Below are 72,089 nucleotides of genomic sequence, written 5' to 3' on the forward strand. Positions count from 1 at the left end.
TGAGAGGTAAGTCGGAGGCACCAAAGTACATATTTGATGCCCCTTTGTTGAATAGAATGTGCATTTTCATATACACTTCTGTTGCATGCGTGTCGCGCATCGTTCATCAATGTTGCATAGAATATGCTTGCCTCATGCATAGAATATGCTTTCAATGTTGCATAGAATATGCTTGCCTCATGCATAGAATATGCCTTCAATATTGCATGGAAAATGCTCGTATCTTTCGCATAGAAAATGCACCTCATTTGCATAGAACATGCATTTCATCGCACTTTTTTGTGCACCTTACTTGCATAGAACATGCATTTTATCGCACTTCTTTGTGCACCTTACCTGCATAGAACATGCATTTTATCGCACTTCTTTGTGCACCTTACTTGCATAGAAGATGCATTTTATCGCACTTCTTTTGTGCACCTTCCTCGCACTGTCATGTGCACTTACACTTTGTATCTCACTTGCACTGTCTTGTGCATCTTGTGGTTGTGTTTCACTCGTACTATCTTGTGCATTGCATTACACTCGCGCTGTTTAGCGCATCGCACTGTTTAGTGCATTTCAAATCACTCGCGCTATTTAGCGCATCGCACTATTTAGTGCATTTCAAATCACTCACGCTGTTTAGCATATCGCACTGTTTAGTGCATTTCAAATCACTCGCGCTGTTTAGCGTATCGCACTGTGTAATGCATTTCAAATCGCTCGCGCTTTCTTGCGTATCGCACTGTTTTGTACAGTTTACACTCGCGCTCTCTTGCGCATCGCACTGTTTTATGCAGTTTACACTTTCGCTTTCTTGCGCATTGCATTGTTTCTTGCAGTTTATACTCGCGCTTTCTTGCCCATCGCACTGTCTTGTGCATTTCATTACATACTCCTATACTTGCATAGAAAATGCTCATATCTTTTGCATAGAACATGTTCGCGCTATTTTGCGCACCTTTTTTGCACCTGTTAGTGCATTGCTCGCGTTGTTTAGCGCATCGCACTGTTTAGTGCATTTCACATTGCTCGCGTTTTCTTGTGCACCTTACCTGCACTTGTTAGTGCATTGCATCGCACTGTTTTGTGCATTTAATCCATATCGCACTGTCTTGTGCACCTATATGGCACTGTTTTGTGCGTTCACTCTTGCATCGCATTGTTTTGTGCATCTTGTTAGCATTGTCTTGTGCATTTCAACATGCATCGCACTGTTTTGTGCATCTTCTTAGCACTGTTTTGTGCATTCACTCTGCATCGCACTGTCTTGTGCACATTGTATGATTGTATCACACGCATTGTCATGTGCATTCTCTAGTCTGGGAGACCTTAAATCCTACATCTCCACTTGCACTGTCTTGTGCACTCTCTAGTCTAGGAGACGTTAAATCCTTTAAAGGTGCAATTCCTTTCGTGTTTGTTGTGCCCGAACGACTTTCGGTGGTCTGGTATAGCCACCTGCCTGTGTTTGCATTGAGTTCCTAGGAGATCAACTGAGACGGTGGAAACTAAAGTTTGAATAGCCCATGCCTAGAACGCAAAGGTTCGGGATTTTCGAGACTAAAGTCTAGTTTAAATACCCAGGGGTGTATCCCCGGCTTGAAATCTGTATGGCAGCCCCACAAATTGAGATAGCATGTGTATGCGCCTCAATTCTGGATACTGAACTAACCTAGTCTGTCACCCTGTTGGAGAATAGGGAAAGTTGCGACCATGGCCAGGTAGAAAAGTAGTACCTGTGGTTCAACCGAGAGAAACGGAAGATCCCCAGCAACATGAGGTGAGTCATTGCCAATTGCCCCTGTAAGGTACTTTCACTTCCCAGCTACATTGCATTTCAGCTATTACACTGCATTGTACATAGCATCTATCTCATGCATCTACTGCATTATCCATTTTATCGCATGCATCCTTTCCATGTTAAGCTTAGTCTAGCATGTGCTCATACTTTTCACGTTGAAGCATGGTTCTGTGATTATGTGTACGCGCCTATTCCATTAAGAGAATTGTGGTCTCCTTTTCTGTGTTAGACGTAGTTTGTTTTGTGTCTATGCCTTTTCTAGACAAAATATAGTTTGGCCGCGTGCCTTATCCATTGCATCCATTACATCTATTGCATTGTAGCTTGTTGTATTCAGCATGTAGGATCATGATCTTTCCTCAACAGATCATTTCTCACTTATATCATGCCACCCAATTACTTGTATTCTTTCTACGAAACACATAGTTCTGTCTGTGCATGCACTTATTCCACTAAGAGAATTGTGGTTAGAGCGCTCCAGCACCTTTTCTATGTTACACGTAGTTTGATTTTGCATCTCCATCCCTTTATGATATTGGTGTGGTTTTGCACTGCTTATGGTTTGATTATTTCATCGCATTGTATATCATTTACACTATTTTGTTATATTGCATATCATGTTGCATCCTGCCCCTGAACTACGCTGGTTTGATTCCTTGCAAAGGCATACGTAGGCAACCTGCGGGCGCAACCATTTATTTATCTGTATTTTGTTTGTTTGTCCAAGTCTTCGGCCTTGTCAAAAATGGGTCGTCACTGGGTTTTGACAATCACTCATGTCATTTCATGACTCTGAGCTCTGTCAAAGAGGGGCAACTGTAGACACCCCATTTTTGACCGCCCTTAAGACCTGGGCGCTACTGATGGTTTCTTTAGTGATACAGGCTATGCTATGCAAAGGTTCGATTTCTTTGGCGAGAGGAGAGTCATATCCTAACCTCACATCCCATTTTTTGACTAAAACTATTTTGAATAGTTTTTAGACCTTAAAACCCTCTCTTTCAAAATGTTTTTGAAATAGAATTCCTACGATGTTTCGACGCTCGCATTTCGTTAAATATTGCGCTTTTCGGTAAACCGAGCAAGGACAAAGTGAAAATGAATGAAAGAGAGATGAAATCTTTGAAAAATCTTTCAAAACACCTTTTTTAGGGGTTTGGAGTTGAAGAAAAGAGGAGTGGAGGGAAGAAACCTAGTTGAGGAAGAAGTTGCGTATGAATCGTTAAGAGAGAGATGAGCAGTCCTCATTAAATTGGGCCTATCGTTTCCTATACCTAGATTTAAGCTTTGAGGCCACCACCGTTGGAAATAAGACTTCCAGGGCTTCATTTTTCATTCAAGAATCTCCTAAAACCGAGTCCGTATGGGAGAGATATGGTTGGTCGAAGTTGGGCATCATTCCGGTTGGACCGAAACTGAGCGGCTTCACCAAAACATGCATAACTTTTTTTATAGTTGGAATTTTGATGCAAGGATACTACCATTGGAAATCTTACTTCCGGGGCTTAAATTTGGACACAAGAATGACCTAAAATGGAGTTCATATGAAGGAGTTATGGCCATTTAAAGTTGGGCTGAAAAGCAGATTTTGTTGGCCGATCGGCCAAAAAAATAGCAGATAAGTGACAGATCGGCACAAAAGATGGCTGATCGGCCAAGAGTGACCCAAACTCAGATGTTTTTGAAGATATTTCATCTCCAATTGTTTCCAGCATGCTCTAGCTGTCCCAACTTAGATATTTTTGACCAAAAGCTCTTGAATTGCTATATATGAACCTATATCTCATATTTTTTAGGGGTTAGAACTTCTTGAACAAGTTTGGGAGCTTCTCACACTAAAATCTCTCTGTCTCTCTACAATTTCCAGAGCTAAATCTCTGTCTCTCTCTCTCTCTAGTTTCCTCTCTCTCTTGCTCTTTGGTATAGAAGTAGAGTCTGGTGCATAGAAGTAGAGAAATATTTCTATTTTGCCTAGGCATCCTTCATCAAGGTTGCATATCTATGGGCTGAGGTCCCTTGGAGTTTATTTTTGGGCTGATAGAAGGTCATTTGAGCCAAGAAAGAGGCCATTTTGCTGCTGTGCTCCAAAGGTAATCACTCACCCCTTTTAGCTTATTTTGCATACTAGCTTTGCCATAGTTTTCAACTACTTTGGGGCTGTTTTCTGGGTGGTGTTGAACTAAAAAAACCTCTATTTTTTCCTCTATTTTTCAATCCTAAAAGTCTTGGTTTGTGCCTTGGTTGGCTAAGGGGTTGTCCTCCCTTTTGCTCCTTGGCTTGTAAGGCCTTGTGAGCTAACTTTCAAACTTTTCAAACAACTTCTTTTTGGCCTTAGAACCACTGAAATCCAGAGGATTTTCAGTGGTAAAAACCCTGTTTTGAGAGCCCAAATAGGAGAGGTGGTCCCCTCTCCGCTTGTCTTTCTTGCCAGTGTTGATGGCCAATCAAATGAGCATGCGTTTTTACTTCTTTATGGCTTTGTTTAGGCTCATTTTTGTGACTTATCAGACCTTCCATAACTCTATTTTTGGCTGTCTTGGTCACCTCTTGCATGCTTATTGCACTTGTAGTGTAAATCCTCTTTGCTAGCCTTGTTAGTCGTACAAAGTAGCATGCTTTTGTGGTTCGGATGAGCTTAGTTCAAGCATGTTTTTGGTGTTATTTTGACATGTTATAACTCTGATTTTGATTGGTGGACTCATTCCTTGCATGGTTTATACACTTGTAGTATATTTCTCACAAACTAGTCTTGTATGCTTCATGAAGTAGCATGCCTTTCTACCATGATTTGATTCTATTTCAGCATGTTTTTGTTGATGTTTTTCCATGTCATACCTCTGTTAAGGTTTGGTTTGGTTGGCCCTTGCATGCTCCATGCACTTGTAGTGCAATTCCATGAATTAGCCTAATGTATATCATGCTTTAACATGTCATTCTAGCATGATTTTGGCTTAACTCTAAGAAGCTTTTGGTCATGTTTTAGCATGCTTAAGCTCTGATTTTTGTTGTTTTGGCCATGCATGCCATGATTTGTATAGCTATGGTTCATCCTAGCTTGTTAGCTTTGTGCATCAAGTCCACTAGCATGCATTGCTTGACCTATTTGAATGATTTGGAATCATTTATTATGTGATTTTAGAGCATGTTTCATTTCCATGCATTCACATCTTTCACATTTTCAATGCGTTGAAGGGTTGGTCCTTTATGCCTTGAACATGAGCCTTTGCGTATGCCTTCATGCCTAAGCTTGCGAGCTATCATTTCAATGTGTATTTGGGGTTATTTTGCCATGATATAACTCTGATTTTTTTTGGCGAAGCCATCTCATGCTTGGTCTTGATAGGTGTAGTGTAATCCACCTTATTTGCCTTACATGCATCATGCCTTATGCCCTTGATGCTAGCATATTCTGACTTCCTTCCATGCATGTTTTAGACTCATTTTAACATGTTTTAGGACTGTTTTGGGTTGCCCTTACCATATGCTTCATGTTTTACATAGTTGTAGTGCAAGTGCCTTGTTAGCCTTAAGCTTTGGGCACCATAGCATGGGCATCATAGCATGCTTCATTTGTATCATGTACATGATTTGGCATCATTCCACATGACATTTAAGAGCATGTAGCATTGCCATATTCCCACTTCATTCACCCTTTGAGTGCCTCTAAGGGTTGTGCATTTGTTACCTTGTTTGTGGCTTAGTGTGTATGTATACATGCCTAGGCATTTGTGCCTCAATCTTAGCATATTTTGGTCTTTGTTTAGACCTATTTGAACTATGTCCATGATTGGTTCATGCCTTTGTACCATGTATTGCATGCCTCCTTTGTAGTTCTCTTTGGTAGCTTTATGCTTTAAGGACCCTAGCATGCCATGCTTGTATTGATTGAATGATTTGGCATCATTTCATACCTTATTTCAGTGCTTATAGTGTTGCTACACTCTTACATTTGTCACTCCTTGAGCACTTTTGAGAGTTATGCTTTTATGCTTAGTTGGTGGGCTTGAGCATGTGCATGCATTGTCTTGCATTTCATGCCATCATTTTAACATTTTGGCCACTGATTTGGGCATGTTTGAGGTCTGTCCATTTTAGTTTAAGTCCATTTTGCATGTTGTTGCATACTCGTCGCATTGCATGTGGTTGCATGCTAGTTGCATTGCATGACATTGTTGCATACTTGTTACATACCATGTTGTTTGCATGCTTGTTATTTGCATTGTGTTTGGCATACCTTGCATTGCATTGTGTTTGGTTTGGGTGTCAAGCCAAACACGAGGAACGAGGGACGTGGGACGTTTCATACTTGAAGTGATGAAACGTGCCTCAATCCTCGGTCGCCGACACTCTTGATCAAACATGATAAAGTTAAGGCATTTGCATGTTTTTGTGCATTCATGTGATCTTGATTTGTGCAACTCAGTGTCTTTGGCCATCATTCATCGAAATGCGTGATTGATGGCTTGAGAGCCGAGCACTACACACCTTTGAGCCTTAGACGTGATAAGGGGTGTAGCAGCACACACATTTTCTTGCAAATACATTGCCATGCCTCTGTTTGTGCTCTGTTGCAGCCGAAAGGAGAGTTTGCAGGAAGAGATGACCGATCGGCTATCTAGTGTGCCGATCGGCTACAAATATTTGGCCGATAGTCTCAAAATTGGTCGATGACCATTATCCACTGGCCAATAGCCACCCCTCTTGGCCAATGGCCTCTCAGAATGTCCATAAGGTAGGTCAGAAGCATCACAGAAGTCGGCATAATTTTCAGAGGTGCAGAACAGTGCAAACAGAGGCAACATGAGGCATGGCAACGGACTTCCAAGCAAAGTCGATCGAGCATGCATATGCCCCTCTTCTCGAGGCCATTTTAACTACTTTGTATAGTTAGTTAATTTGTAATTAATTAGTCAATGTGTTAGCTAATTTAATTCATCGTTGTAAATTCTTAATTAGCTTAGCTTAGCTAATATTCAATTTGATTATGTAATAATTAGTCTAATTAGATTATTAGATTAGTTAGAATAGCTTAGCGTAGCTAGCATAGCTTATCCATTCAGAACCACCATCGAGAGGGCAAATTTTGTAATAAGTGTGCATGAGTGTGTGATTGTCTTCCATCCTCACGTCTTTCTCCCTTTTACTTAACCGCTTACGATGGTTAGTTCTAGGTCATGTTTTGATTAACACCCTTATGCTTCGCATGCGTGCATCATTCATCTATCTTGCATGCACCGGGCTCAGCGCATCATACAAACTACATTGTATTTCAATACATTTACTTGAATACATGCTCAACAGCATGTTATCAAGTTACATTTCATATGCCATCTTGGAATAGCAGAGCCTATTTTAGTTGTATTTTTTGCATGTGTTGCATTAGTCATCTTAACATAGCTAGGATCATGCATTGATTACTAACTAGTTGTTGTTTTGGCTCGGAGTACACTGTAAGTGTTTATGCTTTAGCATCCCTGTATGTGTGTTACTGATTTCCATGACAACATGCTTGCCATGAGGCTATTTGCTTAAGTGATATAATTGTCTGAATGCCTGTGGATGAAGGTTGGATTACTTGAATTGGAATAATTCAACGAAATGCGAGTCTTAAGCCCACTTGATGTGGCAAAATCATGTTTTCCTAAGTCCACTTGAGGGTGGCAAATCCACGTCTTAGCCTACTTGCAAGTAGCACCTTCAAACCATTTTCAAACAAACAAACATGAGATGTTTTGTTCCAACTTAGGCGATCTAGTCTATACTTGTATGATGTGCGCATCACGTAGTAAGGTTAGCTAATAAACCGGAATAAGAATACATGTGTTTTCAAAAACAACATATTATGTTAGTAAAGGCCGATCCTTTGATCGGGCGAGCGGGGGTGCTCATTGCATGACCTTCCCCTCTCGTACCCAAGTTCCCGAGCCGAGGCAACTTTGATGATGACGGACACGTGGCCTTAGGCAAGAGTCAGGGTTTCCTAAATTTTCCAAAATAAAATATTTAGGTGGCGACTCTATATCTGGCAAAGCAGTCCATGTTTGGCACGTCTTTACAAAAATCAGTTTCCAAAATGATTTGCCGGATTTGGACTCTTTGGTGATTTATCGGTCTTGCATTGCACTTTGCAAGATTAGATTCAGAACCATGACATTGAGTCCGAACTGTAGTAGCTAATGAACAAAACGGATTCTGCGCCTTTCGCGCGCGGAGCCGTGACGTTCGGGCACGTCTACAACTAGGTGAGCCTTTACTCGCTTTAGCATATCGTATGTGTGTTAGTGTTGCCAGGTTTAGCATGCTTGCCATAAGGCTAATTGCTTAAGTGCTATAATTGTTTGAATGCCTGTGGATGAAGACTTATTGCTTGAATTGGAATAATTTGAGTAATGTTCGTATGCAATCACTTTTTCAAGTGGTATATATTCGAAAAAAATTTCAAAACAAACATGAATCAAATGTTTCAATTCTTGCAAATTTAGCTTGTACTTAGGTGTGTGCGCATCACATAGTAATGCTAGCCTAATAAACTGGAACAAGAGCATATAATGTACATAAGATTAATATCATGATTAGTAGAGGCCGATCTTTGATCGGGCGAGTGGGGGTGCTCAATTCATGACCTTCCCCTCTCGTACCTAAGTTCCCAAGCCGAGACAATCTTGGTGATGATGGACACATGGCCTTCGGCACGAGTCATAGGTTTCCTAAATTTCTCAAAAATAAAACATTGAAGGTGGCGACTCTGTGTATGGCAAAGTAGTCCATTTTTGGAAATTTGATTCAAAATTGATTTTCCAAAAGATTTGCCGGATTTTGACTCTTTGATGTTTATCTATTTCACATTGTACTTGTGAGATCAGATTCAGAACTGCGGGAGTTCGAACTGTAGGGCTTATTTCGCCTTCCGAAAGGGGCCGCGAAAAAGTCAGGCTACACGGAGGTTCCATCATGGAACTTAGTATATCTGTTATCGGTTACCCGTACTGGAGGCTCCATTAAGGAGCTTAGCATATCTGTTGTCTATTACCTGGATTTTGAGGTTCCTTTAAGGAACTGGTTATACATAACCATCATTTGTTCTGTATCTATCTGTATCTGTTTGTCTGTTCTATTAACGTTAATGGATGTATCACGTATGATTAAGCATGAACTCTGTTTTTTGTAGAAGAATATGAATCTGTTTCTGATATGAAATCTGTTTTCTGAATCTGATGTGGGACATCAATCAATTAAAACCCTTTACTCTGTTATTATTCACTGGGCTCCCACTCACTTTATTATTTATGTATGTAGGTGACCAGGCGCGAGACCAGGCCCAAAGTTGATCGCTTGGACTTCTGTTTTGTTGGCTACCCTTTGTGCCTCCCGAGGAGGTTCCGGAAAAAGTCGAGTGGTCATGTTTTGTAAACGTATAAGACTTATTTTTCTTTTGGATTATGAGCAAGTTTTCTATTTATCTGTATACTAGGCTACGTCGCCTTTTGATTATCTATAATGGATATGACGTGAGACTACTATAATTATGACGTCACGTGTATGTATATAAAGTTTTGAAATTTTCTGTCCCATGTATGTCTGCACAGCTCATTGGACGTTGTATTTTGTATATCTGCTTTCGCAACTCCTTTATTATTATGATTTTCAGGTTAAAGGCCTTCGGTAATCCCTGGATTACAGGCCGGTTACGATATTAAATCTAGAGGGGTGGGTTTGGGTCGTGGCACATATCCATAGGATGTGATACTGCATTATCCTCTGGGTTTTGTATGTCTAAATCTCCTTCTTCACATTCTTCATGGTGCTCTTTTTCTTTTTGTCTCCTACGTTTAGCCATTATAAAAGTCCCACTGGGTGTGCCAAAAGTATATGTTGGCTTTTTTGGCTTTCGAAGGCTAGAATTGTAATTCGAGCGTGCCAACAAGGATCAATAACTCCTTACAAAGATTAATAAATGCCAACCAATTAATCAGACGATTTCTTCGAAATTCTTTTAGCCTTAATGAAAGGACTTTACCGATGGCTTAGTTTTTAGGAGAAAATTAAGAAGATTAGATAAAATAAAAGAAAAAAAGGAACAATAGTATCATAAATCAATCTTTTATTAAGTAAACAGAAGTTTACAATTATACCTTCACACTTTCACAGCTTCGAAAGGGATTACAACAACAGACTAACTTAGAATTACTCCTAGCAATTTGAAGTGCAGTGCAAGAATGTAAAGACTGGAATTTAAAGGACTGAAAAATGTAAAGTAAACAAACTGATTTTTGGATCTGGTCCTGGGTCCCTACATCATCAACATTCTTCTCTATTTATAGGCTCTGAAGATAACCGTCGAAGTGGTTGATAATCATCGAAGTGGGTGATAAGTGTCGAAATGATTTCCATGATCACTAAGTGTGGTTCTGAACAGTTTGCTTCCACTATTCCAGTCTCATGGTTGGGCTTCCCTCTTAAATTTGAATTTAAACTGTAAGCAATCGTTTTGGCCACGTCACGTTGGGCACCTTGACTGTTCCCATGTCTCGCCGATCCATTGCTATTGTTACAAATTGACACGCGCCTATTGATGGTTGGAGACTTTCACTGATTCCCCAATTTGCTCTTTATGAATCACATGTTAGGCTGCAATAAGTCTGTACAAAATATATAGCCAACAGTAAGATTGTTAAAACAAACAGGACATATCAATGTATTAGAAAATCCATAAGATTGATTGGAGTAACCAATTCCTACATGGGACTTTTTGATAATTTTCTCAAATTTTTATTTGAAATTTATTTTTCTAACTTTTTGAGATGCAAAAATATTAATTAAATCTTTATATTCAAGTTTTGCTAACAAATATTTTTCAATTGATAATTTGGCTAATCCACTTAATTTATTTATTTTTTTGGGGGCGGGCAGGGGATAACATGAAGTTTGGGTCATATTGTTTTGTTTTGTTTTGTTTTAGGCTTTTATTCAAAAAATAAATAATAAATTACATGGGCCTATCTATCTATATATTATATAAGCGAAAATTGTTTTTGGTGAGGAGCCTTATAAGATTTTCAATATCTCATACTAGTTTTTTTAATTTTCTTAATTTTAAATAATTAAGAAAATTTTCATTAGCTAGCTTCTATTTAACCATATAAAAATAAAACTCTAATTAGTCTATCATTTATTTGATAAGCTCACATCGGACAAAAAAAAAAAAAGGTGAGTTGTTTTACATATATAAAGTGAATCTTATACTCTCATTTAATATTGTAGTATTGTGCATGTTTCAATTCAATATAGTTTAAATTTTAAAATAAAATTTGAAAGTTTTACTTAATTAATTTTTGTGTAAGTTGGTTAGTCTTTTGACCTAACCGAATAGACTGAATCATTTTTTGTTAGACCGATTCGTTGGTTTAACCGCGATTTTAGCGGTTTTATCAAAATGTATTGGTTAAATTTGTTTGATTTGAAATAAACTAAAGATTGATCTAATTAAAGATTGAACAACTAAGATTGTTTGATTAAAAATAAATTTTCTGCTCAAACAATTGTTAACTTTTATTTTATAATCTTACATTGTGAAAAGAATTAAAAGGTGAGTTATTTCATTTATATAAAGTGAACCTTATACTTACATTTAATATTGGAGTGTTGTGCATACTTCAATTCAAAACGGTTTAAATTTTAAAATTAAAATAACATTTAAAAATTTTAATTAATTAATTTTTGTATAATTTGGTTAGTCTTTTGACCTAGATGATTAGGCTAAACTATTTTTGGTTTAACTAATTTGCCGATTTAACTGCGATTTCTCACTGATTTTCTTAATTTTAAAAATTAAAAAAAAATATCCATTAACTAACTACCATTTAACTATATAAAAATAAATTTCTAATTAGTCTATGATTTATTTTATAATCCCACATCAAAAAAAAATGAAAAAAGTAAATTGTTTCAGTTACTATATAAAGTGAATATTATATTCTCATTTAATATTGTAATGTTGTACATGTTATAATTGAAGACAATTTAAATTTTAAAATAAAATTTGAAAGTTTTAATTAATTAATTTTTATGTAAGTTGGTTGGTGTTTTGACCTAGCCGATTAAGCTGAACCATGTTCGGTTTAACTGATTTACTGATTTAACTGCGATCTTAGTGATTTTGTCAAAATATATTAGTTAGATTTGTTTGATTCGAAATAAATTAAAAATTGACTTGATTAAAGATTGAACGACTGATTGGTTGATTAGAAATAAATTTCCTGTCCGAACAATTGTTAACTTTTATTTTATAATCTTACATCAAGAAAATAAGAAAAAAGTGAATTGTTTCCCTTATATAAAATGAACTTTATGCTCCTATTTAATATTGTAGTATTATGCATGCTTCAATTCAAAACAGTTTAAATTTTAACATTAAAATAACATTTAAAAGTTTTAATTAATCAATTTTTTTTTAAGTTGGTTGGTCTTTTGACCTAACTGATTAGCCTGAACTATTTTCGGTTTGACTGATTTGCTAGTGTAACCACGATCTTAACGTTTTATCAAAAGATATTGGTTAGATTTGTTTGATTTGAAAAAAATTTAAAACTAACTTAATTAAAGATTAAATGACTAATATTGTTTGATTTGAAATAAACATTCCACCCTAACAATTGTTAATTTTTATTTTACATAATCTCACATAGGGAAAAGAAAGAAAAAATGAGTTATTTCGCTTATATAAAGTAAAAAATCTATGCTTCCATTTAATATTAATTGTAGTGTTTTGCATATTTCAGTTGAAGGTAGTCTAAATTTTAAAAAAATATAATATTAAAAGTTTTAATTAATTAATTTTATGATAAACTTTAACATGGAATGAACTAAAACTAAAAAATTATAAAACGAAATTTATTTTTATTTTATCATAAATATAATTTTTTAAAAAAAAATTATTCTATTTTTTTTCATCTTTACCAATTAATTATGACATCTATTTCTTATTATGAACTTAGAATATACAATTAATGACATAACAACTATAATATATATTCTATTAAAATGGTTAAAATTTAATTCATTCTAAATTATTTTTCTATACTTTTTAAATAAATTTTATGTTGTTATTTAATTTTAAAATTATTTTTAATTATTTATTTAGTCCATGTGTGGCACGAGTTTATATACTAGTTACATTATTTTAAAAAAATTAGGGGGGCCTAAAGCCTAATCTTGGCCAGCGTTATGGTTCAGCTAATCCTCTGTGGATTATTGTGTATCTTCACTTCAATACAAAATACTATTAAAAATAAATTTATTAACAATAATGATATTGGCTCATATCATTCTTCTCAACTTTTATGTATGAATTTTATATAAAAATATTAAATTTTCCTTTTACAGTGTGAAATTAAATAAGAATGAAATATTCCAATAAATAAAGACGTAAAAAAGGCTGGCAAAAAAAACAAAAGGTTCCAATAGAATTGTTAGTTCAAATTTTTATGTGTTTGTTTGTTGGGTCTCGCTGTCTGATTATTCTTCAATTCAAAAAATAAAAATAAAAAAGCCTCACCAATTACTGAGGTTGGTTTCATATAAATATAAGATGTAATTACTCGTAAGTCTTGTTATAAAGACCTGCATTAGAAAGGTTTGTATAGATTAAAAAAAAAAAAAAAAAAGTCTTACAAGTGTTATTGATTTTTTTTTGTGATGATTTTTTTATAATTGTAGCTAAAAATTGACAGTTAGTAACATTTTTCTGTGATAAATTTTTAAACTGTCACTAAAAATTAATAATTAGTAACTCTTTTTTATGAAAATGCCCCAAAAAAATAATAAAAAACAAAATTTTGTAATAACAACTAAAAATGAACTAAACTTTTTTAGTGCACACAAATTCCTAATAGCATTTTCAGTCAATTTCCATAAGTTTAATTTGGCCATTTCTGAGCCCAAATTATTGTTGTTTGGGCTTTTGGTCCAGGCTCATTGACGTTTCATTGGGCTGGGCTGGCCTGGCCTTGATTGTAGTATAATTTGCGAGATGCAAGAACCTTTTCCAGTCAAATTTGTCAAGGAGGTTTGTTTGATTACCGTATTCAGATATTATTTTTAGATAAATTTTTGTTTATTTTTACTGAATTTTGTTTTCATATTTTAGAGTATTTTTTTTTTTTTAGATACATCCAAAATTCTATTCATCTAAAAAGAAAAAAAATTTACTATTAAAATATTTAAAAAAAATAAAAACAGAAGAAAACTTGAACAATAATGCACATAGATTTTTGTTCAAATTTTCGTTTATTTTTGTTAATTTTTAAAATATTTTTAGGCAATTTTTTCTTTTTTCTACTTTTTAGATATATGTTGATTGGATGCATCTAAAAAGTATAAAAAAAATTATTAAAATATGAAAAAATAAAACTAAAAGAGAACTCATCTAAAAATAGTTTTTGTAAAATCAAAATCACATAGATATGTAAATTCTGTGTATCCTTTTTGGGACCGAATTGCCTGTGGATTTGAAGGTGTTGACCGAGGTCATGAGGCTCATTATTGGTTTTGTTTTAATAATCTGAATTGTTCATTTTGTAACTCCTTTGTGTATATCACCGACAATAATAAAAAAAAAAGTAAATAAATAAATAAAGAGTCTATTTTTAAAAATATATTTATTATTTATTTATTTTTTAAAATAAATATAATAAATTAAATAAGTTTTAATTATCGAATTATTGAATTGACATGATTAAGCAATAATTCCAACCATTTTGTACGTTTGCGCGTTGGGGCCGTTACACGTCCACTTCACGAACTTCACTGTAACAAAATTTTCCAAAGCCACCACAGTAGTTGAAATTTCTTCTTGAAAACAATTGCTCTGCTTTCTTACAAAATTATAATCATTATAAAATTGCAAATGACCAGATCTGTATCAACCACGACAACATGCCTCTTCTCAACATGCCTCTTTGTGTTAATTAAATTGTGATTATTTATATATTTTTTAATTACACCTTTTAATTAAAGTGTGATTATATATACATTACTATTTTTTAATGACACTTTTTAAATAAGTGTAATTATATATATATATATATATTTAACCACACTCCACTACAAGAAAAAGCATCTTTGGCCACTAAAAAAGCACATTTTGTCCCTGAAAGTATAGGTTTTGGCGACTAAAAAAAATTAGTAGCCAAAAGTAAAGATTTTTGGCGACTAAAAAAATTTAGTAGCCAAAAGTATAGGTTTTGGCGACTAAAAATCTATTTGGTTGCCCATATATGGCTTTTACTGACTAAAAAAATTTTAGTAGCCAAAAGTAAGGCTTTTTGGCGACTAAAAAAATTAGTAGCCAAAAATGAGGTATTGGGTGACTAAAAGATGTTTGGTCGCCAAAAGTGAGGCTTTTACCGACTAAAAAAATTTTAGTAGCCAAAAGTGAGATTTTTTGGCGACTAAAAAAAATTTAGTAGCTAAAACTGAGGCATTGGGAGACTAAAAAGATGCTTAGTAGCCAAAAGTGAGCCTTTTTGGCAACTAAAAAGAAGTTTAGTCGCCAAAAGTAGTAATTTTAGCCTGAGAATTAAATTTTTTAACAACTAAAAAATAATTAGTAGCCAAAAGTATAGAATTGGCGACTAAAATTATGGTTAGTCGCCAAAAGTGGTCTCTTTTTTTTTCTAGTAAATAATTTATTTTTACATAAATTATGTTCAATAAAAAATAATTATCTTTATATATATACTTTTATATTAATACGGATCTATGTACTATATAAATAATATATGTTGCATATATAATCATATGGTGTTATAGATGTGTAGTGGAAAGAGTGTGTTGTATAAGGTTTATGGTGTGAGAGGGTTAATGGTTCGAATCATTTACAAGACCAAATGAGAAGCTAGTGAGTGTAATATATATTTATTTTCACATCTAAATGTTATTAATCACACTTAAAAGGTGTGATCTAAATATTTTTAATCACACTTAAAATGTGTAATCTAAATGTTATTAATCACACTTAAAAAGTGTGATCTAAATATTTTTAATTACATTTAAAATGTGTGATCTAAATGTTATTAATTACACTTAAAATGTGTAATTAAAAATGACCCCTTTTAATCACTCTCAAAGATCACACTTTAATAAAACTTAAAATGTGTGATTAAATAACATACATCACACAAAAAAAATGTGCTCTTTATATGTTTTTGTAGTAGTGCCAAAAAGCTTACTATAGGCCTTTTTTAGATTTTCCTCTTGTCTGAACATGTGCAACATCATCAAACATGATCAAAATTGTGAACATCAACTACATCTTCAACATCATCGAACATCAACAACATCTTCAATATCATCAAACATCACAACATCATCAATATTGTGAACATCATCGACATCAACTACATCTTCAACATCATCAACGTCATCAAACATCAAAACATCATCAACATCATCACCCATAAACAACATCAACTACATTAGCATCATCAACATCACTAAATGTAAACTAATGTAGTTTTTAGTAATTCACATTCACTACAGAAACTCCGAACCCTTGAAAACCCAATTCCATTACCATTAAATTTTCTAACTTTTTTCCAATTCAGTGAATGCCCATGTAAGAAAACATGGTTTACAGAGATTTGATTGGTGTGAAAGTTAATTTTTTGGAAAAAAAAAAAAAAAAAAGGGGGGGACCCGTTTGGGGATTGGAGTGAGTATATGGAATTGAGATGTTTTGCAGGAAACCCAGATGGAGTGAATAGGTTGGGAGTGATTGGAGGATTGATTTGGGGATGACAAAAGGGTGATTTTGTTGTGGAATTGCAGGGATGAGTTGACAAGTCATGAGTTGTTGAGCAAGTGTAGTGTGTTGAATGAGAAGATATTGATCTGGGTTTGAATTTGGAGGAGAAAGAGCGAAGACGATGGGCAACGTGTACTACTCGGACTGCAAGCGAGCGGCGGTGGTGGTGTTCGATCATTCTGTCGGAGACACAGCATCAACTACACCAGCATCATGTTGAAGATGTAGTTGATGTTGAAGATATAGTTGATGTTGATGATGTTGTGATGTTTGATGATATTGTTGATGTTTGATGATGTTGATGATGTTCAAAAATACCCATTGATGTTGATGATGTTTTTGGGTATTTTCATCATCACCCATAAAAATGAAATCAATAGGGGTAAAAATGTAAACTCTGTATATAATATACTAAAAATATATATCATACCAAAAATAAAAAGGACTAAATGGTTTAAGAAAAAACTAGAGCAACATTTACCAAAATGAGATTTATGAGTAATTTTTCCTTAAAAAAACCCACTAAATAAGTCATAACCAAAAAATGGGTCTATAAAACATATTTCTATATCATTTTCCGATGGCTTTGTATGAGTGATGTTTGCAAGAAGTTGATATTTCTTGACCCAGCATTAAATAATAAAAAAAAAATAATAACAATAAAAAAAAAGTCGTTGAATGCGAAGGTCATGAACCAAACAAAACCTTACCTTACCTTACCTCTACCTTATCCGTTGGGGCCATTACGTCCATCATACGCACTGACTCTTCAACACACAAAATTTTCCAAAGCCAACACCAGCACCAGTAGTTGTTGAATATCTCTCTCCTTTGGAAAATTCCCAGAAGGTCATATATTTTTCTTTTTGAAAACAATTGCTCTGCTTTCTTACAAAATTATAATATCATTATATAATTGCAAATGAGACCTGATCTGTATCAACCCACGACAACATGCCTCTTTGTGTTAATTTCATCATCATCATCTTCTTGTTCATCGTCAGTAGTCCAACATTACATGGCGCCGACAATGAAAATTACACGACTTGCCACGAAAAAACATACGACTGTGGAGACCAAATAAAAGAAATTAGATATCCCTTCTGGGGAGAAGATCGACTTCAGTTCTGCGGCGTTCAAGGTTTTAAGCTCACGTGCAAAGGCAATGAAAACACAACCATAGTTATCGAGAATCAGGAATTTCGTGTTCTTCATATCAATCAATCTGCTCATAGCATGACCATTGCACGAGCCGATCTGTGGGATACTATTTGCCCTGCGAAATTCATTAATACCACTTTGAATTGGAATCTTTTCGATTACGGTCCACATCCGCAAGTAAATCTTACCTTGTTCTATGATTGCCTCCCTTACTCCGCATCTTACGATCCTAAACAAGAACAATGGAGTCATTTTCAATGCCCGGGCCAGAGTAGTAGTATTATTAATTTCGTCGTAGAAGAGTCATTTTTAACATATCCGCCAAATTGTAAGAGCAGAATCAAGGTTCCAGTTTTCCGAGAGGCTCTTCATGCATTTGGGTGGGATCTGGAAAAATTGGTGAAGCAGGGATTTGAGGCTGCTTATCATGAAATGGACAAAATCCAGGCCTGCGACTTGTGCAATACCTCTGGAGGGGAATGTGGGACTAACACTACTACAAATCAAGCAATTTGCTTTTGCCACAATGGACCTCAACCGCAAAAATGCCAAGGTGTGTGTATCTCCTTTTCTTTCCCCAACTTTTGCATATTCTTAGGCTGACTGGATTATAAATTTTGGTACTAATTTAAAAATGAAAAATGAAAAAATCAGTGGATTATGAATGAAATGCAGTTATATTTTATTCACTTTTTTCGTTTCTCTTTTTAATCTCCATCCAAAAATCAATAATCTAAATATAGTGACAATATGGAAGCTATTGTGAATTGAACATTAGCACTCGAATCTTATTGACTTGAGAAAAAAAAAAGAGGGCTTATACAAGAGGAAAATATAGGAACTTGAGTCATATTTTAAATACAAAAAAGCCAATTCTAGTACTCGAATTAATTCTTAAGACGAAAAGACAAATACAGAATGAAACACAAAATATATTAATTAATATACACTATGTCTAATTCTCTGACCACTTTGTATTCTTAGATTTTTTTTCATTCTATAATGTTCCAAAACCCAATAAAATTGTCCAAATAGTACTCGAAATATCTTGCAGATAGCTCTAGTTGATCACATTCTCTTTTACACAAATATAAGACAATTCAAATGGCAGATCAAACAACAGTCTTTGGTCTCCATAGTAGCCAACTTTGTTCTTCTCTGAAGTTTCGTTGATCTATTCATTTTTCATAATTACTTCACCAGCGGCTACTCTGTGTATGGCAAGAAAAAAATATCTTTAAGACATTTCATGACTTTACTCGATTTAAATTTTATTTTAGTCTTTATTATTTTAATTTAAGTAAATTATACTTTGTTCCTCTTATATTTGGCAATTTTTTCCTTAATTTTTTTTTAATTTTTTTTTCTATTTTGGCCCTTTATATTTTAATTTTTTCTCAATTTACTCATAAAACTAACTTCTGTTTAAAGTTAGACAAAAAATGGCATTTTAGCTGTCATATGACTAAAAAATATATTATTATATTGAGGTTTATGTTTTTTTTTTATCAGGTGTGTAATAAAATAGTTTTATGACACATGACTATGTCATTTTCTGTATAATTTTGAACATAAGTTAGTTTTTGAAGTAAATTGAGAAAATTTTGAAACATGAAGGGTTAAATTAAGAAAATTGACAAACATAAAAAGAACGAAGTGTGATTAGCCCTTTTAATTTTAACAATATTAGTTTTAAACTAAGTTAAATTTCAATTTAGAAACTGGACCTCATGCTTTTCTACCACATATCAATAACATGAGATAGAAAAAAATATGGACAATAATTTGATTGGAATAATCAAATTAAAACTTGATTTAATATTCAAATAAAAATAATAAAGATCAAACCAGTGAAGGCTTTTAGTTCGAAGTCAAGCTAATTTATGATGCTAGTCTTATCTTACTCTTATCCTATAAACAAATGCAATTATAAAATTTTATTAGTGTAGAGGAATGTGTTATGTCATGTGACGCAACATATGAAGGAATATCTCTTTTGTTTGGGAAATTTTGTAATTAGTAGGAAATTTCCATTGAAGGGTGGCTTCCTTTGACTTCTTCAACTAATAGCATGAGGTAACAAGTTATACTACAAGTTTAAAAATTGAGGATTGATAGAGAGCCCTCCAATTATCATTCCCCAACCCTCACACACACGTAACGGTTGGTGTTTGGAGGAGAAGGAAAAAAAAAAACAAAAGAAAAAGTAGTCAATCAAAAAAGAGAGGGGGTCAAAGGAGGTGAGGGGAAAGGAGGTCTTAAACATTTTTGTTAAAAATTTATGTGATCTAAATTTATTTTATATATAAATTTTCATAATCCATTTATTTAATATTCACCACACATATAAATTCTAATCACAAATTTAGATAGTAATTATGACCTCCAAACTTATTGAGTCACAATTATGAGAGGTTATTTGGTGACCTTAAACTATTATTTCATACTTATCACTTGACATTTGTCAAGTTATCTCTCCAAAAATCAACTAAAATGACTAATTTTATTATTTTAATTAATAAATATTAAATTGAGACATCACATAAATTTATCCTAAAATTACTAAATAATTTTTCGACAACTATCTTACGGTTCAGATTTAATGTTGAACAAGTCAATGAAATTGGTCTGATGTAAAATAGGGTTGGGTCTACATTTGACGTTGAATATCGGAAATGTTTTGTACTAGGAAAAATAAATAAATTAATAAATAAATAAAAAGTGTAGTTTCTTTCAGTCCCAGTCTTGTACGTTGCGTGTCGACGTGGTCTAGTCTAAGCCGACTACGACGATGCCTAATTTAAATGATTTTGTGTAATGGATTAATATGATAATTTTAATTTTATTATTTTAATATATTTAGTTAAAAGATATATAATATATTTTTTTAATTATATTTATTATAATTATTTAAAAAATAAATACTATAAAATTATTTAATTGTAATTATTTCATTAATTTTATTTTTTTATAAATAATTTACGCATTTAAAGATTGGAGGTAAAAAAGAAAATGAATTACTCGAATTATATTAACTATGTGGCTTACTTTGAGATTAGTTTATGCCAAAAATACAAATTTAAAATAGGGCTAGTTGTGTTTAAAATAAATTTAATTTATATATTTTAAATTGTGATAATATTTTTCTTTCTCGAATATATAGTATTGATATAACTAATTGCTTATTAATATGGATTGACTTTAAGATTGGTTTGGAAAAATGACTTTTTTTTAGTGATTTTGTAGTTAAAATATGAGATGAAAAAAATAAAATATTTGAGAGTGACTTACCTTCTTAGGGAAAAAAAATATATTAAAAAAATAGAGATTATGATAAGTAATTTTTAACATTTTGTATAACTTTTTGACTTTTTAATTTCTTGAATAAAAATGTTAGAAATTCTAAATAAATTATCAAATATTCTATACAATACTCACATGGTGTCATGTGAATATTGCACTTTTTAATAATTTAATAACTTTAATCTTTTAACCAATGTTTTAAAAACCGGACCGGTGAACGAACCGGAAAAGGGATCGGGTGGATGGGTCACCGGTTCAACCATCGGGTTGAACCGGAATTGAACCGTGACGTAATAAATATATTAAAATTATATTTAAATAAAAATATAAGTAATAAAATTATAAATTAAAAATATTAAATTATCTTAAATATTTGTCCTAATATTTTTTTTACTGAAAAATATAATAATATATTTTAAAATATTATTAATTTCAATTTTGGAAGATGAAATCAAATATTTAATATTCCCTCCATATGATTTTAATTCAAATAATTTGATTGAAAGGATAGCAAAAATTTTGGAGGGATATCAAAATTTCAATATTCTCTCCAAAACATTTGATTGAATCCCACATGGGCTTCTTGAGTCTTTTTTAAAGAATTTTTTTCTTATAAATAGGTGAAGGCTTTCACAATAATTTCATCAAGCTCTTAATGGGATTCCTCACAAGAGGAGACCATTGAAAAAGAGTTTCAAATTAAAATTTTTTTATATTCTTATATTATATTATATATATATATATATATATAAAATAAGAAAGAAAGAAAGAAAGAAACCGTGGGTTTTTCCGGTTTCCATTAAATATGCCGGTTTTCATCTTTTTCGATTCAGAGGATATGTCCAGACCGGAACCCTGACCAGTCGACGGTCGAACCGGCCGGTCCGGTCCAGTTTTCAAAACCATGCTTTTAACCATAATAATCTATTACAAAGACACCACGAGACCGTATTCTGAAATTACCAACTAATCACTCCACTAAAGGGATCTTACCAACTTCCTCCAAAATTGCTTCGTAGCTAAAAAATTAGAGGCTTGAATGGCCCGAATGCCAAAAAGACTTCGTTTTGGTCCTTTTTTTTTTCCCCTCTTTTCTCTGAAACAAAGAGGCCAGAGAAGAAACAAAGGGAGAATAGAGAGAAAAGGAAGGAAGAGAGAAGAAGAAGAAAAGAATAGACACAGATCTATGTGTGTATACACACAGAGCGGCGGTGATGACGATGGGTGCCGGTGAGTGGAGGGTTTGCGATGGTGATAGCGGCATTGGTGAGTGGGAGTTCCGCTTCGCTCTATCTCTCTCTTTGTTCCCTCTTTTTCTCTCTCTGCCTCTTCTCTCTCTCTCTGTTCCCCCCTCTTCTCTGTTCCCCTCCCTCTTCTCTCTTTCTTCTCTCTCTTCCTCCCTCCTTTCTCCTTCGATTTCAAAGAGAAAACAAATAGAAAAATCGAGATAGAAGAAGAAAAGAAAACGGAAAAAAAAAAAAAAAAGTGCCAAAACGATGTCGTTTTGGCACCTCAAACCATTCGAGACACAAGTTATTCGAGCTACCTAGCGAGGTTGTTATTTTTTTTATAATAAGAAGTAAAGAAAGTAAAAACTGCCCCAAAGATTTTTTGTAGTCTTCTTCCACTACCAGAGCTTTTCTTTTCTTTCGCCCAGTCATCTTACTTTACTATTATCCAACATTTCCCACTTTGAGCACCATATTATTTTTTCTTAAATTTTTCTATTTCAATGTGTCTTTAGGTGCAAGATAAAATCTAAAAAATTCCTAGATCTCAAGAATCGAGATTCTTATTATATTATGTAATTAAAAATATATTCAGATACTAGAATAAAAAAACATGGGAACATTGACTTAATTTCGGCAACCACATCCATTAGTTGTTATGCTTGCTAGTCATTCTTCAACATTTCTTTATGTGGTGTGTATTTTTCTTATAATCTTAAAAAAAAAAAAAAAAACCTATATTAGTAAAAGAGAGACATTTTTTTAATTCAAATAAAAGTGAGACATTACATATTATATTACCGATACTAATTGCTAAGTTTTAATAGTCCCAATACTCAATTAGGCCATGGTTGCATTAGTTTATAAAACACTTTAATTTTTTGTTGGGATATGCTATATAGTCTATTTTTATTATTTGTTCAATTTTAAAATTTTGTATATGAATTATTTATATAAAAAATAAATAAATTAATTTGATAATTTTAGTAATATGATTTTATAATTTGATTTTGTAATAAATAAATAATAAATATAATTTAAAAAATATAATATAAAATAAATCTGATGTGGCTATATACTTATAATTATTTTGTTATAAATAATTAAAAAAACTAAAAATAAAAAAACAATTGGTTGGTCTTCCAATCCTTTAGAAGACTATGCCTCCCATCTGTAAAGTTGACTATTTTAATAGGTTATTTTAATAATTGGCTATTAGTTGTATTTGAGAAGATAATTAATTTTTTGATAGTTAGATGTGATGTTTGTGAGAAAAAATAAATAAAATGATTATAAATTTAATGTGACATTTTATTTTATTATCTATTTTATCTTTTAGGTCTCGTTTAGAAACATTCTATTTTAGTAACTTTTTGTCTAAAATATGAGTTAAAAAAAACTAGTATGTTTGAAATGACTTTTTGATTTTTTACGAAAAAATGTGTAAAAAGTAAAGAGAAAATAAAATCTTTGATTTTTTAGTATAGGTTATAGGCTTTTTAGTTTTTTTAATAATTTTTTTAACTTTTAGACTAAAATTATTACATGCCAAACGAGACCTTAATACTATTTTAGCCCAAAAAAAAAAAAAAAACCTCTCCCAAACACTCTCATGGAGTCAAGCTTACACCTGTGTTGTGTAGATTACTCATAATACTTGCGTGTACGTGTCTCCGTTACCATTGTGTCATCCTCACATTACATTTCACTTTCAATGCATTTGAAATTGGGGAAAATATTGATTACATTCTACTTCTTCTTATCGCTTAATAAAAAAAATATAAATAAAATTAAATAAAAAGTTTTATTTTATACTAATCTCATAATATTATAATTTTTATTGTAAATTGAGATTGTTTGGTAACTTAACCATTAGACTTTAGACTATCACCTACTGACAATTTTTTTATTATAATTTTTTATTGTAAAAATTTTATTAAATAAGATATCATTTAAATATTTAATCTAAAATTTTTAAAAATCTTAAACTACTATTACCACCTTGGGACATCACTATTGTGTCTAATATTTTTTTTGTGAAAATGGTTTTGGAAAGTTCCCCTCTTTTCCACACGCTTTCGGTCACCACCATCTTTCCACTTACCAATCATCAAACATCGCAAAAAAAAAAATTTCCACACGTCTCCCACTTTGTTCTCCCAATGTTCTCTTGTTCACATTTACATAAAAATTCTATTGTTTGTCTCATATATATATATATATGTATATATTAATAATCAAATTTTTGAATCAATTTACGCGTATTTTAACTAATCTTATGACTCACACAAAGTGTGTGGATTTTTTTTTTTTTTCACACATGTCCTCACTTTGGTCTCCCAATGTTATCTTGTTCACATTTACATAAAAATTTTATTGTTTGATGTATTGATATTAAAACTTGATTTAATATTCAAATAAAAATAATAAAGATCAAACCAGTGAAGGCTTTTAGTTCGAAGTCAAGCTAATTTATGATGCTAGTCGTATCTTACTCCTATCCTATAAACAAATGCACTTATAAAATTTTGTTAGTGTAGAGTAATATGTTATGTCATGTGATGCAACATATGAAGGGATATCTCTTTTGTTTGGGATATTTTGTAATTAGTTGGAAATTTCAATTGGGCGGTAGTTTCCATAGACTTCTTCAACTAATAGCATGAGGTAACAAGTTATACTACAGATTTAAAAATTTAAGTGATCTAAATATATCTTATATATGAATTTTCTTAATACATTTATTCAATATTTACCACACATCCAAGTTCTAGTCATAAATTTGAATAGTAATTATGATTTCCAAACTTACTGAGTCACAATTATAAGAGGTTATTGGTGGTCTTAGACTATTGTTTCATATTGAAAAAATCTAAATTCTCAAGATATTGATTTGTGATTATATTTCAATTTTAAATAGTAAATACCAATTCCAATCAAATAATTAATAACAAATCGACACAACGATTTAACGTGAAAAAAATCATAATTGAAGCGTCTCCAATTGTGATAAAAAAATCACGAGACAAAGTCACAAAATGATCCACTAAGATGACAAAAAGGAATTATACATCTGTACCCTTAATTACTTAGCAAATCCAAGTCCAAATTGAACTAACCCTGATGTGCCTCTTCCACCACTGCCTTCACCTCGGAATTGTCTTGCCCAACGTTGAATCCACAACGCTGATGTCAAATCTACGATGATGAGTCACTCTAGAATCCACTAAAGTTTCAGGCCTAAGTTTCCCAGAATCCATCGAAGAACACCTATCTTTTGTGAACGTAACAATAAAAACAACCCCTTGATAAAGTCAATATAAAACTCATAGATTCATTGATCACTCTCAAATCATTAAGAAAACACTTATAAAATATCCTTCAATATACCACACTTTGATTTTTCTTTCTCTCTGAAAGTCTAATGGCACACTTTATAGTAAACAAGATTGCGAAGATCGCTCGAGCGTACATTTTATCCATCGAGCGATGCGAGTAAAGGCGATGCAAGTGCAACATTTATCGCTCGAGTAGTAAACCTTGCTTCCCAGAAGTTCAGTTTGCAGGTAGTGATACTGGATGCTCCTCTTCACTGCCCGACACACAAATTACTGCTCAAGCGGTCAAACAATTTGACTGCATTTAAACACTCATAGCATGTACGTAGTCAGGAAAGTGGCAAACACAAGCATAGACACACTGAAACAAAAAAGTAAATAAAATTATAATTGGAAGGAGTTTTACCAAACGAAATTGCCAATTACATAAACTTAACACATACTTATCACTTGACACTTGTCATCTTCCAAAAAATCAACAAAAATGACTAATCCTATTATTTTATTAACTAATAAATATTAAATTAGGACATTACATAAATTTATCCTAAAATTACTAAATAATTTTTCCACAACTATCTTATTGTCTAGATTTCTCTCTGAAGTTCGGGCGGTCCGATATAAAATAGGGCTGGTGTAGACCGCCTGAACTTCCTCCGTGCGCCCCTCTTTTTGGAGAGAGCGCGGATTTGGGTTCTAGCTACTACAGTTCAAACTCCTGTCACGGTTCTGAATCTAATCTCACAAACTACAATGTAAGACTGATAAATCACCAAAGAGTCCAAATCTAGCCAATCGTTTTGAAAAATCGATTTTAATCAAAAAGCACCAAACATGGACTGCTTTACCAGATTTCAGAGTCGCCACCTAAATATTTTATTTTGGAAAATTTAGGAAACCTTGACTCATGCCAAAGGCCACGTGTCCGTCATCACCAAAGTTATCTCGGCTCGGGAACTTAGGTATAAGAGGGGAAGGTCCTGAAATGAGCACTCCCGCTCGCCCAATCAAAGGATCGGCCTCTACTAAACATGATATGTTGTGTTTGAAAACATATGTGTTCTTATTCCTGTTATTTAGCTAACTTACTACGTGATGTGCACAACATACAAGTATAGACTAGATCGCCTAAATTGGAACAAAACAATTCAATGTTTATTTTCGAAAATGGTTTGAATTTGCCACCCTCAAATGGGCTTAGAAATGTGGATTTGCCACCAAACAAGGTGGGCTTAAAACATGATGATTTGCCACTCCAAGTGAACTTAAAACTTACATTTTGATGAATTGTTGCAATTCAAGTAATGAAGCCTTCATCCACAGGCATTCATGCAGTTATAACAATTAAGCAAATAGCCTCATGGCAAGCATGCTATCATGGCAACACTCACACACATGCAAGTATGCTAAAGCGTAAATACTTACAGTGTACTCCAAGCCAAAACAAAGAACTAGTTAGAAATCATGCATGATCCTAGCTATGTTAACAATGCCTAATACAACACATGCAAAAATGCAACTAAATAGGCTCGGCTATCTAATATGGCATATGAAATGCAACAATTTGATAACATGCTTTGAAACACGTATTCAAATAAGTATTGAAAGTCAATGCAGTGTGAATGATGCGCCGAGTCCGGTGCATGCAAGACAAATGAATGATGCAAACATGCAAGCATAAGGTATGCTAATTGAAAATAACCCTAAACTAACCATCGAAAGCGGTTAAGTAAAAGGGAGAAAGAAGTGGGGTTGAAGGACATGCACACACACACACACCGTGATTACAACATTTTGCCCTCGTGAAGGAGGGTCCGAATAAATAAGCTAACTAGCTACGCTAATTAAGCTAATTATTACAAATCAACTAATTAATTATGCTAAGCTAATTAATTATTACAAACCAATTGAAATTGAATAACTAGCTCATCTAAGCTATTTAGAATATTACAAAGATGAATTGAATTAGCTAAACATATTAACTAATTAATTACAAAACCAGTAAATTAACTACCTAAGTAAAGCAGTAAAATGGCCTCAGTGGAGGAAGACATGCATGGTCGATGTGCTTTGCCCGAAAATCCACTACCATGCTGTCAATCACCTCTGTTTGCACTTGCCTTGATCTCTGAAAATTGTGCCAACCTCCAGAATGCTTTAACTCTAAAATAAGGACTTGCTGGTGGGCTGCCAGCCAGAAAAGTGGCTACCAGCCACTAAAACTGGCCGGTCGGCTAGTGTTACTGGCTGGTCGGCTAGTAAAACTGGCTAGTCGGCTAGTTGCTTCTCCAGGCTTTCTGTTTTGCCTTGAAGCACAACTACAAAATCAGCAACTTCTAAGCCAAAATCAGCCTTTAAGAGCTCAAATAAGACCTCAAAGCACCTTAACTTCAAGGTAGAGGTGTTTGATCAAGAGTCCCTTTGCAAATGCACAAAGAATTCCCATTTTCAAGCACTTTCAAGCACAAAAATATAGAGAGATAGAATTCTAGAGAGAGAGAGTGAATTTTTTTGCTCTAAAAAATCTGAACCCTCCAAATGGGGGAGGCAACTCCCTTTATATAGAAAATGCAAGCCAAAGCTTGCTTGAATCCCTCCATACACGTGTATGGAGATGAGCCTCAATGCTCAACAGTTAGCTCAAAATATCTGAAAATATCAGAAAATTGAGAAAAGTGGTTGCCAGCCAGTTCAAGTGGTCGCCCGGCCACTTCAACTAGCTGGCCGACCACTCCAACTAGCTGGCAAGGAGAAAAAATGGCTGGCAAATGCCAAAAGTGGCCAGCAGGGCCCCACTCTCCTTCAGCTAAGAGGCACTAAGGTTTGGCCTAAAAACAAGGCCAAAACACAGAAGGTTTAGAGGCTCAAGGACAAGGCACTCAGCCGAGAACTTCGGGCATTTCGTGCGCACAAACGATGACGTCTAAGTCTTAAGGTCGGTCAAAAATGGGGTGTCTACAATTGCCCTTTTTTGACAGAACTCGGAAGTCATGAAATGACGGGAGTGAATGTCAAAGCCCAGAGACGACCGATTTTTGACAAAGCTGAAGACTTGGACAAACAAACAAAATGCAAATGCAATTGGTTGAACCCGAGGGTTGCCTACATATCCCTTTGCAAGGAATCAAACCAGCATAGTTCAGGGGCAGAATGCAAAACAATACATAATATAACAAAACAATGCAAATGATATACAACGCAATGGAATAATCAAACCATAAGCAGTGCAAAACCACACAAATATCATAAAGGGATGGAGATACAAATCAAACTACATTTACCATAGAAAAGGTGCCGGAGCATTCTAGCCACAATTCTTGCGGAATAGGTGCGTACACATGCAGAACTATGTGTTTCGTAGAAAAAGACAAAGTACAAGTAATTGGGTGGCATGATATAAGTGAGGAATGATCTGCTGAGGAAAGATCGTGATCCTAAAATACTGAATGCAACAAAACAAAATACAATGCAATGGATGTAATGGATGAAGTGAATAAGGCGCGCGGCTAAACCACATCTTACCTAGAAAAGGGATGGACACAAGACAAACCGTGTTTAACACAGAAAAGATGCCGACACCCTCAGACCACAATTCTCTTAGTGGAATAGGCGCGTACACATAATCACAGAACCATGTTTCAATGAAGGAAATGTATGAGCACATGCCAGACTAAGCTTAACATGGAAAGGATGCAGGCGATAAAATGGATAATGCAGTAAATGAATATGGTGACATACTCCAACCACGCTAAAACCGTGAGAGGAGGACAAACAAATCCCAAACACGCTGAAATCGTGTGAGGAAAGGAACACTCTAACCACACTGAAATCTTGAGAAAAGGTTCAAAACAACCACTCAGGGGCGTATTCCACACAACCTGAGATAAGTTCCAAACACGCTGAAATCGTGTGAGGAAAGGAACACTCTGATCACGCCGAAATTGTGAGAAGAGGTCCGAAAACAATAATCAGGGGCACACTAGAAGCAACCTGAGAAAGATTCCAAACATGCTAAAATCGTGAGAGGAAGTGAAACAAATTCCAAACACCCTGAAATCGTGTGAAGAAGTCCGAAAACAAGTCAATTAGGAGCACGTTCCACGCGTCCTGAGAAAGATTCCAAACACGCTGAAATCGTGTGAGGAAAAGAACACTCCAACTACGCTAAAATCGTGAGAAGAGGTCTGAAAACAACAATCAGGGGCGCACTCGACGCAACCTGAGAAAGATTCCAAACACGCTGAAATCGTGTGAGGAAAGGAACACTCTAACCACACTGAAACCATAAGAAGAGGTCCGAAAACAATAATCAGGGGCGCACTCGACGCAACCTAAGAAAGATTCCAAACACACTGAAATCGTGTGAGGAAAGGAACACTCTAACCACGCTGAAACCATGAGAAGAGGTCCGAAAACAACAATTAGGGGCGTATTCCACGCAACCTGAGAAAGATTCTAAACACGCTGAAATCGTGAGAGGAAGAGAAACAAATTCCAAACATGCTGAAATCGTGTGAGGAAAGGAACACTCTAACCACGCTGAAAACCGTGAGAAGAGGTCCGAAAACAACAATCAGGGGCGTATTCCATGCAACCTGAGAAAGATTCCAAACACGCTGAAATCGTGTGAGGAAAGGAACACTCTAACCACGCTGAAATCATGAAGAGGGGTCCGAAAACAACAATCAGGGGCGCACTCGATGTAACTTGAGATAAATTCCAAACACGCTGAAATTGTGTAAGGAAAGGAGGTCTCTAACCACGCTGAAATGGTGAGAAGAGATCCGAAAACAACTGCTCAGGTGCGCACTCGACGCAACCTGAGATAAATTCCAAACACACTGAAATCGTGTAAGGAAATGAACATTTTAACCACGCTGAAATCATGAGAAGAGGTCCGAAGAAAAGCAATCAGGAGCACACTCATGCGCAACCTGAGAAAAGCCCCGGGGGACAACGATCCTAAACTCTGCTCAACATAAAAGGATGAATAATACAAGATAACACAAGATGCAAATCAATGCAATAAGTGCTATGATATGATACATGTTACAAGCAATGTAGCGCATGATGTTTAGGAAATTCAATAAACAATCAAAGCGGCGCTTTAGAAAGCACCTCACGGGGCGAGTGGCGATGAACCGCTCTACTCTGACGCGGATCTCCCCTTGTATTCTTTGAACTCTTACCTTCAACTCGCAGTACAAAGGTTCTAAAATGCTGACAAGGAGCAACATCTGCATGTAGAGGCCACGGATGCCGCTTTCCTTCCTGATCATATTCAAATCTTTCCCTATTCTCCAATGGGGTGACAGACTAGGTTGGTTCAGTATCCAGAATTGAGGTGCACACGTGCTATCTCAATCTATGGGGCTGCCATACAGATTTCAAGCCAGCGATACACCCCTAGGTATTTAAACCAGACTTTAGTCTCGGAAATCTTGAACCTTTGCGTTCTAGGCATCAGCCATTCGAACTCTAGTTTCTACCGTCGTAGTTGGTCTACTAGGAACTCATTGCAAACACAGCCAAGATACCTCTGACAGGCCATTCTAGCTTAAAGCAGGTTTGAACTTGAGCTTGGGGCAGAGGTACACTCATACTTCGAAGCATTGACAAGGCCTCAAAAGGTACATCGGAATACAATCTCGAAATTTTCTGAAGTTGAAACACACTAGGATGCTCCAAATTTTCCCTCTTTTCTTTTGCTTTGCCATCTGGAACCCATGTAGTTTCAGATAGGTCATTGTTCTATTGCTCTCTCATGACCTGGGTTGAACCTTGCGATTTTTTGAAAGAGCTAAACCTGTTTTGCACAGATGTGGAGAACGGCACGGCACTCTGAGCACAAAACGATTCGCTTTTGAAATTAAGAAATGAGTTCTTAACCGGGTATTGAGCCTACAATAGAACACAGCACACCACGACTCAACAAAGGAAAATAAAGGTAAAACGACCTAAACACACTTATTGACACTTGAAACGACTCAAAATAAGAATCGAGACAAACAAGAACACACACACACAACACTCAGATGTGTTCCAAGGGCGAGAGACCTCTCGGTTCACGGGGAGCCCACAGCTTCTCCCAGTATTGTTTCCCATCATTTCTTATTTGTGATTCTCACATCACTCTGGCACTCAATCTCTAATTTTCTGAAAAGCCCTTTTTCACTTTTTCTCTCAGCGCACATCTCTCTATTCTTCAATCTCTCTTATTTTTTATCCCTCCCCTGAGTGGTTGACAGATAAGCTGAAAGTTGTGGGCTCTTGCCCCTGGTATTCTGCCAGATTCTTCTTCTTTCACTCACAGCTAGTGAGCTCTCCCACAGAGGGGGTTGTGATGCGACTGCATGTGCAGCAGATCTACAACTGACATCGGTTGACAATGCCCCTGGCTAGTATGGATGTGATCAGACCTGTCCAAATGAGGGAGTGGAATATCCTGCTCCCTTCTAGCTTGTGTTTCGCACTTGGCTTGATACCTCGCTGCTTGGAAGATAAGAGAGCTTTCGACCCTTTGCTTGTTAGCTTCAGTTGTGCCCTTTCCGGCGAATATTGCGCCCTTTTTGGAAAGTATGGTGCCCTTTCTGGCGAGTATACTGACAACGGGAAAAAGATAGAAAACCTGACTCAACTATGCCCCCTAGTTCGTCATTTTGACCATTTTTTGTTTTGGTTTTCTACTAAAACAATTTTGACCAACACGAGAGTTAGATTAACACGCTTGTTCAATTTTCTGATTTGAAATCATGCAAGTCAGGTTATGAACACTGAAAATTTTCCTTTTTTGGGTCCAAGAAATGGTCCAGTTTTGGAAAAAATGGAATAATTTTCGAGAAAACTAGTCAACCTCATTAAAAATCCTCAAAACTATTTTTCCAAATGGCCACTGCTTGACCAACATAGAATTTACTCTCGAGATGCACAACCTCAGATCTGAACTTGAATTGTCTTGCAGCTGAAATCTTTCTAACGGAATAGGACAACCAAGTTTGAACGAAGATGAGCCAATTCGCACATGGATAGGATAGTCGAGTTGAACAAGGATAAGCCAATCAACATGGATGAGCCAAGCAGGCTAAAAATGGATTGGGGCTGAACTTCAAGATGAAGTTGCCTACGTATCCCAAACATAGGAATCAGGCCTGACGTAGTTCCGGGTTAAGGTTCACTCGGGTATTAACCTCTCCTTTTGCGCTCTAACTTTTGCCAAGGCCGCCCTTTCGGGTTTTCAACCTTGCGAGCTCTGTTTTTCTTTTTTTTTTTCATTTATTTTCTTTTCTTTTGTTTCTTTTTCTTCATTTCTTTTTCTTTTCATCTTTTTTTTTTTTGTTCTTTTCTTTTCTTTTCTTTTTTCATTTTTCTTTTTCTTTTATTTTCTCTGCTCTAACTTTTGCCTGAGTCGCTCTTCCGGGTTTTCGGCCCAGCAAGTCTCTCAAGGGTAAAAAAGAAGGGTTAACTTGCCAATATTGATCGATTTGAGATCTCGAAGCCATCTGAATCCAGGAGGATGGCTGCTGTTCGCTGATGATATAGAAGTCCGTCCAACGGGGGCTGAAGTTGCCCCTAGTGTTATGGATAGGAACTCAATTGTCTTTCAACAATAAATTTTCTTCTTCCAGCTTCTGGAATCTGGCTTTCTTGCCAGTCTTCATTGGTTTGCGGAATGACTCATCTTTGACTCTTTGAGTACATCTGACATTTTGTTGCCCCTAGTTCAAGGGCTACTTTTGATCTAGCTTTACAAGCTTCCTTCGATAACATCTGATCTTCTTGATCTGACTTTCTTGCCCCCTAGTTCGAGGGCTGCTTCAAACCTAGCCTGACCGGCCTCCTTTGATGTCATACGACGTTATTGCCCCTAGTTCATGGGCTGCTTCAAATCTGGCCATACAAGCCTTACATTGTGGTTGACCGTTGAACATTCTGAATCCAAGTTCAAGGTTTGAAAGCAAAAGGGGTTGAGTCTCGAGGCCGAGAGCGATTCTATGCTGCACAATCCCAAGATCAATTCCATGCATGTCTTCGCAGGACCACGCAAAACATTTTTTGAAATCTTTTAAGAAAGCGACTAGTCGCTCGTGAAGGCAGTGTAGAACCAATCTAGATCAAGCCAGGATCCTTCTCAGTACTCACATTAACAAGCATGATCTCATTCATTAAGGGCTTAGCATGCCTCTCTTTCTCTTAATTGATCAAATTTTTGCAAATTCCGAGGAATTCCTCCCTCTTTGTTTTCATCACAGCGTTAAAAAAGTTTTGAAAAACTTAGGTCAATGCAATGATTTCAAGGCATAGAAAAGTAGGTGAAAAGCACTGCCGTTTCATTCAGATCTTCTGGCACAACTGGCTCAAGGCAAAAACAAACACTAAAGCGTGAAAATCACTGCTGTTTCATTCAGATCTTCTGGCGCAACTAGTTTCATGGTAAAAACAGACGCAAAAGAAATGGTGTAAAAGACAAACACAAAACAAGCAAGTAATGTCTGAGGTAACACCCCCAAAATCACCTGACTCTAACACAACAAGACAAACTCGATACAACAAGACTGACTCAATACAACACAACAAAACTGACTCAATACCCAAGTTAGGAAGTAAAATAAACAACATTTGCACATTGCTCAAAACAGTGCGTGCCATCCCCATAGCTGGAGTAAACTGAGCGTTATCCGCAGGTGGTTCATCCCCCGATCACATAATCACATTATCTCCCAAGGTCATTGGTCCAGTGCCGATAGACTTTGTAGGACCTAGTGTGACGATAACCTTGTTATCAATCAAATCTTGTATTTCATGGCGAAGACGAAAACAAAGGTCAGTGTCATGGCCGGTTTGTTGATGGAAGGCACAGTACTTGGCATCATCATGCTTAGCTGGAAGGGGATCCGGGAGAGACCGAGGCTCAAGGAGTTTGAGATTGCCTTGTCCAACGAGGATTTGGAGAGCTTTGGACAAACTCATATAGAGCGGAGCGAAGACCCTCCGGCCTCGGGGTTGGTACTTCGAGGTCTATGGAGTTATGGATATACCAGTAAAAGGGTTGGCAAGTGCTGACTGGGTTTGCTGATCTCTTCCATGTGTAGGATTGGAGCTAAAAGGGGTGTTCTTGATACGACATCTCTTTTCCCGACTTTCCCCTTGATTTAGAATGCTCTCACCGTGAGTTACAAAGGTGTCATCCACAGTTTTTGCAACAACTGCGAGCACTTGTTGTTTGTTCAGCCATTCAGCTTTCAAAGCCTCAACAGCTCATACAAGGTGTTCATGGGGACCAATGCCTGCCCCTACCTTGTTCTTGCCATTTGTCTCCTCTTTGCCAAGGGATTGGGTCGCTATATCAGAGCGAAGCCCAGTTGTTGTCGACATGCCACCACCCAAATCTGAGATGGCTTCAGGTTGGCCATTTTCAGTTGCAGCGTGCCCCAAGATTGGGGAGCCTTTTGGCATGAAACTTCTGGCCTGTGATGTGGTCGATGATGGAGCCAAAATTCCAAAGGCTAAATCTGCCACAGCTCTTTGAAGATCTTCAATCATTCTCATTAGCTCAGAAGTAGTGGATTCATGGGTTTGAGATGATTGAGGTTCGGGTGCATCCATCATGCATATGTCCATACTTTTTGGAATAAACACATCAGGCTTAGGTAGATGGGCCGGGGCGATGTATATACTAGGGTTGTATGTGGATGGCTGTGTATGGACGAGGTTGAGATGTAGGGGTAACAGGTCAGTGGTAGCCCGAGGTCCTTTTGGTGGAGCTATGGTCTCTTCGTCAATAAGATCCTGAATCTTATGACGGAGGCAGATGCAACGGTTTGTATCATGACAGTGCTGTTGATGATCGACACAGTATTTAGCTGGGTCATATCTTGGTGGAAGAGGATTTGGAAGGGGTTGAGGTTCTAGGAGCTCTAGGTGCCCTTCTTCTCGCAGTTTTCTCAAAGCTTGAGAGTGACTCATGTAAAAAGGGTTGAACTTTCGGGCTTGGGGCCGATTTGAAGTGGTTTGTTTTTGGCCATTGAGGGGAGTGGTGATAGTGTCTGCTTCTGAGCATTTCACAGCTGTGCTACCATTAATAGTAGCAGTGGAACTATGAGCAACATTCTTCTTTAAAGGCTTATCTTCTTCCATAAAAATCCCTTGTCTAAGGGCATCCTCGATTTGAACCCCCATTTCATGAAGGTCTGAAAGAGTAAACAGAGGTAGAACGATCATTTTTTGCAACAATTGGCCATGCAGATTCCGAACAATCATCCTGATCTGATCTTTGATGGAAGGCCTTGTAGTCACCATCGAGGCTTTTGCTCTCCATCTCGTCACGAACTCTGTAAAACCCTCATTTGGCTCTTGGCGGGTGACTTTGAGATCACGAGTTGTGACCTCGATCTGTGTGTTGTAGGAGTATTGAGCAATAAAGGCCTCAGCCATCTCTTCCCAGTTCTGTTTCACAGAGTTCTCCAATTTAGCATACCAGATGGCCACAACACCCGACAGGACCCGACTAAAGAAGGAAATTTTTTGCAGTCTAGAGAAGCCCATTGGCCGTAAGATATCCGAGAATAACCACAGATGTACCATAAGATCTCTAGAACCGTCAAAACGGTCTATATGTTGCATCTTGAACAGGTCCGGCAATGTCACTGCCGAATCGGTGTAACCATCCTCTATGTCTAGAATGGAGTTGACGCCCTGAGCCCTCTTAAACAGCTTTTCTAGCTTGCTTACTTTTAATGCAGTCGGGTCGACTTCGAGCTCAAGAGGGGCCTCAATTGGGTAGGCTTGTGCTTTGGATGTCTGAGGTGGAATTGGATCCATCGGAATGTCCGTATTCTCCTGGACATTAGCTTTAGGGGCAAGGGCCCGGGGTGCAGGAATTTCTACTAGAGGTGGGTGGGATGCAGAGGCTGTCGCCTGCTGCGATTGTTGCTGTTGCTGTTGAAACTTGGCAATAAGTTCAGCCTGCTGGGCCATAACCTCAGTCTGGCGAGCAGTAACCTCTGCTTGACGGGCTCACTGCATGGCCTTCATAGTCTGCTGGAGCTGACGCATCACGTCTTCTATATTCATACTGACTGAGGAGTGCTGATCTATCGGTTCCGGTATATTCTCTCTTTCTGAGATGGAAGTGGGAATCTGAGCCCAACTGCTCACAGGTGAGGTAGATAATGATAATGACCGCTGAACTGGAAACTGTTGAACTGGTGATCTGTGCTTGACTGACCTTTTTGCCTTGCCTCGGCGAAGGAAACACTGATTGCCGTTGAACTGAATCTCTGACCTGACAAAGTCTATCAACACAAGTCCAATGTACCCGGGGGATATTGGAGCCTTCTGAAGCTATGGTTCCAAGACTACCTTGCAAAAAAGAAAACAGACAGCGCCTCAGCCTGATTTCACCGGAACAGATATGAGCATAGCTGAATGACTGTGCTCTCTACTGAATTCTGCCCTAAAATTTTTCTGCCTCAAAACTGATATTCTTGAACTGATACCCAGACTTGCAACTGATACATACATTCCTATAGAGACACACCCTAACAGCACATATCAAGCAAGTGAGAGCCAAAACACCCCTATAGTGGGGTAAGGTTTCCCTGTCCTAGTTTCATCAGGAGCTATGGTTTAACTACGCACGCATGCGGTTTCATACAATCCTGCATTCGGGTGAGCAACCTGTCCTAGTTTGGAACAGTCTCTAAGGCTTCCGATATGCAACTAGGTCAATTGGTCAAAAAGGGTGCCTCAGCAAGACCACCTAATATACCTCTCATTCCCAAAACTGAAAAGTGAGAGGAGGATGGTACAGCAGTGATCCAGATTCAAGGTTTGTGTTCCTATCGTGGCAGAGCCCGTAACTAGTCAGCCTTATGGCACGCTTTTCCAAGCAAGCCTCCAGCAAACCGTTTAGGAATAGCAGATGGCAAACACTGTGACTTAGGCGCACCGATGCAAATGTAATGGAAAGAAACACATAAATGTATTTAAAACAACATATCATGAGTTCGAGTCGAGTTCTCTAAATCCCCAACAGAGTCGCCAGAAACTGTAGACCGCCCGAACTTCCTCCGCGAGCCCCTCTTTTCGGAGAGGGCGCGGATTTGAGTTCTAGCTACTACAGTTCAAACTCCTGTCACGGTTCTGAATCTAATCTCACAAACTGCAATGTCAGACTGATAAATCACCAAAGAGTCCAAATCTGGCAAATCGTTTTGGAAAATCGATTTTAAACAAAAAGCGCCAAACATGGACTGTTTTGCCAGATTTCAGAGTCGCCACCTAAATATTTTATTTTGAGAAATTTAGGAAACCCTGACTCGTGCCAAAGGCCACGTGTCCGCCATCACCAAAGTTGCCTCGGCTTGGGAACTTGGGTACGAGAAGGGAAGGACCTGGAATGAGCACCCATGCTCGCCCAATCAAAGGATCGGCCTCTACTAAACATGATATGTTGTTTTGAAAACACATGTGTTCTTATTCCGGTTATTTAACTAACTTACTACGTGTTGTGCACAACATACAAGTATAGACTAGATCGCCTAAATTGGAACAAAACAATTCAATGTTTATTTTCGAAAATGGTTTGAATTTGTCACCCTCAAGTGGGCTTAGAAATGCGGATTTGCCACCAAACAAGGTGGGCTTAAAACATGATGATTTGCCACTCCAAGTGAACTTAAAACTCACATTTTGATGAATTGTTCCAATTCAAGTAATGAAGCCTTCATCCACAGGCATTCATGCAGTTATAGCAATTAAGCAAATAGCCTCATGACAAGCATGCTATCATGGCAACACTCACACACATGCAAGTACGCTAAAACGTAAACACTTACAGTGTACTCCAAGCCAAAACAAAGAACTAGTTAGAAATCATGCATGATCCTAGCTATGTTAACAATGCCTAATGCAACACATGCAAAAATGCAACTAAATAGGCTCGGCTATCTAATAGGGCATATGAAATGCAACAATTTGATAACATGCTTTGAAATACGTATTCAAATAAGTATTAAAAGTTAATGCAATTTGAATGATACGCCAAACCCGGTGCATGCAAGACAAATGAATGATGCAAACATGCAAGCATAAGGTATGCTAATTGAAAATAACCCTAAACTAACCATCAAAAGTGGTTAAGTAAAAGGGAGAAAGAAGTGGGGTTGGAGGACATGCGCATACACACGCACCCTTATTACAACATTTTGCCCTCGCGAAGGAGGGTCCGAATAAATAAGCTAACTAGCTACGCTAATTAAGCTAATTATTACAAATTAACTAATTAATTATGCTAAGCTAATTAATAATTACAAACAAATTGAAATTGAATAACTAGCTAATCTAAGCTATTTAGAATATTACAAAGATGAATTGAATTAGCTAAACATATTAACTAATTAATTACAAAACCAGTAAATTAACTAGCTAAGTAAAGCAGTAAAATGGCCTCGGGGGAGGAAGACATGCATGCTTGGTGTGCTTCACCCGAAAATCCACTACCATGCTGTCAATTGCCTCTGTTTGCAACTGCCTTGATTTCTGAAAATTGTGCCAACCTCCAGAATGCTTTTACTCTAAAACAGGGACTTTCTGGTGGGCTGCCAGCTAGAAAAAGTGGCTACCAGCCACTAAAACTGGTCGGTCGGCTAGTGCTACTGGCTGGTCGACTAGTAAAACTGGCTGGTCAGCTAGTTGCTTCTCTAGGCTTTTGGTTTTACCTTGAAGAACAACTACAAAATCAGCAACTTCTGAGCCAAAATCAGCCTTTAAGAGCTCAAATAAGACCTTCAAGCACCTTAGCTTCAAGGTAGAGGTGTTTGATCAAGAGTCCCTTTGCAAATGCACAAAGAATTCTCACTTTCAAGCCCAAAAATATAAAGAGAGAGAATTCTAGAGAGAGAGTGAATTTTTTTGCTCTAAAAAATCTGAACCCTCCAAATGGGGGAGGCAACTCCCTTTATATAGAAAATGCAAGCCAAAGCTTGCTTGAATCCCTCCATACATGTGTATGGAGATGAGCCTTGGTGCTCAACAGCTGGCTCAAAATATCTGAAAATATCAGAAAAATGAGAAAATTGGTTGTAAGCCAGTTCAAGTGGCCGGCCGGCCACTTCAACTAGCTGGCCGACCACTCCAACTAGTTGGCAGGAAGAAAAAGTGGCTGGCAAATGCCAAAAGTGGCCGGCAGGGCCCCACTCTCCTTCAGCCAAGAGGCACCAAGGTTTGGCCTAAAAACAAAGCCAAAACACAGAAGGTTTAGAGGCTCAAAGACAAGGCACTCAGCAGAGAACTTCGGGCACTTCGCGCGCACAAACGATGACGTCTAAGTCTTAAGGTTGGTCAAAAATGGGGTGTCTACAGCTAGGTCCACATTTGATGTTAAATGTTGAAAATGTTTTGTACTATGAAAAATAAATATATAAAAAGTTTCTCTCAGTCTTGTGTGTTGTGGTTCAAAAAAAGTCTTGTGTGTTGTGTGTGTGTTGGGATCGGAGGGCATACCAGGAACACAAACAAGCATTAACACAAGAGTTTTAACGTGGTTCGACAATCCAGCCTACGCCCACGAGAGCGATAGCACTATATATTAAAAAGAAGAGGATTACACACACAACTCACACACTCTCTCTCTATATAGCTTACTCTTTCTCACTCTGATAACATACAGAGTATACACTGCTCTTCACACACTCACTGTTTGTCTACTGCTCTTTACTTCTCTTCTCTATTTATACAAAAGGATGAGAAAGAAAGCAGGGCAAACCCACCAAGACTTCCACCAGGTGGAAGTCAGAAATGACAACAGGAAGCTCATTCTTTCTTCATTTTCGGTGGAGCTGATCACCTGCTCCTTGACTTGAGCCAAGCTTCATTGTTGAACTATCTAGAAGAAGAAATAAGGATCACCCCTTTCACATGGGGTGACCTCCAACAATCACCCCCTTAGTTCATGTAAGGTGATCCGCAACAAAACCTGCTGCCAAGGTATCCGGCACCCCCTGATTGGATGCCCTGCACCCCCTGCTCGGGATACCCTGCATTGCTGTGCAACTCCTTGCATGATGAACACGGAAGCAACTAGAAAACTTCAGAGTTTAACACATCATCATGCTTAATTTTCCTTGCTCGAAGCTTATTTCTGAATAACCAACCTTTGCTTTCTACACTTCAGAACAACTTCCCAGCGATCTCATATGCCCGTTGTCTGTGCTGCAATCCCTGATGTTCGGTTCTGTCTCACTTGTACGCCCGTACTGATGTTTGATAGTTAGCCCTTCTGCCAAGACAGCTTCCACCGGTCTATACAAGCTACCACTATTCAACTCCGTGCATAGTGCTCACACCCCCTTACTGGGGTGCCGTGCAAAAATCACTTTGCAACTCGAGATTGCATTCCTCCCTTTCATGCATCTTTTGAGAGGTTGCAAAATGTCTCTAACACGGGAGCAAAAGAAACTCTCTTCTTCACTGGCACAATCTCTATCGACTTGGTTTCTTTGCTCTGAACTTCCTTCAAGATTGGCTTCACTGGCTCAAATCTGTGCACCTTCAATCTGCCTCCTTGCGTTCCCGTGCACCTTTTTCGCCACTCCTGATGAAAGCCTTGCTTAGTCATACGCTTTGGTTACGTATGCTCTCTCTTTGTACCCTTCGACTGGCGTTTGACAACACTCATCTTTGTCAAAACTTCTCCTTCTAGTTTGTACAGTTCGTTGCACAACTTGCCTTGCAACATTTCTCTTTCGCCTTTGTGTATATAAAAAACCCCGCCACTAAATGAGAAACAATTTCCTTTTAGATCTAGCATACTCAGGGAGATTAGATTCTTCTGTACTCCTGGCACATGTTGGACCTCAGATAAAACCACTTTTCTTCCATCCTTAGTAAGGAACCGCACTGTCTCTATGCCAACAACTCTGTTCACTATGTTGTTGGCCATCCGGATAATGCTACCGCTGACTCTTCAGTAAGTAGAGAAAAGCTTCCTATCTGCACATATGTGGAACGTACACCCTGAATCCAAAATCCAGCTGGGTGTCTCCAACTCTGACGAGACTGTAAGCATCAAATTTTCATCTTCAGAGGAATTCACTGCAACTACTCTAGTTGAGGGACCTCCGTATCCCTTGGCCTTCTCTTTGGCTTGTCTGTCCGCCTTTTTCTCTGGGTAATCTCTTATTACGTGATCCTCTTGATTACAGTAAAAGCACTTCCTCGTGTTGCCCTGTCTGGACTGTGAACGCCCTCTACTTTTACTTCTTCCTCTACCTTTGCCCCATTCTCTATCTCTGCCTCTACTTTCTGTGACAAGGGCCTGGGACTGCTCTCCTCTTATCTCTCTCTTCCTTGCCTCCTCGTTGAATAAGACATCTGTGACCATCCTTATGGTTAGCTTCCCTTTGGGTGCAGAATTACTGAGAGAAACCACCAACATCTCCCAACTGTCTGGTAAGGAACTGAGTAATAATAATGCTTGCATCTTATCCTCCAACTCCATTTTGACTGATGCAAGCTGGTTCACAAGGTTGTGAAATTCACTGGTGTGTTCAGCAACAGACACACCACTCTTCAGTTTCAGGTTTATAAGCCTTCTCATTATCAAGGCTTTGTTTCGTGCGGTCTTGGACTAGTACATACCCTTCAATTTCATCCATAGGGCATAGATGTCCGTCTCTTGGGTGACATGGTGGAACACATTATGGCCAATCCACTGTTTGATTTGACCGACAGTCTTCCGGTTGGTTTTTATCCAGTCCTCATCCTTATCTCCATCTGGTTTAACCCCCTTTAGCGCTATAGGGTCAAACAAATCTCTACAATACAAGATGTCCTCCATCCGCGGCTTCCATATCGCATAATTGGAAGCGTTCATCCAGATCATCGGCCTTAAAACTAATGTGGATTCCTCCATCGACATATCTCCCTTTTACAGAGGCTTCAAAACACAAATATGACCATACAGATGTGTCCAGAACACTCCAAATAGTTGGAAACCATTATTGGATCACCAAGACTGGACCTCAAATGGCTCAGATCAAGCCAAAACAAGTTGAACGATTCAGATCGGTAAAATCTGGTCCGGTTGAGAAGCACCAGATAATTTCTCCAGTACGACTGGCGTCAGCGACTCAGCGGCACGGCTTGGTTAGCGGCTCTGGTCAACGCGGCTTAGTCAGCGGCGTGGCTCTAGTCAACGGCTTGGGCTCGGCTTGGTCAACGACTTAGATAACGTCAGCGGATGACGTCAGGTCGTCTGGTGCGTGAGCGTGTGGCGCGTGCTTGAGCGTGGGATCATGCATCTTTTTCCTCTAGCAGCGCGTGCGACGTGTAGGCGCGTGGGAGCGCGTGAGAATGGCATCAGTGGCGCGTGTGGCGTGTGCAGAGTCGTCCGAGCTCCGTTTTCGACGCGATTTTCACGGTTATGCTTGTCTTGTCGGGAGCTTCAAGCTAATGTGATCAAAAGTGGATTTCGACCACTTTGATTTATGGGCAATTTTTGAAAAACACTCTGTTTTTCTAAAAACGCACTAAACCGTCTCTAATACCACTTGTTGGGGATCGAAGGGCACACTAGGAACACACAAGACTTTTAACGTGGTTCGGGAATCCAACCTACGCCCACAAGAGCAATAACACTATATATTAAGAAGAAGAGGATTACACACTCAACTCACACACACTCTCTCTCTCTATATAGCTTACTCTCTCTCACTCTGATAACACACAGAGTACACACTGCTCTTCACACACTCACTGCTTGCCTACTGCTCTTCGCTTCTCTTCTCTATTTATACACAAGGATAAGAAAGAGAGAGACAAACCCATCAAGACTTCCACCAGGTGGAAGTCAGAAATGGAAAGAGGAAGTTCATTCTTTCTTCATTTTCGGTGGAGCTGATCACCTGCTCCTTGACTTGAGCTAGCCTTCATTGTTGAACTATCTAGAAGAAGCAATAAGGATCACCCCTTTTACATGGAGTGACCTCCAACAGTATGGATGTCGAAGCCGACTACGACAACGCCTAATTTAAATGATTTTGTGTAATGGATTAATATGATAATTATAAGAGTAAATTATTTATAAATCATATTGGAAAACTTATACAAAATATAATTTTATGAAAAAACTTATAATTCAATAAGTACTATAATTTTTTTTTTTTGTGGATATATATCTACTTCCAATCTTAATTAATTAACAACGTGATTAATGATGATATTATATTTGTGAAATTTGAAATTCAAAATAACATAATTAATAGTAATACCATATATGGAAAATCTAATGTTACCATAGAAATTTGATCATACTTATATGATTAGAAATTTGAAATTCAAAATAACATAATTAATAGTAATACCATATATGGAAAATCCAATGTTACCATAGATTCCGATCATATCTATATGGTTGAAAATTTGAAATTCAAAACATAAATGTAACATGTAACATCTCAAACCCAACGTGACATTCCCATATGCTTCTGAAATTCAAAATATCTTGACTAATGGCAATACCATATATGGGAAATTCAATATTACCATAAATTGTGATCATATCTATATGGTTGGAAATTTGAAACATTCCAAATCCACCGTGACATTCTCATATTTTTCTCATCCCAAACCCAAGATGACATTCCAATATTTCACCGTTAAATTATGAATAATGTAACCTCCTAAATGTAACATGTAGCATCCCAACCCAACCCATGTATTGAACCACCATCACCCTCCAACCCAGTGTAACTTCAACATCAAACGATGGGATTCAATCCATATTCAATTACAAATCCAAATCCTCAATAATTTTGCGTAAAGTATTGTGACATGTATATAAATACTGATTACAACAAAGACATGATACACATTTAAATACATATACAACCGAACAAATGCACAAATATCATCTACTACATGATGTATGTGGATTAATGCTACACACTAAATGTAACATGCATCGTAACACGATTATTTAGGTTCCAATGTACAATTGACATCCTACAACGTTGTTCACATTCGACATTCAATTAACAACCAAGACCAAATACCCCTAACTCAACCCTTGAACCCATACACACCACCTCACACATCAAACATAATCAAAATGAATCAATATCACAATGTCAAATACACACATTCAATCAGAACATTGGCCAAAGTGTGTTTATCAATAAATGCAATAGATTGTCAATACCCTATTAAAGATGAACAATCCACACTTTAACAAACAGCAACACACTTCAATTAAAAAAAAAAAATTAAAATGAAAAATGTCTTTCCCCTCAACTAACTGGAGTTGAAATTTGTCGAAGAAATCAACAAGCAACCCTCAAGCTTCATCATATCATTCATCATATCCACATCTATTTAAGCAACATTTTGAAAATGTACTAAAATCCCGCAATCAATGCGAAAAAAAACTTGTACGGTCGTTACCTGTAGACTTGTCTTTCTTAAAAGCTTTCCCAAACATGATATGATGAATGAGAAAATAAGGTACAATATAAAAACAAATTAGGGGTATGATAGTACACTAATATCATTCATTTACAACTCATAGGATCTTATGTAACACATTCCTATTTAAATAGGATTTCAAACTCTAAAAGAATATTCATAACATTTCACATTAGATAAATCTTCCAAATAAGACTTATAAATAATTTTTTCTAATTTCAAATCTCATTATTCTAATATATTTTATTAAAAATATATATAATATATTTTTAAAATTATATTTATTCTAATTGTTTTAAAAAACAAATATGCTAAAATTATTTAATTATAATTATCTCATTAATTTTATTTTTTTTAATGAATAATTTACACATTTAAAGATTGGAGGTTAAAAAAAATATACATATATGAACTACCCGAATTATATTGGGCTTACTCAACTGGATATTAGTTTATGCCAAAAATGCAAATTTAAAATAGTGTAAGTTGTGTTTAAAATAAATTTAATTTATATATTTTAAATTGTGATAGTATTTTTTTTTCTCGAATATATGGTATTGATATAACTAATTGCTTTACTTGATAATTGGATTGAAACATGTCACCTCACCCATAGAAAAAATATATATATATATATATATATATTTCACAAATAGAATTAGAAGGGAAGTTTCCAACCCATTATTAATATAGATTGACTTTAAGATTGGCTAGGAATTTTTTTTTTTTTTAAGTATTTTTTAGTTAAATTATGAGATGAAAAAAAATAAAATAGTTGAGAGTGACTTACCTTCATATGAAAAAACATATAATATAAAAAAAAAAATAGAGATTATGAGAAGTAATCTTTTAACTTTTTATATAATTTTTTGACTTTTTAATTTTTTGAATAAAAATATTAGAAATTCTAAATAAATTACCAAAAATTCTATCAATATTTACATGGTGTCATATGAATATTGCTCTTTTTTAATAACTTATTATTCTTTAATTTTTTTAATATTTTTAAAAAAAATTTAATCATAATAATCTATTACTAATGACACCACATGATCATATTCCGAAATTACCGACTAATCACCCCCATTAAAGGAGTCTCACCAACGGGTAATTATTCAGTAATTTCGAAGTACAGACACGTGGTATGTCATAGTATTGTGATTGGTGGAGAAGGTGAGTATGTGGGGTATTGTATTGGGTGATTGAGGAACATAAAAGGACATATTAAATAATGATTAATTAAGGAGTACGGACATGTGATACTCTGAAAGGAATTGGGTGCCTACTGTGCACCCAGTACAGTAGGCACTATTATGCGGCCCTATGAGCTGATTTCGGGATCCGTTATTATAATTCGAACCATTCACATTTTAGAGTACATCGAATAGAACATACCTGTAAAAAATTAAATTAATTGCATATCGTTAACTATTTCATCCACCCACATTTGTATTTATTTTAATACTTTAAATCACAATATCATTTATTTTTAAAGATATCAATATGAGTGGATGAAAAGATTAACGATATCCGGTAATTAAATTTTTTGCAAGCATATTCTACTCGATGTATTCTAAAATATGAACAGTTCAAATTATCAAAATATATCTCAAAATAAACTCAAAAAACCGCACAGCAATACCTACTATGTTAGGTGAAGTAGACACCCCCAAGTCCACTCCGAAAACATTCTATAATAATTTCCCCTACGTACTCCATCCGAATTGTTTTTTTTTTTTTGGTAATAAGAAATAAAGAAAGTAAAAACTGCCCCAAAGATTTTTTGTAATCTTTCTTCCACTACCAGAGCTTTTCTGTTCTTTTGCCCACTCATCTTACTTTACTATTATCTAACATTTCCCACTTTGAGCACCATATTATTTTTTCTTAAATTTTTAATTTGTTTTTAGGTGCAAGATAAAATTTAAGGTAGCATTTGATAAAGTTTTAAAATTATAATTTAAAAATAGAATTGTATTTTGAGTTTGTGAGTTTTAAAATTATGATTTGAGTGTAAAAATTTTGTTTGATTATGAATTTTGAATTAAATTTTAAATTTTTGATGTGACATATGATATTTGATTCAAAAACTTATAACTTATAACCAAACACACAATCCAAAATTCTATTCAAAACTCATAAAAAAATTAAAAAATATTTTTGATTTAAAATATAAAAATAACAGGTGCCACAAAAAAAAAAAAAAACACGAACACTGTTCCAGTCAACTGGCCGGACGTCCAATATAATTGTATACGGTGTGCTCTTTTCTTATAATCTTCAATATAATTGTATTAATAAAAGAGACATTTTTTTTTTTTAAGATTCAAATAAAAGTGAGACATTATATATTATATTACCAATACCAATTGCTAAGTTTTAATAGTCCCAATACTCAATTAGGCCATGGTTGCATTAGTTTATAAAAACACTTTCATTTTTTGTTGGGATATGCTATATATTTTTATTATTTGTCAATTTTAACATGCTTGTATATGAATTATTTATAATAAAAAAATAAATAAATTTGATAATTTTAGTAATATGATTTTATAATTTGATTTTGTAATAAATAAATAGTAAATATAATTTTAAAAATATAATATAAAATCAATCTGATGTGGCTGTATACTTATAGTTATTTTGTTATAAATTATTAAAAGAACTTTAAAAAAAAACAATTGGTTGGTCCTTCAAACCTTTAGAAGACTATAGCCGTTTGGGAAGTTAGTTATTTTAGTCTAGTTAAAATAATTATGTTTAGAAAGAGGGTTAGATTTTTTTATAGTTGGATATGATATTTGTGAATGAAAATAAAATGATTATAAATTTGATACGACATTTTTCTCTTATTAATTATTTTAATTTATTTTATCTTTTATTACTATTTTAATCTAAAAAAATTTAAAAAAAAAAAAAAAAAACCCTCTTCCTAAACACTCGCTTAAATCCATACTGTGTAGATTACGCATAATACTTGTGTGTACGTGTCTCCGTCACCGTTATGTTATCCTCACATCACATTTCACTTTCAATGCAGGTGAAATTGGGAAAAATATTGATTACCACTCCGCATCTTGTTATCGCTTAACAAAAAAAAATTATAAATAAAATCAAATAAAAAGTTATATTTTAAAATAATCTAATAATATTATAATTTTTATTCTAAATTAAGATTGTTAGGTCACTTAGGCCTTGTTTGGTGACAACATATTTTAATCAAAATATTAAAATATCATTATAACTTGTTAAGTTACTCTTTCTATTTTTTTGTATATCTTTTCTTAAAAAATTAAAAAATTCTTAAAATAGCATATTTCCAAACGAGACTTTAACCATTAGACTATCACCTATTGACAATTTTTTTATTATAAATTTATATTGTTGAAGGTTTTAATTTTTTTAAAAATTTTATTAAATAATATCTTATTTTAATATTTAATCTGAAATTTTTAAAAATCTTAAATTACTATTACCACTATGTGATATCAATATAATGTCTAATATATATATATATATATATATATATTTTTTTGTGAAAATGGTTTTGGAAAGTCCCTTTCTTTTCCACACATTTTCGGTCACCACCATCTTCCACGTACCAATCATCACACTCTGGTCTCATTTTTTTCTTTTAAATGTTTGGAACCTTTTTGGGGATGACCCTCACATTTTCAAAATGATTTTAACCTTTTATATATATGTGAGGTCCACATTATAAGTGGTCTAGATTTATAAGAGTCTTGTAAGGTGGGAGTCTCAATCATTACTCTTTTTTTTTACACATGTCCCCTCTTTGGTCTCCCAATGTTCTCTTGTTCACATTTACATAAAAATTCTATTGTTTGTCTCATTTATATATTTATGACCAAATATTCGGGTCTCGACTAATCTTAGGATCCATACAAAGTGCCATTTCACGTGAATCAAGTAAATCTCGGGCAAAACTTGCAAATGTGGCACCAAGTAATGGATTGCTTCCAATGGGAGTTGAACCTAAGATCTAAAGAGTGCACACCTCTAAACCCTAAGTTGCACTCACTAGGCCAATCCCTTAGGGTTTGTCTCATATATATATATAAATTTTAAATAATTATATTAGAATATATCGATATTAGTGATACAATTAAATATTAATCTGTATAAGATATTATTAATTGATATGACAATATCATAAGTTAAAAATACTAGGTATCGATTGATATTTAAAACTTTGGGTTGTTTTGAAAAGTTGGTTAAAAATTAACATTTTTTAAAAAAACGTATAAAAAAGTAGAGGGAATGATATGACTCAATATATGTTAAAAGCTAGCTTTTGACTTTTTATGTTCTTTCCAAAAAAGGCCTTTAATATATATATCATTTTTGGAATATTGACCACATTTTTTTAATCCCGATTTTCATTTTAATGATTTTATGAGTTGGTCTAGTACAAGAAGTTATAAGAAAAAGTATACTACACTTTATTTAACTTGTCGTTTGGGAATAAATTATTTTAGCATTTTTTTTAATTTTTTATGAAAAAATATATAGAAAAATAAAGAGAGTGATATAACAACTTATTGTGACTTTTGACTAAAGTACTTAGTCCCCAAACAAGGCAGTTATGTTTCTATTAAGAGACCAAAAAATAAATAAATAAAAGAATTGGCTTAAATTCATGTTTTGGTTTGTTGGGCTCACCACGGATCCCATGAATAATTCATTTTATAAGTTCATACATGCATATTATTTATGAAAAACATTATGTTAACTTGATAATTATAACATTTTTATTTTATTATGTTTGTTTAAAAAAATTAAATGACATGTATATTTTTTAAAATAGACTGTCTAATTTTTTATGATAAACGCAATAAAATGAAAAAATTACAATTATCGAATTATTATTATGGATAATATATACGGAGAATCTACAAAATAAATGATTTAAATTATTGAAAGGAGACCTATGATGAGCCCAAGAGCATGAACCTAACGATCAACTTCAAATTTGAATTTAAGAAAAACTTAATCCATAAATAAGAAGACTAAAAAAAAAGTGACTTGATTTTTGTTTTTGTTTTCTTCTCAAAATATTTTGGTCTTTTTGTTTTTTTTGTTTGTTTGTTTGTTTGTTTGTTTGTTTGTTTTTTTTTTGTTTTGTTTTGTTTTGTTTGTTTTTTTTTTTTTTTGACTTCCATGAACTACAATGGATCATTCTAATAAGGGTAAATTACAAATATACCTCCTGAGGTTTGCTTAAAATATGAATTGTCCCTTATAATTTAAAAAATTACAAATACCTCTCTGTCAGAATTTTTACTTAACAGAATTAATTAAAAAAATGAAATTTCTAACTATTCATCTATACAATAATAAAATTATCTGAATTATTAATTGAAATAAAATTTTAACATTATTAAAAACTATTAATTAACTTGATAATTTATTAATAAAAAGACCTACTTATTATGAAATTAAAAATCTTAAGAAGCATAATTTCTAAATCCACAAAAAAAATTTATAATTTAAATAAATTTCAGAGAGCGTGTTTGTAATTTACCCTTCTAAAAATAAAGTTACCAGGGCTTTCAATTATTCTATTTTGAATTTTGCAATGATTCGGATATTTTGGTCTTTTCAATGAGAACAATTCTAGGGATTAAAAGAGTTGCATCAAATCTTTTTTTCAAATCCATAAATTAAACCCAACCTAAAATCACAGATTCAAAAATTTTAGGGTGAATTACAAATATATTTTCTAAAATTTACTTAAAATACGAATTGTTCCTTGTGATTTAAAAAATTACAAATACTTCCCTGTTAAAATTTTTCATTTAATAGAATTAATTGAAAAAGTGAAATTTCTAACTGTTCACCTATACAATAATAAAATTATTTGAATTATTAATTGAAATAAAATTTTAATATTATTAAAAACTGTTAATTAACTTGATGATTTATTAATAAAATGATTTATTTGTTATGAAATTAAAAACCTTAGGGGGCATAATGAAATTTCTAGACCTACGTGGAGTAATTTGTAATTTAAGTAAATTTCAGGGGGTGTGTTTGTAATTTACCTTAAATTTTAGAGCAAAGGGACTAATTTGATACAAATTGAACACCGGATAAAAATTTCACAGCAAAATAACACATAATAAATAAATAAAATTAATATTAAAATAATTATAATACTAACTCAAAATAACACGACACCATATTGACCATGTACCGTGTGATTTATGGGCAAGACAATTAAGACGGTAAACAAACCAAACTGTTCACGAACAGTTCGAGTTCGGCTCGTTTAAAGTTCGAGCTTGATTTTTAAACTTGTTTATTAATTGAGTCGAGTTTGAGTAGTCTCAAGCTCAGCTCGATAAGGCTCGTGAACATTAAAAAGAAAAAAAAAAAGAAATTAATATTTACTTTTAATAATATATCAAATAAATTTTCAATAATTTATTTTAATTTTTTGTTTGTGTTTGATGTTTGTGTAAATTTACATATTTAATTGATGAAATTTATTATTAATATAAGTATTCTTGTATATTTTGCTCATAATTTTTTTTTAATCTTAATAAGTAAATCAATTTAAGTTTAATTATTTTTTCAAGCTCGAGTTCGAACTTGTCTTGTTTATGTAATTGAGCGAACTCAAGCCGAGCTCGAGTTTATCAAATATTTAACATTTAAGCTTGACTTGAAATTGGCTCAAGCTTGAACTTGATTAATTCATAATAAACAAGTCTTAACACTAAAAAATTCGGTTCAACTCAACTCGCTTCCAGCCTTAAGCACAATATCTTTACTTTGAGATATCTTGTAGGGAGAATTACTTAACAATTGAGCAGAGAAAAAAAAAAATTACAAATACATAAGGAGTGCAAGTGATACTATAATGAGATACAAATGAAAAATTATAAAGGTACAAGTCTCACTTATACACCATATTTGTATCTTTTTTTACATTACACTTTTAAGTAATTTCCTCTATCTTCTAATATGTCCATATAATGATCAACTCTTCCTGTAAAAAATAAAAAAATAAAAAAATTGATTCTCTCTGCTTGGTTTTGGTTATTAGAATTTATTTTTCAAAAAATTTTACTTTTTTATTTTTCATATTTCTTTTTTCTTTTCACTGAATTTTTTTTAATAATTTAAGCAATTTTTTTAATTTTTAGACACGGCTAACATAAATACACTTAAAAAGTATATTTGTTTGTGAAAAAAAACCTTTAAGAAATTCACTAATATCAAAATATAAAAAAAAAAAATACAAAAATTCAATATATTTATCATATTTTTATGTACTTATTAATTTTATAAAATATTTTTTTACAAATATTTCAGTTTTCAAATACATTTAAGTAAGATGTATTTAAAAAAATAAAAAAAGAATTATTTAAAATTTTAAAAATATTTATTAAAAATAAATTAATTTAAAAAAAAATTAAATTCAAAAAATTAAAACTAATTGACTCCATAGATTCTTTGACCACGGCATGAAGGCAGACTTTCTTTTAATGGGTCCAGACTTGACGTTGACAAAAGGAACTGCCTGGAAGTTGGATGGGATTATTTGTTCCTTTTTATAATTTTTTTCAAATATTATATTTAGGATAAATTATAAATATATTTTTTTGAAATTTACTTAAATTACAAATTACTCTTATAGTTCTAAAAATTATATTATGCCCCTAAGATTTCTAATTTCATAACAAATAGGTCATTTTATTAATAAATCATTAAGTTAATTAACAATTTTTAATAACGTTAAAATTTTATTTCAATTAATAATTCAAATAATTTTATTATTGTATAGGTGAACAGTTAGAAATTTCACTTTTTCAATTAATTCTGTTAAATAAAAAATTCTAACAATGAAGTATTTATAATTTTTCAAACTACAGGGAGCAATTCGTATTTTAAACAACCCTCAAGTGGTGTATTTGTGATTTACCCTATTATTTAATATAGACCAATTGGGTCAATTAAATAAAGGAAAACTACATATAAATGAGAGGAGGTGAGAAAAATTACAAATATATAAATGATTATGGTGAGGTGTAAATGAAAGGTTACAGGGGTGTAAGTGTCATTTACACCTTTCCATATGTGGATAATTTTTTTTTTCTTTTTCTAGGGAAATTCTATTTCCACACATCAAATTATCTCTGTATATATCTTTTCTCAATCCACACATTTTGTAATTTGATTTTCAGTTCTTTATCTCAGTTCACACACTTCACAATCCAAATATACCCTCACCTTCTCTGTGCACGTCCTCTCCTTCTATCATTTCTCACTTCCAAATATACCCTCACCGGGGATGGCGGCAGCGACGACATCAACCACCGCCCCTTTCCAGCTTCTTAGCCATTCTCACACATCCTCTCACACTGTCGTCACCTCTATCGTGATCATCACCGGTCACCATCACCTCCGCGATCCACCTCTCCATCCTTTCCTCAGTCTTTTCTGCCTTCTCTCCAGCCCTCTCTGCCCCCTCCATCGCGACGCAACCTCTCTCCTTCACCATGATTGATCGATCGATTAACAAAGAAAGCAGAAGAGACAGAGAGGGATTCGATGGTTGATGCTCGAACAAATCCTATAGATTCGATAGTTGATATCTGTACATTGGTTCGGCGATTGATATCCAAATGGCGACGATCTGTTCAGCACCGGTTGTCTGAATGGTCGCGATTTCTCCTGCGATACAGAGAAAGAAAAAAGACGAAATAAAAAGGTTAGGGACTGAAAGGAGCGGGGACAGTGAAAGGAAATGATGTGTATGGTTTAAGTTTGGGCATATGAGGAGATAACTGGTAGTGAAGTGGCTGGTGAGATCATGGTGGGTGAGATGTGTATGGAGAAATTATGAGATGTGTGGGTGAGATGGTGGTGGGTGAGATGGTAATTTTGTTAAAGGATAAAATTGTGATTCTGAAAAAATTCATTAAGTGTGTAGAGTAAGGAAACTTGGTATGTAGAAATAAAATTTCCCTTTTTTCCACCTATACGTAGTTCCCCCATTAAATTATCAAAGAGACTTCATTTTCACTTCTCATAAGCTTATGTACTTTGGCCCATAAAATTTTAAAAGTGATGCAATTGAAAAAAACGATAAGAGTACATATAAAATAAAATAAAAAATTGTTTAATATAATTTCATACCAAATAAATATACAGCATTCCTTGTTTATTGTAAGGTTTTTTAAGATGTGGTTACCAATGATTTGTTTTAATAGGAAAACATATTAAAATTTGAAGAGCAATCCTTACACAGACTTTATAGGGAGTGAGATTTTAATTTTTTTTACGGTTTCGAAAGTCATTACTACATGAGATACGACTTCCTCTTCTTTTTTCTTTTTTTTTTCTTTTTTTTTTTTTAAGGTGAAGGATTGCACTGGTATAAAAATAGGTTTTACCAAAATCTTCACAAGTTTTGTTTATTGTCATAAGATTACCTTCTGCTCATAAGTCTTTAATCTTGGGTCAGTTGTTGAAATCTCACTATTGAAAATTCTATGTGATAAAGTTATGGGTAAAATCAAAAGAAGCTAGAAAAGAGAATTGTGACACCATGATTGAAATGAAAAAAATTCCAAAAACAAATAATAGAAGGGATGTGCTATTTAATTATTTATTTTTTTAGATTGGGGGAAAATGTGTTATTAAAGGACTAAAATGTCATTTTACTCCTGAAAGTGATCAAGAGTATGAAAAAAGATTCATGTAAATGGAAGATTAAAAAGAAAAAAACAAAAGCGACAAACATCAAACTTGTACTGTTTTATTTAGTCTTCTAACATGCTTAGAAAACGTTCTATTACCGAGACTGGGCAACAATTATTCATTTAATGTGGACATTGTTGCTTCAAAATTATGTCTCTTTAGATTGGTGTTTTTATTATTGATTTGCGTAGGAATTTACAAAGGAAAAGAGAAAAAGTAGTGACATAAATGAAATACACGTACATTTCACTCATCTTTTTTCTTTTCCTTTCCAAATTTCTATCCAATCATAGCCTTAGTTAATGGTGTGTTGTTATGTTTTGCAGGTGGAAAGATACGATTGACCTCGATTGTTGCCATAGGTATCCTACTAAAATTTTATTCTATGTCTTCCCTTAATTTAGTAATGCATAAAAACTTTAATCATTTTGTTTTCTTTGTTCAAGGTTTGATCAATTTCATTATAACTAGAACATAGTTTATGATTCATATTTGTTCATAGTAATTTTCTGCGAACAACTGAGTTAGTTTTGATTTTTGTTAACATAATTCTTGCATTACTTCACAAATTTGTTTTTGGCTGCTCAGAGATTTTAACACTACTTGACTTCTTTTATTCTTGCAGTGGTCATTTTAATCATTGTTGTAGCAGCAATTTTAGTCACTTGTCCATCTCTGATTTTCTGGTTTACAAAGAAAACCTCTACATATAAACCGATATTCTTTTGGAGGAAATCAACAATGGCAGATGATAATGTGGAAGCTTTCTTGAAAATTAATGGATCCCTTGTGCCACAAAGATATAGTTACTCAAGAATAAAGAAAGTAACAAATTCTTTCCAAGATAAACTCGGGAAAGGCGGCTATGGTGATGTCTACAAAGGCAAGCTTCTTGATGGACGTCTGGTGGCTGTCAAGCTCCTAAATGAAACAAAAGGCAGTAATGGAGAAGAGTTCATAAATGAGGTTGCAAGCATTAGTAGGACTTCCCATGTCAACATTGTAAGCCTTGTAGGGTATTGTTTTGAGGGTTGCAAAAGAGCTCTTATCTACGAGTACATGCCAAATGGATCACTTGAGAAGTTCTTACACACCAACAAATCTCATGAGACAAATGACGACTTAGAATGGAAAAAAATGCACAAGATTGCAGTAGGGATTGCTCGAGGATTGGAGTACTTGCACCGTGGTTGTACAACGCACATTTTTCATTTTGACATTAAACCCCACAACATTCTTCTAGATGAAGATTTTTGTCCAAAGATTTCTGATTTTGGGCTTGCTAAATTGTGTTCCAACAAAGAGAGCATTGTATCCATGTTGCATGCACGAGGAACTATTGGGTATATAGCACCTGAAGTCTTCTCCAGAAATTTTGGAAGAGTATCTCACAAGGCTGACATCTATAGCTATGGAATGCTAGTTCTAGAGATGGTTTGTGGTAGGGAAAACATTGGCGAATCAGTTGAGCACACTAGCGACTTATATTTCCCACATTCGATCTACAAGAAGCTAAAATGTGATGGAGATATAGGACTTCATGGGATTGAATCTGAAGATGATGAAAAAGTTGCACGAAAGATGATATTAGTCGGTCTATGTTGCATACAAGCTAATCCATCAGATAGACCGGCAATTAACAAGGTGATTGAGATGCTTGAAGGAAATCTAGAATCTTTGCAAATTCCCCCGGAACCATTCTTATCTTCACCTTCAAGAACACCAATCGCGTCTTCTACTATTCAAATATCTCAAGAGAATGAATCCTGTGAGGTTAAATCAATGTAATGATGTTTTTCTAGGTTAAAAACATTGTGGACTGCAAAACTTATGTAGAATAATATCATGTGAAGTAGATTCCTCAAGACCCTCAAAGTAGTGAAATTTTGTTCGAAGTTGCTATGTTAATTGCTGTACAAGTATGTCTTTGATTCTTCACTATGAATTGATGCCCTAAATTTTTTCTAGTAAAAACAGAGCAAGATGTGTACTGTGGTTGTAAATTTCCTTTTCTTTTCATTTTCTTGTTACCATTTTTTTCTTCTATTACACAAAAGCTGCAATAAATCAATTTGAACAAAAATTAGAATTCTTTCCATGAACAAAACTTCGAATTCTTCTATTATAAGGTATGGGGAACATTAATGGATTGTGAGATTGGTTCCCGAATTAGTTGACCCATCGGACCAGATACCAAGTTATCAAAAAAAAAAAAAAAAAAGATATGGGAAATTATTATTATTATTATTATTATTATTTTGCTATCATGAATTCGGGGAATGAACAAAAATTACTCTAATCTCATCATCCCATAGTCTACAAAAATTAGACTAATATCTCTGCCACATTGATATGATTCTCCCATTTCTATGCATAACATAGTGAGCCCAAAATAGGATATCTTTCTCTCTTTTTTTTGTTTCTTTTTTCTTTTTTTTTCCCTAGAAAAATGATTGATTGATAATTGTATCTTAGGTATTCAGCAGCAACTGGATCTTAGATCTTACTCCTTTAATAGAAAAGCACCTCTGACATGATCGGCTACAATGAGATTAGCATTAGCACTGTAAGTGTGGCGTCGAAAAATCTAGGAAAAAGATAATAATAATGATAATAAAGCATTAACTTCATATGCAACCTCTTTAGCAGTAGATTTTTTTCATCTAGTTCCCTATGATGAATTTATCCATGCTCACATTTCCCATATCTCCGGCTCATTATAACAAGAAATCATTGGATGTACTTGGAATGTCACGCGACCTTCATATTGTATTGTGGTATTCCTACAACACGTGCACGTGTTGATTCGAGAACACCCAATAAATTCTTCGATTATATTATGACATTATCATTGATAGACCATGAAAATGAAAGCAAATATCATGACATTATCACATATATGGTCTAGTTTTTGTTTTAACATTTTGTAGACACCTCATTTTTGACGGCCCTTACGACTTGGACGTCATCGCTTGCACACCCAATGATGAGTCTATATGCTTGTTAAGTGCTCGAAGTCCTCAGCAAAATGCCACAGCTTTGAACTTTTCAAACCCTACATCTCTGTTGCCTTTGTTTTGGACCAAAACCTTGGATCTTCAAGCCTACAACCTTTGGTGGCCTGCCGGCCATTGTGTTAGGTTGCCGGTCATTGCTTCTGCCTGCCGGCCACCAATGTCTTTTGCAGATATTTTGTGACAGTTGTGCCAGCTATTTTGCACAGATGCTTGCATCTATTGCCACGTGTATGGCTGGATGTTTTTGAGAGAGTTTCTTGTTTTTCTATATATAGAGGACCTTCCCTCTTGCCATAGGGTTAGAAAAATTTTGCTCTCTTTACAATTCTCTCTCTCTCTTACGAATTTCTTAACCTTTGCCTATACACTCTTAACCAAACCTCTTCACCTTTGAGCTGAGGTATCTTTGAGCCTTGTTTGAGCTCTTGAGGGTGTGTTTGCCTTGTTTTATTGCTTGGAAGTGATCGCCTCTTCAAGAGGTATAATGCTTTGCCTCTTTACTTGTATCTACTTTTTTTCTTACTGTTTTCTAACTGTTTTTAGGCTGTAAAAACTCTGTATTTTTTGGCTAAAACTTGGATTTTAAGGCCAAAAAAGGTTGAGGGATGGTTCACTCTTCTTTACACCACGCTCTCAAGGCCTTTACCCTTGTGTTTCTCACCTTTGCACTATCTTTTTTTGAGCTTTTAAGCACTAATTTTCATAGTTATTTCAATGGCTAAAATCATGTTTTGAAGTCCAAAATTGGAGGGGTTAGCCTCCCCTCCTTGTGTTTTGCTTACTAGTCTAGCAAGCTCCATATTTTAGCATATTATTCTAGCTATTTTTGCCTTAATTTCAGCATGTTTTAGGACTTATTTAAGACTATTTTAGGACTGTTTTTAAGTGTTTGTTGTATTTGAGCTTTGTTTTGCTTGCTTGTAGTGTAATTGTCCTCATAAGTTTAGTGTTTTAGGCATTAGACACTATCTTATTTGAGTTGATTACATTTATTTATGGCTTTCCATACTTGCAATCACTCTTAATCACCTCTGAAACCTCTCTCCTTTCTTGGCTTTTGTTTTTCTTTGAAAGTGGTGTCAAACTACTTGTTTATTTAAGCATGAGATTGAGATGTATTTGTGATATCCCTGTTCCGTAATATGTTAATTGGTCCTTAATATAAATGTGATTATGTGTTTGATATGATTTTGTGTACCATTTATGTGAAAATGTGTGATTTTGAATTTCTACCTGTTCACCGTAGGAATATCTGTTTGATTATCTGCTTTGGAAATTAAATTGAAGGCCCTATCGACCACCGAAACTAAAATTGATTACGCCATTGTGATTAGCGTAATTTTTAAAGCTTACGGTGAAATTTAATTGAAAATTTATTCGGATCAATTTTATTAGATTTAATTGATGTCATAATGCTCAAATTATTTAATATTAAAAAATTGGCATTAGTGGAATTTATGTAAAGAAGGGCACTACACTCAATTTCCTTATTTGAGCTCAAAATTCAGATTTGTGCCTTAGAATAGAGAGAGGGTCGGATATAGAGAGATTAAGGGAGAGAATTGTGCAATCTTGGCTCAAGGTTTGGGAATTTGAAGATTTAACTCAAGAATTGACTAGAGCTTGGGTGTTTGAAGCTCCTAGGTGAGTGATCAACCCTTGACTCATGAATTTTAATTTGTATTTTGTAGATTCAAAGTTGAATGATGAGAAAGAGCATGCATTGAGTTGGTTTTGGTGAATTTAAAGGCAATAGAGGCATGCATGTATGTAATTACTTTGAATTTGCATGTTTGAGCACCAAATGTTTGATCCATGTAGGTTTTTAGTTGAAGATCATGCTCTTGACCATCTCTTCATCACATAAGTTGAGAATGAGGGTTATATGTCACATCCATGTGCCATTCACAAAGGTGTAAGTGTTGAAGACATGAAATTGTAATGTTGGTTATGAATTTGGTGGAAAATGAGCCATGCATGTGTTTGATTTATGGAATTGATCTTCAAAATGTTGTAATTTGATGTTGGTATCATGTTAGCATAAATATATTTGAAGTTTGAGCCATAAAATGTAAGTTGGATTGGTTTGAATGCTGGATTTGAGCTCAAGAACTTAGCTGGAAAACCCAGAAAATTTAATGTCCGCTCAAGCGGGGAAACCGCCGCTCGAGCGTGAAATTCGTGCTCCCAGCATATTTTGCAGACATGACTCCCGCTTGAACGGGGAAGTTCACGCTCGAACGGGGAGCCATGTAGAGAACCCTTCCGCTCGAGGGCCAGAATGCACGCTCGAGCGTAAATTCGACATAACTAGCACTTTTGCAGGCCTTAAGGGTCTACTCGAGTGGGGACCCTGTTTTCTGAAATTTTGAAAATGCGTTCTGCGTTCTGTTTTTCGTTCCCTTTCACTTCTAAGCACTCTTAGGCATACATTGAGCATTGTAATTGAATTAAAGAGATAAGAATGAAGCCTAAAGAGAAATGTGTGAATTAAAGAACGGATTGAATTATTTGTGACCCATATGTGTTATGTGATATGTAGGGTCAAGCTCCAGGGCAAATCCACAAGCTGATCACTGTGAGTAACATCTGAAATATGTTGTTGTCCAATTGCTTATTTCTATGTAATTTTTGTAAAGTTCATTAATTTGAAAGGCCTAAAGGCCAGTTTAAAATGAAAGTTTGAAAGGCTTAAAGGCCAATCTGATATGAAAGTTTGAAAGGCCTAAAGGCCAGTTTGAAATGAAAGTTTGAAAGGCCTAAAGGCCAATCTGATATGAAAGTTTGAAAGGCCTAAAGGCCAGTCTGATATGAAAGTTTGAAAGGCCTAAAGGCCAGTTTGATATGAAAGTTTGAAAAGGCCAAAGGCCAGTTTGACATGAATGAATCGGGCCCAAGGCCATTTAATGTATAATGTTCCAATGTATGTTCTTTATTTGATATTATACACTGGGCTTTCGCTCACACTCATTCATGTCTTTGTAGGTGAGCCAAGAGAGGTCCAGACCCAGCCCCAGTGAAGTCTGTATGGAACAACCCGGTTTTGGAGAGTCAGCCCATGTGTCTCACGCACGAGACTCGCCTTCGCCTTTTTGTCATTTTGTCCTATGTTGTCATGGTGGCGAAGTCTTTGTATATGTCTGTATATAGTTTTCTTGGGTTGACTTAGTTTTGGATAATCCTGTCTGTACAGAACTTTATGGTACTGTATTTCTGTTGTGAGTTATTAATGTATGTATAGTTTGTTTTGGCGTGCCATGTAAGCACAGCTCTATGGACAAAGTTTTAAATTTTGCTTCCGTTTGGCCCCTTTACCCTGATGAGTTATGTTTGGTTTGATTTGAGGCCGTAGGTAATCTCAGGATTACTGGCCGGTTATGGCCTAAACCCATAGGGGCGGGTTCGGGTCATGACAGTAATGCTTAATGGTTTAATCCTTTTGGGAGTTCATTACCAACTGTATGATGTCTCTTTCATGTCCAAAGTAACTCTTGGTTTGAGCCCTCTTTCCATTAGAGAACTTAAATTCACCTTTGGACTTAATTGACTAAAGAATGGATGGTAATCTAAAATGAAGTAATAAAATTGAGGCTAAAAAATGTGCAAGATAATAACTTGGTTTGGGTTCAATCGGACGTTAATTGAACTCTTGATTCTTGAGTTGTTTCATACTCATTAGTGATGAACACGGTTCAAGATTCATTGTCAACTACTTCCCTTGATCTTTCATGGTAGGGAGGTAGTTTTGAGGGTCTTGTTTTATTGCATTTATTGAACTTGCACCTTTTCGTTCATAGGCCATCATGCAATGAAATTGCATCCATTGATGGTTTGTGAACCAAGTTTACTACTCCTTTGAGCTATTCATTATAAGGAGGGTTAAATTCTGCAAACAAACCCTTGAGAATACACTGTCTCTGCTCTACTTGCTCTCTGTTGCAGCAGAACAACCTAGTCAGCAATGGTCGGCATGCCCTTATTGATGGCCAGCAGGCCATCTTCAGTGGCCAGCAGGCCATCATCAGTGGACGGCAAGCCCTTTGCCGAGCACTAATGCAAAATTCAGCAGTGTACTTCCCCAGCAAAACAGAGTTGGTCTGGAGTTGGAAATCAATGCAAGTGTTCTATTGTGCAACAGAGGCATTCAGTAGCAGAAACAGTGACTTTTCGAGTGGAAACCACATTCATGCATGAGCCTTCCATCGAGCCTCAGGTCCGTGTTGTAACAATATTAGTGTTGTGCTTAAAGTAGTGGCTTTGTAAATTAATTAGTTAGAATAGCTAATTTGTCTCATGTTGTAATTCTTTTGATTAGCTATATTAGTTAATTAGTTTTGTTTGTAATAATTAGTTAAGTAGTTTAGCTATTTATTCATTTCGTTTTGTAATTGTTAATTAATTAGCTTAGATTTAATTAGTTAGTTAGTTAGTTCATTCGAACCCTCCTGCGTGAGGGCGCAATGATGTAATAACGTGTGTGTCTTCCAATCCCACGTCTTTCTCCATTTTATTTACTAGCTTATGATGGTTGTAACAATATTAGTGTTGTGCTTAAAGTAGTGGCTTTGTAAATTAATTAGTTAGAATAGCTAATTTGTCTCATGTTGTAATTCTTTTGATTAGCTATATTAGTTAATTAGTTTTGTTTGTAATAATTAGTTAAGTAGTTTAGCTATTTATTCATTTCGTTTTGTAATTGTTAATTAATTAGCTTAGATTTAATTAGTTAGTTAGTTAGTTCATTCGAACCCTCCTGCGTGAGGGCGCAATGATGTAATAACGTGTGTGTCTTCCAATCCCACGTCTTTCTCCATTTTATTTACTAGCTTATGATGGTTAGTTTAAGGTATCACGTTTTTCATTTAGCAAACTCATGCTTGCATCCATTGTCTTGCATGCACTGAGGCTCGGTTCATCATTCTAACTTGCATTGTTAGTTTAATGTTTCTTTGAATACGTACTTAGATCGCATGCTATCAAATTGATTCATATTCCATGTTAAGAAGCCGAGCCTATTTAGATTGCATATCGCATGTGTTGCATTAGTCATATTGTATAAGTTAGGATCATGCATTGTTCTAACTCCTTTGTATTTTTTTGGCTTGGAGTACTAGGTAAGCCTTTACTTGCTTTAGCATATTGCATGAATGTGGTTGTTGCCATATCAAAGCATGTTCACCACGAGCCTAAGTGCTTAGATGATAAACTTTCTGAATGCCTGTGGATGAAGGCTAGTTGCTTGAATTGGAATAGTTTGAGTAATGTTTATATGCGATCAATTTTTCAAGTGGTACGTATTCGAAACAATTTTGCAAACAAACATGAATCAAGTGTTCCAATTCTTGCAAATTATTCTATACTTATGTGTGAGCGTGTCACATAGTAATTCTAGCCTAATAAATCGGAACAAGAGCATATAATATAAATAAAATTCATATCATGATTAGTAGAGGCCGATCTTTGATCGGGCGAGCGGGGGTGCTCAATTCATGACCTTCCCCTCTCGTACCTAAGTTCCCGAGCCGAGACAATATTGGTGATGAAGGACACGTGGCCTTTGGCACGAGTCATGGGTTTCCTAAATTTTCCTGAAAAATATTTAGGTGGCAACTCTATATCTAGAAAAGCAGTTTATGTTTGGCATTTTTGATTCAAAATCAATTTTTCAAAAGATTTGCCGGATTTGGATTCTTTAGTGTTTATCTATTTCACATTGCACTTGTGGAATCAGATTCAGAACCACGGAAGTCCCATACTATAGGGCTTATTCGTCTTCCGAAAGGGGGCACGAAAAGTCGAACTACAGTTTCTGGCGATTCTGCTGGGGATTTAGAGAACTTAACTCAAACTTCATGTTTCTTTTTATTGCATTTGCATTGGTGCGTTTAAATCATTGTGTTTGCCATCTGCTATTCCCGGACGGTTTGTTAGAGGCTTACCTGAAAATCTTGCCAAAAGACTGACTGGTCACGGGCTCTGCCATGATGGGAACACAACCCTTAGATCTAGACTATCGCTGTACCGTTTGATCCTCTTTTCACTTCTCGGTGTTAGGTGTGAGAGGTATATTAGGTAGTTTTGCTGAGGTACCCTTTTGACCATTTGGCCTAGTTGCACATCGAAAAGCCATAGAGGATGTTCCAAACTTGTCACGACCCAAACCCGGCCCTATGGGTTTAGCACCGTAACCGGCCAGTAATCCGAGATTACCGAAGGCCTGCTGAACAGTAATACAGTGAAACAGAGTACAGGGCCTGGCGGAAGCCAATACAGTAAATAAATAGTGTCCATTGAGCTGTGACAGTCTGTATGCAAAAAGGCTTTTCATACATTATACAAAAACAGTACAGAACAGTATACACAATATTCACATCCATTTAACTAGGGACTCAACCCCTAGTAACAGTACAGAAAACATTCCGTCTGTACAACACAGTATACAAAATTAACAGTCACACAGTACAGGGACCTAATCCCTGTATAACAGTACAGTAAACAGTCAGTCTATACAAAACAGTGAAACAGTACAAAAAGGGGGGAAATTCTAAAACACCCCTAAGCCTTAACAGTAGGCTCGGAACCTCGCAGTGAGGCACAAAGGCTGGCTTGACAAAACTGGAGTTACCCTGACGCTCCTAGCTCCGTTCTGGTGCCTGTACACCTACATATATATATGAGCAGTGAGCTAAAGCCCAGTGAATAACATAAAGCGTAAAGGGGTTTAGAATGAATGTCCTTACAGTAATGAAAACAGTTCATTTCAATCAGTAATTCAGTTGCTCAGTACAGTAAACAGTCATATGTGGTACATCCATTAGCATAACAGTAACAGTAGGTCTTGAAAGACCGAACAGTAATGATGGCCATCAGTCAGTAAACAGTAGTGGTTCCACGAGGGAACCGACAGAGAATTCTGTCGCAGTAACAGTAACAGTAAACAGTAAGTACTAAGGATGCCACAGTACAGTTCAGAAATAAAGGACATACATTCATTCAGTAAATAATACCAGTTCAGTAAACAGTTCAGTTCAGTATTCAAAAGATATCAGTTGAACATATCTTTACACAATTGTTACTCACAGAGTTCTGGGCTACAGTATGCTAGAGCGTGTCTCCCTAGTCGCCAACCCTACACAGTTAACAGATTGAACACACACTAAGCTACACAGTTGGGAAATCTCATAACTTAATCCCTAATTTGCCTTGGTGTGTTCTACAATGATATCCTCATCAAGATGCCTTAAACTAGGCCTAAGAATGCCTAGGATGGGATGAGGATGCAAAAAATACACTTAGAAAACATTTCGTAAAGTTTGCTGAAAATAGGAGCCTCGCTCGAGCGAGACTTTCTACGCTCGAGCGTAAGTCCAAAATCAAAGGCTTCGCTCGAGCGAGTAATCCTTTGCTCGAGCGGTCTGCAAAACAGTAAAAGTACTGGATGCTGAAATTTTACGCGCGATGGTCGCTCGATGGTCGCTCGAGCGGAGCCCTGGACAAAGGTGCTCGCTCGAGCGGGGAATCCTTCGCTCGAGCGAGGAAGCCAAATCTGGAATTTCCAGATCTGCCTCCCAAGCTCAAACCAAGCATTCTACCACTCCAAACTCGACCTCTTGGGCCCAAATTCTGGAAAACATAACTAAATTCAATGTATAACAAGTTTCAAAGCTCAATTTATGAATTCAAGCCCCAAAGGTGAGTCAATTAGAACCATATTCAAACCCATTTTCAAGAATATGAAGAACATGTAAACATGCAAGGATTTAAACCAAATCAAAGTTTCAAAGCTTGTTCAAATGAGCTCATTCTTTTCAAAACAAGATGAAAACATGGTCTACTCTTACAACATGGACATGCATGTAACCATTTACCATGAATTCAACTCAAAACTCATTAATTCAACCATGCATGCAAGAAATGAGCTTCAATTCACCATTAATGACCCAAATCATGACTTAGTTCTACAATGAAGCATGAACCATGCAAGAACTAGTTCAATAGCATCAATAAGAAGATAAGATCCTTACCTAGAGCTTGAATTAGAAGACTAGGAGCTCAAATATGCAATCTATACTTCAATTCCCAAACAATGCCAAGCAAGATCAAGCAAATCTCTCAAGAACAACTCAACTCTCTCTCACTCTCTAGCTTGGGTCGGTTGAGGCAAGAAGAGGAGAAGAAAATGTTTGGTTTGATCACATACGTGGAGTGTTCAAAGACTCAAGTGTGTGTATATGAGATAGTGGCAAAATGGTAAATATGGCAAACTCTTTAATTGGCTTATTTTAATCTAATTTAATCATACCTAATCAATTTTCAGATAATTATACCATAAAATCATATTAAATATGACGATCATAATACACTAACCCATTTCCGGTTCGGCCGCCGATAAGGCCTTCAAATAGCAGTTTAAACATATAAACATGAACAGATCAAACAAACAGTCAACAGATAAAATGCAATTCAAACAGACGTATTCACTCAATTCAGTTTCAATTTCAGTCAGTCGGTTCAGTATTTCATTCAGTTCGATTATCAGTTAGTTATCAGTCATTATCAGCTTCATTTAACAGTAATCGGTGATTAACGGTAATCAATCGGTCATAAATCAGTAAACAGTACGAGGGTTGTTACAGTCTCCCCTCCTTATAAAGAGTTTAGTCCCCTAAACTCGAGTTACCTTCATTCTGGAAGAAAACAGGATTCAGTGGAAACAATTCAGGATATCGTTTAGCCATGTCATCTTCCCTTTCCCAAGTGGCATACACGCCACCATGGTTCTGCCAGTCAACTTTCACTAACGGGATCTCTTTGTTCCTCAGTTTCTTGATCCGTCTGTTTACAATCTGTATAGGCCGTTCCTCGTATGTGTAGTCATCACTCAACACTACGTGGGTAGGCTCTATTACATGGAAGGGATCCCGAAGATAGTCTCTTAACATAGAAATGTGGAAAACATTATGCATGTGTTCCATTTCAGGAGGGAGCGCAACTTGATACGCCACCGGATTAATTTTCTCAATAATCTCATAAGGTCCGATGTATCTCGGTGCTAACTTGCCTTTGACTCCAAAACGAGTCTGGCCTTTCATTGGTGTCACTTTCACAAAAACGTGATCACCCACTTCATACTCTCTGTCCCGTCTTCTGACATCTGCATAACTTTTCTGTCTACTCTGTGCAGTTTTCAATCTTTGCTGTATCAGTTTCACTTTTTCAGTTGTTTCATATACAATCTCGGGCCCAAGCAAAGGCCCATCTCCAACTTCTGCCCAGCAAATTGGAGATCTACATTTTCTGCCATACAATGCCTCAAAAGGCGCCATACCAATACTCGAATGGTAGCTGTTGTTGTAGGCGAATTCAGCTAGTGGCAGATGACTTTCCCAGTTTCCCTGAAATTCAAGGACACACATTCTCAATAAATCCTCCAGAGTTTGGATGGTCCTTTCTGATTGGCCATCTGTCTGAGGATGGTAGGCACTACTCAGTCTCAGTTCAGTACCCAATGCAGTCTGTAGACTTTGCCAAAACCTCGATGTAAACTTCGAATCCCTGTCAGAAACAATAGACACAGGCACTCCATGCAGTCTAACAATTTCATCAATATAGATAACAGCCAATTTGTCCGCATTATAAATCGTCTTGACAGGTAAGAAGTGAGCAGATTTGGTTAGTCTATCAACAATAACCCAAATTGAATCCATACCTTTTCTGGAGCGAGGTAATCCAACGATAAAATCCATCGTGATATGCTCCCATTTCCATTCCGGTACGGGTAAGGGTTGCAGTAATCCGACAGGTCGTTGATGTTCAGCTTTGACCTGTTGGCAATGAAGACATTTGGATACAAAATCAGCAATTTCTTTCTTCATTCCCGGCCACCAGAAATTCTGTTTCAGATCTTGGTACATTTTCGTATTCCCCGGATGGATAGACAATTTCGAATTGTGGCCTTCTTGCAGAACTCTTCTTTTCAGTTCAGTATCATTCGGTACACACAGTCTTTCTTGAAATTTCAGTACATTATTCTCAAATTTGAATCCCGGTCTCGGTTTAGATTCTCTTTCCTCGATGATCTTCTTCAAGAAATCATCCAGTTGCTGTTTCTCTTTAATTTCCTCAATCAGTGCCGGTTGAGCAGAAATAGCAGCTAAGGTTCCACCTTGTTCCCGTAAAACAATTTCAATTTCAGATTTTTCAAGGTCACAAAGCAACTCTTTCTGTCCTGTAAGCAAACATGCTAAGTTTCCAATCGATTTCCGGCTCAATGCATCGGCAACGGTGTTGGCTTTTCCTGGGTGGTACAAGATCTGTAGGTCATAATCCTTTATCAGTTCTAGCCATCTCCGCTGTCTCATATTCAGTTCCTTCTGTGTGAAGAAATACTTCAAGCTCTTATGGTCGGTATATACTTCACATGTTACCCCGTACAGGTAGTGACGCCAAATTTTCAGTGCAAATACTACTGCAGCAAGTTCCAGATCATGGGTCGGGTAATTCTTTTCATGTGGTCTCAGTTGTCGGGAAGCATAAGCTATAACCTTCCCATTCTGCATTAAAACACATCCCAAACCCTTATGAGAAGCATCACTAAATACAGTATAACCATCCGTACCTGAGGGTAAAGTCAAAACTGGTGCAGTCACAAGTCGAGTTTTCAACTCCTGGAAAGCAGATTCTCTTTGGTCGGTCCAGTCAAATGATGTCCCCTTTTGAGTTAACTGAGTCAATGGTAGAGCAATTTTGGAGAAATCTTTGACAAATCTTCTGTAATATCCAGCCAATCCCAAAAAGCTTCGGACTTCAGTCACATTTGTTGGTCTAGGCCAGTTCACCACAGCTTCAATTTTCTGCGGATCAACAGAAATTCCATCTTTGCTAACAACATGCCCCAAAAACATAACATGGTCAAGCCAAAATTCACATTTAGACAGTTTAGCATACAGTTTCTGTTCCCTTAAGGTTTGTAGGGCAAGTCTCAGATGATGTTCATGCTGTTCTATACTTTTGGAGTAAATCAATATGTCATCGATAAATACAACAATAAAGTCATCAAGGTATGGTTTAAAAATTCTGTTCATGAGGTCCATAAAAGCAGCTGGTGCATTCGTGACTCCAAAAGGCATAACCAAAAATTCATAATGTCCATACCTCGTTCTAAAAGCAGTTTTATCGATGTCTTCCGGTTTAACCTTCAGTTGATGATACCCCGATCTGAGATCAATCTTAGAAAACACTTGTGCACCCTGTAACTGATCAAATAAATCATCAATGCGTGGCAAAGGGTATTTGTTCTTTACAGTTACCTTATTCAGTTCACGGTAGTCAATGCACAGTCTCAGTGAGCCATCTTTCTTCTTGACAAACAGAACTGGTGCACCCCATGGTGAGGTACTGGGTCTGATGAACTTTTTGTCTAACAGTTCTTGCAATTGCACTTTCAGTTCCTTCAGTTCAGTTGGAGCCATTCTGTAAGGAGCTTTAGAAACTGGTTGTGTTCCGGGAATCACATCAACGGTAAATTCAATCTCCCTATCAGTCAAATCTCCTGGAAGATTATCTGGAAAAACATCTGGAAATTCCCTGACTATAGGAATACAATTCACATCAGTTTTAACACTATCATCAGTAGACACAGTCAGTACAGAACACAGATATCCTTTACACCCCTTTCTAATTAATTTAACAGCTTTCACTGACGAAATCAAATACGGAGGAGGTACTACTCCACTCCCATTAAACACAAATTCAGGCAGACCAGGTGGACGGAAAACAACTTGCTTGGTCACACAGTCAATAGTGGCATGATATTTTTGTAACCAATCCATCCCCAATATTACATCAAAATGATCAATGTTCAATGGCAGTAAATCAATAAACAGATGCATATCCCCAACAATGATTTCACATGCGGGGTACATATAAGCACATGTCATGGATCCCCCTACGGGTGATGATACGGCTAGCAGATAGTTCATAGGTTCTAAGGGTCTATTCAATTTCCGTGAAAAAGCATGCGATACATAAGAATGCGTAGACCCCGAATCAATTAATACATAAGCATTCTGGGAACAAATAGAGAGAATACCTGACACAACGGTCTCGGTATTCTGGACGTCTCCGGGTACTAGGGCGAACACTCGGCCCTGCCTCATAGGCTCTTTCCCGGTAGCTTTAGGGTTCGGTTTTGGTGGAGCATTTGATGCTGCGCCGCTGGCTGCAGCTTTGCTATTGCCCTGAGGAGCAGAAGGGCAATCTTTAACCATGTGGCCCACCTTGCCACACCTGTAACAGGCTCCAGATAATTTGTAACAAACTCCCTTATGATTTTTTCCACATTCAGAACAGGGCGGTATTGTACGGTTTCCTTGACTAGAAGTAGTCATTGACCCTGTGTTTTGCTTTTTGTTCAACGGGTTGTACTTGCCTTTCTTAAATTTGAAACCCTGCCTTTTGCCCTGCCATTCAGTTGCTGGTGTTTCAGATTGTTTCACTGCTGCAATGTTTGACTCGGCCATCAATGCCCGGTCGAGAACACCCACAAAAGTCGGTAATTTCAAAACATTTATCCGGTCAAGTATTGCCACATTAAGGCCACCTTCAAATTTTCTGGCCTTCTTATATTCAGTATCCACCATGTGCAGTGCATAACGGGCAAGTTCAGTAAATTTGGTTTCATATTCTGCAACGGACATTGTGCCCTGCTTTAGCTGTTCAAATTCAGTCACTTTTCTATCCCTGACACACTGAGGGAAGTACTTTTCAAAGAAGGACTCCTTGAACTGAGCCCAAGTCATAACAGTGTTTGTTTCACGGATTAACATCCACCACCTTCTAGCTTCTTCTTGTAAGGTGAAGGTAGCTAACAGTACTTTATTCGCTTCAGAGCACGGGAACACCTCAAATAATTTCTCTGTCTCAAGCACCCACGCTTCAGCTTTTAACGGTTCAAGGCCTCCCTGGAAGGATGGCGGTTTCATCTTACTGAATTTATGGGTGAGAGCAATAATATCCCCATCATCCGCATTCGCATTAGGTTCCGGCTGTACCGGAGGAGGAGGAGGAGGTGGGGGCTGTTGGTTCTGTTGTTGTTCCAGTCTAGCAGTTATCAGTTCTATCATTCTTTCCATTCTTTCCATTCTTGCCTCAGTAGATGAGGACTCAGGTTCATTTGCATTGTCCATTTCACTATAAGTAGTTATAACAGTTTTAAACATAAGCAGTCATTTGTTTACCAGTTTAACACATTAACAGATATTCAGTCATAACATAACCACACACTTATCATGCTCATGAGATGCCCTAATCACTTTTCTAGGACACCCTATAGCTCATTTGGACACGTGTGTGCGGTATAACTCGTGGTTAAGTATCGCTCTGATACCACTCTGTCACGACCCAAACCCGGCCCTATGGGTTTAGCACCGTAACCGGCCAGTAATCCGAGATTACCGAAGGCCTGCTGAACAGTAATACAGTGAAACAGAGTACAGGGCCTGGCGGAAGCCAATACAGTAAATAAATAGTGTCCATTGAGCTGTGACAGTCTGTATGCAAAAAGGCTTTTCATACATTATACAAAAACAGTACAGAACAGTATACACAATATTCACATCCATTTAACTAGGGACTCAACCCCTAGTAACAGTACAGAAAACATTCCGTCTGTACAACACAGTATACAAAATTAACAGTCACACAGTACAGGGACCTAATCCCTGTATAACAGTACAGTAAACAGTCAGTCTATACAAAACAGTGAAACAGTACAAAAAGGGGGGAAATTCTAAAACACCCCTAAGCCTTAACAGTAGGCTCGGAACCTCGCAGTGAGGCACAAAGGCTGGCTTGACAAAACTGGAGTTACCCTGACGCTCCTAGCTCCGTTCTGGTGCCTGTACACCTACATATATATATGAGCAGTGAGCTAAAGCCCAGTGAATAACATAAAGCGTAAAGGGGTTTAGAATGAATGTCCTTACAGTAATGAAAACAGTTCATTTCAATCAGTAATTCAGTTGCTCAGTACAGTAAACAGTCATATGTGGTACATCCATTAGCATAACAGTAACAGTAGGTCTTGAAAGACCGAACAGTAATGATGGCCATCAGTCAGTAAACAGTAGTGGTTCCACGAGGGAACCGACAGAGAATTCTGTCGCAGTAACAGTAACAGTAAACAGTAAGTACTAAGGATGCCACAGTACAGTTCAGAAATAAAGGACATACATTCATTCAGTAAATAATACCAGTTCA

At 35.8% G+C, this 72,089-nt stretch overlaps 1 protein-coding gene across 1 annotated transcript; it reads left to right on the forward strand.

Moving 5' to 3' along the window:
* The first annotated feature begins 17,321 nt into the window (after positions 1-17,321).
* On the forward strand, positions 17,322-56,787 carry LOC114294278 (LEAF RUST 10 DISEASE-RESISTANCE LOCUS RECEPTOR-LIKE PROTEIN KINASE-like 2.4). Its single transcript, XM_082907710.1, has 3 exons — positions 17,322-18,303; positions 55,140-55,175; positions 55,439-56,787. Exons 1-3 carry the CDS (start codon positions 17,544-17,546, stop codon positions 56,599-56,601), a joined length of 1,959 nt encoding a protein of 652 aa, XP_082763836.1. The 5' UTR covers positions 17,322-17,543; the 3' UTR covers positions 56,602-56,787.
* The last annotated feature ends 15,302 nt before the right edge of the window (positions 56,788-72,089 follow it).

This window comes from Camellia sinensis, chromosome 15, assembly GCF_055761805.1.
Source record: "Camellia sinensis isolate YWXY chromosome 15, ASM5576180v1, whole genome shotgun sequence".
Lineage (NCBI taxonomy): Eukaryota > Viridiplantae > Streptophyta > Magnoliopsida > Ericales > Theaceae > Camellia > Camellia sinensis.

Excerpts from the sequence above, each read along its gene's own strand:
- LOC114294278 (XM_082907710.1), top strand. The coding sequence starts at position 17,544 with ATGCCTCTTTGTGTTAATTTCATCATCATCATCTTCTTGTTCATCGTC. Across the intron at positions 18,304-55,139 it reads TCAACCGCAAAAATGCCAAG|GTGGAAAGATACGATTGACC; the intron begins GTGTGTGTATCT and ends TATGTTTTGCAG. Across the intron at positions 55,176-55,438 it reads GACCTCGATTGTTGCCATAG|TGGTCATTTTAATCATTGTT; the intron begins GTATCCTACTAA and ends TTATTCTTGCAG.